The sequence below is a fragment of the Eucalyptus grandis genome, chromosome 9, assembly GCF_016545825.1.
Source record: "Eucalyptus grandis isolate ANBG69807.140 chromosome 9, ASM1654582v1, whole genome shotgun sequence".
Lineage (NCBI taxonomy): Eukaryota > Viridiplantae > Streptophyta > Magnoliopsida > Myrtales > Myrtaceae > Eucalyptus > Eucalyptus grandis.
In genome coordinates this window covers 23,535,909-23,607,997 of record NC_052620.1, presented here as the reverse complement: position 1 = coordinate 23,607,997, position 72,089 = coordinate 23,535,909, and the positions used below count along the sequence as shown (strand labels likewise).

At 37.8% G+C, this 72,089-nt stretch overlaps 3 protein-coding genes and 1 pseudogene across 3 annotated transcripts; all 4 read right to left on the bottom strand.

Moving 5' to 3' along the window:
• Window positions 1-21,034: 21,034 nt before the first annotated feature.
• LOC104420471 lies at window positions 21,035-25,353 on the bottom strand (annotated as a pseudogene).
• Window positions 25,354-36,528: 11,175 nt separating this feature from the next.
• LOC120288464 (pentatricopeptide repeat-containing protein At3g50420-like) lies at window positions 36,529-47,989 on the bottom strand. The gene is made up of 5 exons (XM_039302451.1): window positions 47,880-47,989; window positions 47,235-47,527; window positions 37,356-37,497; window positions 37,077-37,163; window positions 36,529-36,868 (listed from the first exon to the last, which is right to left on the bottom strand). The coding sequence occupies exons 1-5, from the start codon at window positions 47,987-47,989 to the stop codon at window positions 36,529-36,531; spliced, it is 972 nt and encodes a 323-aa protein (XP_039158385.1).
• A 5,601-nt stretch (window positions 47,990-53,590) lies between these two features.
• Window positions 53,591-55,681, bottom strand: LOC104418622 (salicylic acid-binding protein 2). Its single transcript, XM_010030008.3, has 3 exons — window positions 55,260-55,681; window positions 54,666-54,803; window positions 53,591-54,122 (listed from the first exon to the last, which is right to left on the bottom strand). The coding sequence occupies exons 1-3, from the start codon at window positions 55,620-55,622 to the stop codon at window positions 53,841-53,843; spliced, it is 783 nt and encodes a 260-aa protein (XP_010028310.1). The 5' UTR covers window positions 55,623-55,681; the 3' UTR covers window positions 53,591-53,840.
• Window positions 55,682-61,801: 6,120 nt separating this feature from the next.
• Window positions 61,802-66,202, bottom strand: LOC104418621 (salicylic acid-binding protein 2). The gene is made up of 3 exons (XM_010030007.3): window positions 65,804-66,202; window positions 63,660-63,797; window positions 61,802-62,340 (listed from the first exon to the last, which is right to left on the bottom strand). The coding sequence occupies exons 1-3, from the start codon at window positions 66,161-66,163 to the stop codon at window positions 62,053-62,055; spliced, it is 786 nt and encodes a 261-aa protein (XP_010028309.1). The 5' UTR covers window positions 66,164-66,202; the 3' UTR covers window positions 61,802-62,052.
• Window positions 66,203-72,089: the final 5,887 nt, after the last annotated feature.

Sequence of the window (72,089 nt, the reverse complement as noted above, 5' to 3'; positions counted from 1 at the left end):
GATTCTTCACTGAGAAGTCGAGATCACAAGATTGTAAATTCTCTTTTGATTCTTAACGGAATCCAGCCAGAAGGTTATCAGCATGGAGAGTAGACGTAGGCTTGATCTAAGCCAAACCACTATAAATTATGTATTCTTATTTTCTTCCCTGAACTTCTTTATTTTGTTCGTAGTTCTATTTAACTGCTAAATTATGAACTTGCTCAAAGTTTGTTGTTTTTCAGACTTAGTTTCAGAAGCAAAATATTTCTACTGTTCTTTGCGAAAAATTGTCTTCACACCTATTCAACCCCCTCTAGGTGTTCATACTAGCACTTACAATTGGTATTCGAGTCTGTGTGCTTAATTATTAAAGTGTTTTACTTCTAAGCTAAAGATCTTTTATGGCTAGTATTTTGTTTCTAGGACTGGTTGAAGGTCAGAGCAATACCAGACCTCCTTGCTTCAATGGAAATGAGTACAATGTGTGGAAGAACAAGATGAAGACATTTCTGAGATTGAGAGATCTCTTGGAGTGGGATGCTGTTGAAAAAGGGATTAATCCTAAAGCAACATCAACCTCAGACAGAGGGAAAGAAATTGTTGATGCTGATGAGACAACGCAAGCTGAAATTACCAAGAGACAAGTTCTTGATGCAAAATCTATCTACTCTTTATATTGTGCTTTATCTCCCACTGAATATAACCAAATTTCTTCTTGTGAAATAGCAAAAGAAGTTTGGGACAAATTACATGTTACCTACGAAGGGACTGACCGTGTGAAGGAAACCAAAATTAATATTCTTCTTGGACAATATGAAGCTTTCAGAATGAAACCTAGAGAATTTATAACTGATATGCTCAGTCACTTTATAGATATTGTAAATGGCCTAGCGTATCAAGGTCAGCCAATCTCAAAACCAATGAAAGTCAACAAATTGCTGCGTGGGCTTTCGAAAGATTGGAATCATGTGAAGACCTCAATTAGAGAGACTCAAAAGATTATGCCTCTATCAGTAGATGAATTAATAGGCACACTTCAGTCGTACGAAGTGGAGTAGATCAATGATGAGGAAGATCCTAAAGGTAAGAAGTCAATTGCTTTAAAGTTTAACATTGATTCTGATGATACAGATTCAGATGATGATATTGACGATAAGGAGCTAGCACTTATGATCAAGAAATTCAGAAAGCTGAATAGAAAGGGAAGAAGATTCAACTGGAAGAAACATAGCATGTAGAATTTCCAGAAAAAAATCAATAGAGGATAACGAAATCAGCAAAGATGTGATATACTTCGAATGCAAGAAAAATGGGCATATTAGATCAAATTGTCCACTGTTGAAGAAGAGGAAAGGAAAAATTGAGAAGTACAAAAAGGCTCTCAAAGATGAAACATGGAGTGACACCGAATGTGAGGAAAATGAAGAAGAATATGCCAATATATGTCTGATAGCTCATTCCAACTCAGACTCGAATCGAAATGACTATGATTCAAATTCAGACAAAGAAATTGAGGTTAGTAATTTAAAAATCCATGCCAAAGTCTCTAAATACATAGATGAACTTTGTCTCAATCTCAAATCCTCTCTTAAAAGGATTTCTAAACTAAAAATGGAGAATTCTAAGCTCAGGCAACAGGTTGTTTCTTGGAAAGAAAAATTTGAAAGTCTGAAAACAAGTTTTGATAATTTGAAAGGAAATTCTGATTCTCTTTCAAAAGAAAATACTATTTTGAAAAGAGATATTTCAAACATTACAAAAGATGTTCAAAAGGATTTGAAAAACTAGAGAAAATTCTATTAGCCCAAATACCTCACTTTAACAAATCTGGTTTAGGTATGACTTTAGAAATTGTTCCATTAATTGATTTTCCCAAAGTAAAAGAAAGAATTAAACAAAGACCCGCAAATACATTTTACAATTTTTAAATTTTTTTGTAAAACCTGTTGGTCAAAGTGCACTAAGATGTTCAAAGTGTAATAGTTACGAACATTTCGAGAAAGAATGTCTTAAGGTTTGGGGACCAGTTAAGAAGGACTGGGCTAAGACTGTTTTTAATACTAACTCTTCTGGACCTCTGGGTATCAAAGAAAATTTGAGTTTTACTTTTGATAACAGATCACTATTAAAAGGAAGATCAAATGGTATTTGGATAGTGGTTGTTCGAGGCATATGACAGGAGACTCAAGCTGCTTCATAAAGCTTGTTAGATTAAATGGTGGAAAAGTATCTTTTGGAGGAAACAACAAAGGAAAAATAGTAGGATGTGTAATTGTGAAGATTGGAAGCCTGATCATTAATAATGTTTCCTTGGTAGAAGGTTTGAACTACAATTTACTGAGTATAAGTCAGCTTTGCGATACTAGTTTCAGAATAAACTTCCAAGAAGGTATCTGTTTTGGAACGATTCAAGACTTCTCTCAAACCTTTATTGGTTAGGCATGACAACATTTACCTTCTGGATATAAACCTAGAAAGTTCATAGTGTCTTATTTCTATTCAAGATGAAGCAAGTCTGTAACATCGAAAGCTTGGTCATGTTAATATGAAACAGATTGCAAAGATTTCTTCTAAGAAGCTTGTTCAAGGACTTCCTAATCTAACTTACCAGAAGAATGAGTCATGCACTCCCTATGTCTTGGGAAAATAGGTAAGAAGTTCCTTTAAACTTGTGAATCAAGTTTTTACTAGTCGAGCCTGCAGCTGCTTCATATGGACCTTTTCGGACCAACTAGAATTCAAAGTATTGATGGAAAGAAATATTGCCTAGTAATCGTGAATGATTACTCTCACTTCACTTAGGTCTATTTTCTAGCAAGTAAGTCTGACGTATTCTCTTACTTTTCAAAGTTTGTGAAGAATGTTTAGAGTGAAAAGGGTTATGCTATTTCGAGCATACAAACTGACTATGGATGTGAGTTTGAAAATCAAGATTTTGTGAAGTTCTGTGATAAATCTAGTTTTCAACATGTTTTCTCTTCTCCATACACTCCATAATAAAATAGGGTTGTGGAAAGAAAGACCAGATTCTTACAGGAGATAGTCAGAACTCTTTTAATAGAGAGTAAGATATCCTCTCGATTTTGGGCAGAAGTAGTCTCCACTGCTTGCTATATTATTAACAGAGTATTCTTGAAACCTATCTTAGAGGAAACTCCTTATGAAGTATATAAAGGAAAGAAGCTGAATGTTTTCTACTTTCATGTCTTTGGCTGTAAATATTTTATTTTAAAGAATACGAATGATCGATCTGGAAAATTCGAGGAGAAATCAGACAAAGGAATCTTCCTAAGCTATTCGACTGCAAGCAAAGCCTGTAGGGTCTTTAACAAGAAGACTTAATCCGTGGAAGAATCTATGAACGTCAAGTTTCAAGAGTATGTGCAAAATCTACCAGATCAAACTCAATTTGAAGAATCTGAACCCGTTCCAGACTTTACAAAGTCTACTTTCCTTGAAGAAGTTCAGACTTCTAGAGAACAACAACAAGTAGATCGAGAAAATTCAACTGAAGTAGAGAATCAACAGACTCTCAGACCAAATAGCAACTGGAAGCACAAGTCAAGTCATCCCAAAGAACTCATCATTGGTAATATTGATGAAGGGATTCGCACTAGATCCAAAAGAATAGAAGAGTCTAGTGCTCTAACACTTGTTTCTGAAATAGAACCAAAAGGTATAGATGAAGCCCTGTCTGATGAAAGCTAGATAGAAGCTATGCATGAAGAACTAAGACAATTCAGTTTCAATAATGTATGGGAGCTGATTCCAAAACCCAAAGGAAAATCCGTGATTGGTACGAAGTGAGTTTTAAAAACAAGATGGATGAGAAAGGAAAAGTGGTCAGAAACAAAGCAAAACTTGTGGCAAAATGATATACACAAGAAGAAGTGATAGGCTATAATAAGACCTATGCATTAGTAGCAAAGTTGGAAGCAATTAGATTGTTACTTGTTTTTGCATGCTTTAAAAATTTAAGGTTATTCCAGATGGATGTCAAAAGTGCATTTTTAAATGGATTCATTCAAGAAGAATTTTATGTGGAATAACCACCTGAATTTAAAGATATAAGAAAACCAAACTTAGTCTATAGACTGAAAAATGTTTTATATGGACTGAAGCAAGCACCTCGAGCTTGGTATGAAAGGTTGAGTAAGTTTCTAGCTCAAAATGGTTTTGAAAAAGAAATGTTGATACTACTCTGTTTATAAAGAGAGAATGAAAAGATTTTCTACTGGTACAAATTTATGTAGATGATATTATTTTTTATTCTCCTAACGAAAATCTGTGCAAGAAATTATCTAGATCTATGCAGAATAATTTCAAAATGAGCATTATGGGTGAGTTAACTTTCTTTCTTGGATTGCAAGTTAGACAATCAAAGAAATGTATATTCATTCATCATGAGAGGTATGCAAAAGATCTCATCAAGAAACTTGGATTGGAGAATTGTAAGAAAACAGAGACACCAATGTCAAGTTCTTTGAAATTAGACAAGGATGAAGAAGGAAAAAAAGTAGATCAGAAGCTATATAGAAGTATAATCGGTTCACTTCTCTATCTTACTGCTTCTAGACCTGATATTTTATTCAGTGTTTGCATTTGTGCTAGATTTCAATATGATCCTAGAGAATCTCATTTAAGTGCTGCCAAACGCATCATTAAATATGTGGCAACTTCTCCAAAGCTAGGTCTGTGGTATCCAAAAAAATGAGACTTTATTCTCATTGGATATTCAAACGCTGATTTAGTCGATTGTAAAGTCAATAGAAAGAGCACATCTAGCACCTGTCAACTGCTAGGAAACATGCTGGTATCTTGGTTCTCAAGAAAGTAAAGTATTGTAGCATTATCAACAGTAGAAGCAGAGTATGTTGCTCTTGGGAGTTGTTCTCAAATCCTATGGATTAGACAACAACTAAAAGACTTTGGGATTGAAGAATCGCATACCGAGATTAGATGTGATAACAGCAGTGTGTGAAACCTAGTATGAGCACCTAGAGGGGGTGAATAAGTGCGAAAACAAATTTTGCAGAGTAAAGATTATAATTTTACTTTTAAATTGATTCTGTTTAGCAATAGATTATGAAAATGAAATTAGACTCTAACAAACAAATATTGTTGCAATCAAAGTAAAGAGCTTAGGGAAGAGAATAAGAACACAAGGTTTATAGTGGTTCGGCTTGATCCAAGCCTACGTCCACTCTTCCGCACTGACAGTCCACCGACTGGATTTCACTAAGTATCAAAAGAGTTGTTATAGTATAACACTTCCTTGATTCCATAGTGTAGAGACTCTGCTACACTTCCTCAAGGTCTCACAGAAATATAAACGCTCTTTTGAATACAAGTTTTTGCTCAACAATTGAATTTGACAAAGAACAAGGAGCTTTAGATTTTAGAATTCTTCTATCGTGCGCACACTCAAATAACTGGAACGATTTCCTTATATACTCCTCCATGCCTTCATACCCGTTGGTACTTACCAAATGAATTATTCCAATCTACCCATTGGGTAAAATCAATTAGGAAGATTTCAAGTTATTTAAGGAATATGATGATAGCCCACCAATCATGCTCGCCCATACAATCAAGATTTAGGTTTTCATAAGTAGAACATTCCAAGTATGCTTCGTCAATCAACGGATCTAAATTTTCCGAATTGAAATTAAAACGAATAATAGATTCCAAGATACTATCTCCAACTAAGAGATCTTCTTCAGTCGATAGAATCAAATCCTTAACAAAATACTCAGTTCTGGATAAGTCTTCTTAGACGGTCTAGAAACTGTCAATGAGGATAGACTCTGAATCTTGAGTTTGGCAGTTTGGCGATCTTCAGACTTTGACTAAAGAGTTTACAAGTCTTCGACTAGACTGATGAAAGCGTTTTGTCAGCTTCAAAACACACAAGGAAGTTTTCTCCAACAATCTCCCCCTTTTTGATGATGACAAAATTTCCTGCAGATTTGGATATTTTTTACCTGCAAAATAGAACTCAAGCAAACATGGATATCTCACAATGATAATTGACTTAGTAAAGACAGCATTGAATCTACATCCACAAGAAAAAAGTTAGTCCTGTAAATAAACAACTATCTTTGCCATGAAATACCAATAGTGCTTAGAATAACCAAACGATCAAACAAACCAAACCAAATCCAGTCACAACCAAACAAACCAAACAAAAGTCATTCAAAAAGTAAACCAAACAAAAGCTAAGTTTCAAATCTGCACCATCTCTCTCCCTTTTTGTCAGCATTAAAAAGGTAAAGATAAAAAGATAATGGAATCATGGTTGCCTAGGAATACGAATGAGCTGGAAATCTCCCATTGACTGGACAATCCATTCCAACTTCTTCAAATCCTCCTTCAGTTAAGCCACATCTTCACCTTGGCATTTGCTTGAACTTGAAGAGTAAGGGCATTAACTTAATCATGCAAGGAAACTGAAGAGGCTTGACCTGCATTTTGCAAGTTCTGAACTTCGCAATTCTAGGGCATAAATCTATCATCGCATCTCCATAAGAACATTAAGAATTCTGCGAAGGTCTCCTAAATTTTTAGTCTGAGTACTGGCTTCTGCATGATCAGTAGGAGTATTTGCAGATGATGCCAAGCCAACATGATCATTCAGATTTGGCGATGAAACCTCATGGCCTTCCTCAGGGAATTTAGAAGCATAGATGTTTTATGGATCTACAGGTGAGCGACTAACACCTTCATTAGTAACAATAGTTGAAGATGTACCTCTTTTCTCAGCAATTCCCCCTATTTCAATGCCCTCAGGAGGTGAGAAGTACGCTTCATGCTCTATTTCTGCCTGTTCACCTCTGCCCTCTTCTTCTTTTGCAATTCTTTCTTCCTCTACTTCTTTTTGCATTGATTCTCTCTCTTCACTCTTTTCCTCTTCTTCATCTCTGTCTTGACTCTCTCTCCCCTCAGTCTCTGGAACAGCACTTTGAAGATTTCTCAGTGCAAGAGCAGAAATGGTAACATCATCCTCATCCTCTTCATCTTCCAGAACGAGTGCTCTTCTTTTCTTAGATGGAGCTGTCATGGTCTCCTTTCCTTTTCGCTTTGCCACTGAAGAGCCTTAGTGTGACTTGACAGGGGTTTTCTCTTTCAATCACTCCAAAGCTTTGTCCAGCTCTTTCAAACGCATTTTGGAAACCATTTTCAGTTCCACTACCATTTGATCATATGATCGAACACATAAAATCCTGGGAAGCTGAATATTAAAACGTCTGAAAAGCTTTGTAACAAGCCTTGAGGGGGTGTTTGGTTGGGTATTCCCAAGGGGCTTTGGGGGGGAAATTTTGGGTTTTGGCAAGGGCTTTTGAATTCCCATTTGCGAAATGCAGGCATTTTAAATGCCGAAAGCCGAATGCCGGGGGGACCAGCTTTGAGCATTGGGCATTCCGGAGATGCGATTTCACTATTCACTGGGTTACTGTTCATCGTCTCCTCCGCCGTTCGCCTTCTTCTTTGTCGTTCGTCTTCTTCTTGCGATGGGTGGCGCTTAGCCGCGAGCGGCCCGATCTGGCCGCCGGGGGGCTAGATTTGGCCGCCAGGAAGCCTCGCCGAAGGTCGCACAACCTCAGGCAAGATGGCCTAAGGTCGGGCGACCTTAGGCAACGTCGCCTAGTCGCGTGGACCTCAGCCGGCGTCGCCTGGCTCGCGCGCGCCAGGAGACCAGGCGAGGCTAGATCTAGCCGTTCGGCGGCCAGATCTGGCGGTTCGGCGATAGCTAGATTTGGCTGTCCGGCGGTGGCCGGCGGGGGCCGGTCGCCGGAATTTGATTTCAGACTTAAAAAAAATAAAAAAAAATAACAAAAGCTAATTATAAATGTGAATTTTGCCAAACGGTGTTTTTGCTAAGTTGCATTTCAATGCTATAATTTCCCAAACGGTCTAACATTTCCTAAAGCCCCTTTACCTCAAAGGTATTTACATTCTCCCAATGGCATTTCCCCAAAATTGAACCAAACGGGCCCTGAGTAAGGAAGTTGCCCTCTGTCTTTTGCCATTGTTCTGTACATGTGAAACATGATTGTGTGAGGTAAAGAGAATTTCTTGCCAACGTTGATGGCATACATCAACTTTGCTTATGAGTTGGAGACGTTTGTTTTCGAGGTTGACTTGGGTCTGAGGCAATTGATCATAATCTTGTGAAGCAAAATGTTAGAGGCATTCATCCTCAATATGAAATTTTCCTTCAGCCATTCCATCCCGAACAAGTTCTACTATCGCACGACTAACAGACACACTAATCGATTGGAAAGCCTCTCGCTCCACTTCAATCACATCCGTGCAATGTGTCCATGTCAACAACATAGTCCTGGTCTCGAATACTAAACGGAAATCTATTCGCATCCAAGAAACTGAGATTAAAATAAAAGTAAGCAGTAAGTTCTGGATATGCCTCAGTAGTCTCGGAACAAAATTGCTCAAGCTGAAGTTTAGTGAATTTCTCTCTCAGTTTCACATCCACAAAATCAAGAAAATCAAAGTCTACACTCGGATTAATCACCCCTCTTTTTAGCAATTTAGAGTAAAGTCGCTTGTGTTCATCCGAGCGAAACAAATCTGTCCTTTTGCTTTGAACATTCACTGCAATATCCATTCTAGGCATGAATTGAGTGTACATTTTATCATCATCATTTCCATCAGGCTGACTAAGACCTCCAACACGTGGATCACTAGAAATATTCGCAAATGCTCGATTTGTCAATCCCGCAGGAGCAATCTTCAATCGTTCCATTGTCTGCAAAAAGTGGGTTTCATTTCGATACCATTTATCTTTCAAAAATTCATCAATATAATTCAAAGGAGTCCCTCCCCTTTTTAAAGCAGAATAAAGCTTACATATAAAAGCAGGCTTTTGAGATCTTATAGGTTCTACGTCTTTAATGATTTCTTCCTCTGATCTATGAATACTGCCTTGAGGTCTAGCTTGAGGAGATTGATGCTGTTGAGAATGTTGTGGGCTTTGCTCTTGACTCAGAGATTCTTCTTCCTCGATGAGGTCAAAATGTGTAGGACCCTCATGCATTTGCTGTGGTCCCCAGTTTGCAATCCTTGAAGACTTTCTCTGGGATGCCATTCTTACAGATTTCGAGAGATTCCAAACTCGATTCGTGATAAAGGTGAGAACTTGGAAGATTAAACTAAAGAGTAAAAGTAAGAAAATGAAGGTCTGTGCTTTTAGGGTTTTGAGGAAGATGAATAGTATATAAAACAGTCGAAAAGAGGCATACAGAACGATGTAAAAAGGAAAAAATAGAAAATACATTTTAAAAAAATAACTGCCTTTTTGAAAAATGGATAACTATCTTTTAAAAAATAACCCCTTTCTCGAAAAGGAATGATTGCAATAATTAAGAAAAATGAGGAGATGATCGTGCCTTTTCAAGATCAATCAATTACAGATTAATAGATAATCGTACATTTTCAAGATTTTATCCAAGAGATAAATTTCTAAAAACGAAAATAACTTACAATTGTTGATCTTCATCTTCTGAGTCTGAATATTATTAGACTTTTATCCCAGAGTCTGAACTTCTTTAGACTTTAAGATATTGAGTCTGGAACGAATAAGCTCAAATTGACTTTTCTCCAAAGGCTTTGTGAAGATGTCCATTAGTTGAGTCTTTGATTCAATAAACTGAATCGAGACTTCTCCATTTTGGACATGATCTCTAATGAAATGATGTCGAATCTCTATATGCTTTGCTCTCGAGTGAAGAATTGGATTCTTGGTGAGATTGATTGCGCTAGTGTTGTCACATTTGATCTCAGTGCACGAATCTTCAATTCCAAAGTCTCTTAGCTGTTGCTTTATCCACAGAATTTGTGAGCAATAACTTCCAAGAGCCACATATTCTGCGTCTGCTATAGATAGAGCTACGGTACTTTGCTTCCTCGAGAACCAAGATACTGTCTTGTTTTCAAGCAATTGACAAGTGCCCGAGGTGCTCTTCCTATCAACTCTGCATCCTGCTAGGTCTGCGTTTGAATATCCAAGAAGAGTAAAGTCTCATTCTTTAGGATACCAGAGACCTAAATTTGAAGTAGATGCAATGTATTTGATGATGCGTTTTGCAGTACTTAAATGAGATTCTTTGGGATTTGATTAAAATCTGGCACAAATACAAACACTAAACAAAATGTCAGGTCTAGAAGCAGTAAGATAAATAAGTGAACCAATGATACTCCTGTATAGCTTCTGGTCAATTTTCTTTCCTCCTTCATCTTTGTCCAGCTTCGAAGAACTTGACATTGGTATGTCAATCTTTTTGCAATTCTCCAAGCCAAACTTTTTCACAAGTTCTTTAGCATATATATATTTTGGTGAATGAAAATTCCCTCTTTCAATTGTCTTACTTGAAGTCAAAGAAAGAAGGATAGTTCACCCATCATGCTCATTTCAAACTCATCCCGCATAGTCTTAAAGAATTTCTTGCACAAATTTTCATTAAGAGATCCAAAAATAATATCATCAACATAAATTTGAACAAGCAAGAAGTTTTTGTTTTCTCTTTTGATAAACAGTGTGGTATCTACTTTACTTTTAACAAAGCCATTTTGGATTAAAAACTTACTTAGTCTATCATACCAAGCTTGAGGTGCTTGCTTTAGACCATATGGCGCTTTTTTTAGTCTGAATATAGAGCCTGGTTTCCTTGAGCCTTCAAAACCGGGAGGTTGTTCCACATAGACTTCCTCTTGGATAAATCCATTTAGGAAAGCACTTTCGACATCTATTTGAAATAACTTGAAATTCTTATAACAAGCAAAAGCAAATAATAGTCTAATTGCTTCTAACATTGCTACTAGTGCATAGGTCTCATCATAGTCTATCCCTTCTTCTTGTGTATATCCTTTGGCCATGAGTCTTGCTTTGTTCCTTACGACTTTTCCTTTCTCATTCATCTTGTTCTTGAAAACCCATTTAGCTCTAATGATAGATTTACCTTTCGGTTTAGAGTCAATTCCCAGACATCATTGATACTGAATTGCCTGAGTTCTTCTTGCATAGCTTCAATCCAGCTTTCATCAATTAAAGCTTCTTCTATGCTCTTGGGTTCTATTTTAGAAATAAGAGCCACAGCACTAGACTTTTCATGCCTTTTGGATATTGTACAAATTCCCTCATTAATGTCACCAATAATGAGTTCTTTAGGATGACTAGACTTGTGTTTCCAGTTGCTGGTTGATTTGTTAGACTGTTGATCAATTTCTTCATTTAATTCTTCAATGATCATTTGTTGCTGGTTTTCTGAAGTCTGAGCTGCTTTTGTAGATATAGACTTTATAGAGTCTGGAGTAGGTTCAGGTTCTTCAGTTTGAGTCTGAATCGATTGATTTTGCATAAAGTCTTGAAATTTAACATTCATTGATTCCTCCACAGATTGAGTCTTTTTGTTGTATACACTGTAGGCTTTGCTGGTGGTTGAATATTCAAGGAAGATGCCTTCGTCTGATTTTTCTTCAAACTTACCAATTCGATCATTTGCATTTTTCAATATAAAACATTTGCATCCAAACACACGAAAATAGGAAACAATTGGCTTCTTTCCTTTGAACAACTCATAAGGAGTGGTCTGATTTTTCTTCAAACTTACCAATTCGATCATTTGCATTTTTCAATATAAAACATTTGCATCCAAACACACGAAAATAGGAAACAATTGGCTTCTTTCCTTTGAACAACTCATAAGGAGTTTTCTCTAGAATAGGTCTTAAGAAGACTCTATTAATAATATAGCATGCTATAGAAACTGCTTCAACCCAAAAATGAAAATAAATGTTACTTTCAATTAGAAGAGTTCTAGCCATTTCTTGCAAAGATCTATTCTTCCTTTCCATAACTCCATTATGCTTTGGAGTATAAGGAGAGGAGAATACATGCTGAAAATTAGATTCATCACATAATTTAGCAAAATCTTGATTTTCAAATTAACATCCATGGTCTATTCGTATACTAGAAATAACATACCCTTTTTCATTTTGAACTTTCTTAGCAAATTTTATAAAATAAGAAAAGGTATCAGACTTACTTGTCAAGAAATATACCCAAGTGAATCGTGAATAATCATCCACAATTACTATGTAATATTTCTTACCTTCAATGCTCTGAGTTCTGGTTGGTCCAAACAGCTCCATATGCAAGAGCTGTAGAACACGATTAGTGGACACTTGATTTATTGGTTTGAATGAATTTCTTACCTGTTTTCCCAAAACGCATAATGTACATAGGTCAGACTTTTGGTATGTCAGATTGGGTAGTCCACGAACAAGCTTCTTTCTAAAGATCTTAGTTATTTGCTTCATGTTGATGTGCCCAAGCTTTCTGTGCCATAGATTTGCTTCTTCTTGAATTGAGACTAGACATTGGGATTTTTTTGGTTTAATATCTAAGAGATAGATATTCCCATGTCTTCGCCCCGTAAAAGTCTAAGAGGAGTCTTTATTGGTTCCTGAACATATTCTTTCTTGAAAGTTGATTTTGAAACCGGTGTTACACAACTGGCTAATACTCAACAAGTTGTAATTGAGTCCTTCTACTAAGGAAACGTTACTAATCGTGAGACTTCCAATCTTTACAGTTTCCGTATCCCACAATTCTTCCTTTGCTATTTCCTCCAAAAGAAAATTTTCCATCATTAACTTGCACAAGTTTTATAAAGCAGTTTGAGTCTCCTGTCATATGTCTCAAGCATCTACTATCCAAGTACCATTTAACCTTTTTCTTGATAGTGACCTGCATTTAAAAAAGAAACTCAAGCTTTTTTTGGTACCCATATTTTCTTGGGTCTAATGGAGTTAGTGTGATATACAATCTTTGCTCAAACCTTCTTCATAGGTTTCCAAACCATAGGACATTCTTTTTCAAAGTGTTCTGAGTTGTTACACTGAGAACATTTAAGAGCACTGCGGCCTACAGATTTTACAAAAACTTTTTGGAAATGATTTTTGTAAGAATCTTTTGTAAGTCTTTGTTTAATTCTTTCCTTTTACCTTAGGAAAATCAATTAGAAGAATGGTTTCAGTAGTCATTCCCAAACCTGATTTGTTGAAGTAAGGTCTTTGTGCAAAAAGAATTTTTTCCAGTTTCTCAGATCCTATAGAAAACCTTTTAGAAATGCTTGAGATATCATTTTTCAAGAATGCATTTTCTTTTGAAAGATTATCTGCATTTTCTTTTAAAGTAATAACACTTTTGTCTAAACTTTCGACATTTTCTTTCCAAACAATTTCATGTTGCTTTAGTGTAGAATTTTCCCTTTTAAGTTCGGAAATCCTCTTGAGAGAGGTTTTGAGACTAAGACACAATTCATCAATATATTTAGAAACTTTAGTATGAATTTTTAAATTACTTACTTCGATTCCACTGTCTAAGTCTGAGTCTGTCTTAGAGTCTAAATCTTAGTCTGATTGTGTTATGAGACAAATATTGGCATAATCATCATCACTTTCCTCACATTCAGTGTCATTCCAGGTTTCTGCTTTAAGTGTTTTTCGATATTTCTCAGCTTTTACTTTCTTTCTCTTCAGCAGAGGACAGTTGGGTCTGATGTGTCCCTTTTTCTTGCATTCAAAGCAGACTACATCCTTGTTGGATTCATTATCCTCAACTGATTTATTTTGTAGCTTTTGAGAACTTTGTTTCTTCGGATTGAATCTTCTTCCCTTTTTATTCAGTTTTATGAACTTTCTTATCATGAGAGTAAGCTCTTCATCGTCCCTATCGTCTTCAGAATCTGTGACATCAGAATCATCATTAGATTTTAATACAATGGATTTATTACTTTGGGGTCTTCATCTTCGTTGATTTGCTCTACTTCATAAGATTGAAGAGTGCCAACCAATTTGTCAACAGAGAGTGGTATAATTCTTTGTGTCTCTCTTATTGAGGTCTTAATGTAGTTCCAATCTTTGGAAAGCCCATGTAGTAACTTGTTGACCTTCATGGGTCCAAAGATTGGTTGACCTTGATACTCAAGACCATTCACGATTTCTGTAAAACGACTAAACATGTCGGTTTTAGATTCTCCTGGTTTCATCTTGAATGCTTTATATTGACTGAGCAGAATATTAATTCTGGTTTCTTTCACTCGATCGGTTCCTTCATAGGTGATGTGGAATCTATCACAGACTTCTTTAACTGTTTTACAAGAAGATATCCTGTTATATTTAGTAAGAGATAATTCACAATATAATGAATAAATTGCTTTTGCATCAAGAGCTTGTCTCTTGGTTATCTCTTCTTGAGTCATTTCACTGGACTCAACAGTTTCTTTTCCTCTTTCTGAGATTGTTGCAACTTTAGGAATGATTCATTTGTCTACCACGTCCCATTCGAGAGGATCCTTTGATCTTAGGAATGCATTCATCTTATTTTTCCATATGTTGTATTCATTTCCATCAAAATAAGGCGGTCTGGTATTGTTCTGCCCTTCAACCAGACCTAGAGCTAACATACTAGCCATGGATTGTTAACTTTGAAGTAAAAACACTTCAATTTAAGTGAGTACACGAGCTCTGATACCAATTGCGAAAGCTAGTATGAGCACCTAGAGAGTGTGAATAGGTGCGAAAACAAATTTTGCAGAGTAAAGATTATAATTTTACTTTTAAACCGACTATCCTTAGCAATAGATTATGAAAAGGAAATTAGACTCTAACAAACAAATATTATTGTGATCAAAGTAAAGAGCTTAGGAAAGAGAATAAGAACATAGGGTTTATAGTGGTTCAGCTTGATCCAAGCCTACGTCCACTCTTCCGCATTGACAACCCACCGGCTGGATTTTACTAAGAATAAAAAGAGTTGTTATAGTATAGCACTTCCTTGATTTCACAGTGTAGAGACTCTGCTACACTTTTTCAAGGTCTCACAGAAATATAAACACTCTTTTGAGTACAATTTTTCGCTCAACAATTAAATTTGACAAAGAACAATGAGCTTCAAACTTTAGAATTCTTCTATCGCACACACACTCAAATAACTGGAATGACTTCCTTATACACTCCTTCATGCCTTCATACCCGTTGGTATTTACCAAAGGAGTTCTTCCATTGGACAGAATCAATTAGGAAAATTTCGAGTTATTTAAGGAATATGATGATAGCCCACCGATCCTGCTCGCCCATACAATTAGGATCTAGGTTTCCATAAATAGAACCTTTCAAGTATGCTTCATCAATCAACGGATCTAAATTACCTGAATTGAAATTAAAACGAATAACAGATTCCAAGATGCTATCTCTAGCCGAGAGATCTTCTTTAGTCGATAGAATAAAATCCTTAACAAGATACTCAGTTCTAGATAAGTCTTCTTCGACGGTCTAAAAACTGTCAATGAGGATAGACTCTGAATCTTGAGTCTGGCGGTTTGGCGATCTTCAGACTTTGACTAAAGAGTCTATAAGTCTTCAGACTAGACTGATGGAAACATTTTGTTATCTTCAAAACACACAAGGAAGTTTTCTCCATCACAGTGCTATTAATATCACTAAGAACCCAATTCTTCATTCAATGGCAAAGATATAGAGATTTGACACCAATTCATAAGGGATCATGTCCAGAATAGGGAGATTATGATTCAATTCATTGATTCAAAGAATTAGCTAGTAGACATCTTTACAAAGCCTTTGGAGAAAAATCTATTCGCACCAAATTGAATATTATACCTCCTATTATTTAAAGTCTAAAGTTGGTCAGACTTAGATTTTCCAGGCGCTACTTCAGTATGAGAATGTCTCGAATCGTCGCTTGCCTAATTTATTTTTAGAGATAATTATTTAATTGATAATTTTTGGATTTTGAATTTTTGGAAGTTATCTTTTTGAAAATTGTTCTGAAAAGGAATTTTATTGTGACGTTTCAAGTACCCCATTTCACTCTCTTTATATACCCTATTGTATTTCTTTTGAGCACATCATTTCAAAACCTTAAAATACAGACTCTCCACTCCCTCGACATTTACTCTCAAGTTTGCTTTGCAAGTTTCCATCTTTTCTCTACACGAACTCGTCTTCAAAATCCTCCTAGTCTACAAACATGTTTTACCAAAGGAAATCCTCTCGGATTGCAAGTAAGGGGCCTCGGAATGCACCAGAAGGGCAGACACATTTCAATCTCACTGAAGAAGACTCTCTACAACAATCTCTGCAGAAATCTTCACAAAAGCCTTCGTAGAATCCTACATGCCAACCTCTAGAAGAGGAAGTCGAACAAGATGCAGTACCTCTCAAGACTTTAAACCCCTAGGTTCTTTATAAACACTATGGTTATCTGAAAATGGGTGGTATGCCAATGTCCTTTATTACCAATTTTCTAAGACATTGGCATAGGAATGAAAAGTTGTTTTAAGAATGATGGAACACTTAGGAATAATGTCGAAAGGAGCGGCAAATGAAGCTTTTGTTAACTTTCTTGCCGATCCAAGGTTCAGTGTTGAGCATCCTGAAAACAAGGATGATGATGAAAGGATATTTTCGAATTTTCAACCTAGAATGGGTGTGGCTGCTAATGAACCGGGTGATAGAATGAAACTCTTTCATTCTAAGGAACACAAAAAGGTTTACAACCAAATGTTGGAGAGAGGGGTGATGAACCCTCAAATTATCGATTTTGACTTTTTAGACTTGATCAACATGAATTTTAGGGAAAAGTTGACTTTCCTTCACCTTGAGAATTTTTGTTCTGAGACGGTTGTTGCATATCTAGAGTTGACTGCATTTTTCTACTCAAATCTATCTTTTCTTGACTAGAATTGAATCTAGTTTACTGTGAGTAATAAACCTATGTGGTGGATGTTGACACACTGGTAGACATTCTTAGGGTGGAAAGGAGTGGTTTTCAACTTATCAGTGTCTCAATTGGTCAAGCAACAAGATTTCTTGTCAAGGACAGATTACTAGAAGGAGGCATCACAAATTCTAAACTGTCAGCCTCAAACATTCTGTTGCACAAAGTTGTCATTAATTGCATCAAACTTAAGGCTGCATCAAAAATAGATGTTTCCAGATTCGAAACAAGACTGATGTTTGCTATCTGCAATGGGAAGAGATTTTCTCTCCCTCGTACTATCGTGATGCATAGGTATAGGATAGTTATGAAGGATAAATGACAGTTGCCTTATTCTGCGCTGGTTACACAATTGTTTGGACATTTTCAGATCCAGTTTCCCACCTCACTTTGCTCTCGAACTGTTGCTCCTATGGTGATAAGACTGAAGATGATTTCAAAGATGAGGTTAAAAGATCTAAATTAAGCTATTGAGCGCTTGAAGAAGGAGTCATCAAGAAAAACCAAGGAAGATTCAACTGCAAGAAAGGGGAAAGGCAAGGAAGTTGTGAAAGAACTTGTCAAGAAGAGAATATCACTCATCTTGCAGGACGAAGAGGATGATGATGATCTTACAATTTCTGCGATTGCCTTAAAGAATCTTCAAGGTTTTGTTGGTTTTGAGCAACCAAAGGAAAAGGAAGGAGGAGAGAGAGAAGAAACAGAGTAAGAAGAAGGAGAAGAAATAGAGAATGAAGAAGAGGAAAGAGAAGAAAGAGCAGGAGCTGAAGTAAAAGAAGAAGGTCAATCTGGAAAAAAAGGTGAGGATGACTCTTATGCAGAGATAGTTGCAATCACATTGTCTGAAGATTAAGAAGCAACTAAGAGTGGAACAATAGGAGTACGAACAGAGAAAGAGTATCACTCTCGTTCTGAAAACGAGAAGACACAAGAAGAATGAATCTCTTCTCCACCTGTAGGCACAGAAACAGGGGGAGCTCATAAGAGAACATGGACTTCTTCTCCTCATTTTGTGAGTGATGGCATCAATCAACCTCCTACGAACCTAGAAGATGTCTATGCTTTTCAATTTCTTGAAGTTGACATTGAAGAATCTACTTTGAATCTTGGACCTAGACAAGTTGATGTTCCCTCAACTCTAGACTCTCCACGAATTCAATTTGTTGAAACTAGTGCATAGACTGAATCGAATGCTGACTACCAAAGGATGATAGAGCTCCTTTTGAAGGTAAAAGCTCGGCAATACGTTATGGAGATTGAGATCCAAAAGATTCACATTGCTTTGAAATCAACTTCTGATTTTCATGCTAGAAAGGTACAGTCGTTAGATGCTTAGGTACAAACTTTGAATCAACAAGTCTCTTAGACTATGGCCAAGAATGATCAGACTATTCAGATTCTCAAGACTATTCATACTCAAGTCGAGATGTTCATCTCTAGTGCCAGAAGGTTGAAGAGGCAATGTAGTCCATGGGGGATTTTCAACTAGTTCGAGTTCATCGACAACCTTGATTTGATCTATTTTGACTTTCTCCACTTTTTCTTGTTGACAAAAAGGGGGAGAATGTGCATATTTGAACTTTTTGAACTTTTGCAAATTTGATTTGATTGTTTTGAACACTTATAATCTACAGCAACCTTTGTGGTGATGATTATGGATGTGGATGTTTTAATCTTGATGTGTGTCCATTCTTCAAGATTAACATGTTTCCTGTAGTTGCAGAATCAATGCTATCCAAATCCTTAACTATTTGTTTTTATAAGATATCATGTATTGCTTAGTGTTAATTTTTTTTTATTTTTTTTGGTATCCAGGGAACCTCCATGCGCCATTTCGCGGCGGAGTAAACCCTAGAGGAGCAGAAGAGTCACCACCACACTTTCTGCCCCGGGCAAGTCGTGGGTTCCTTTCCAACAAGGCAAACGATGTAGGGATTCGAACTCCAGACCTCTCCCGAAAGGAACTGAAGCTCAACCACTACACCGCCATCATGGGTGGTTACTGCTAAGTGTTATTATGCAGGGTATAAATCTTTAAATTTGTAGAGAAGTTTTGTCATCATAAAAAATGGAGAGATTGTTAGAGAAAACTCATTTGATGTTTTGAAGTTGATGAAACTTATCCAAAGTCCATTATGGAGATTTCTAGACTTCTGTGTCAAAGTCTGAAGTTTGCCCATTCTGACAAATTCTAAACTGAACACAAGTAAAGAATCAATACTTATCTAGATGCGAAATTATATTTCTTACTTCAACAGTTTGGTTCATACATGTTATATATGGTATTCTGGATGGAAATATTACTTACGAGATTGATTATTTTTATTGGAATCAATTTCGATATATCAAATCTTTTTAGATAACAAATAAATATGGAAATAATCTACTTATGGAAACTAAGATTCTGATTGTATGAGTGAACAAGATTGACGGACTTTCATCACAATCTTCAAACGGCTCGAGATCTCCTTGATTGATTTTGTCCAATGGGTTGATTGGAAGAATTCCTTTGGAAAGTGCCAACGGTCGAAAAGGCATGAAGGAGCAATTAAGGTGGACTCTCTAGTTGTTCGACAGAATGTGTGAAAGAGAAATTCCAAAGTCTGAAGCTTTCCAATTTCTTGTTATTCTATTTACAAAGCTTTAAATTGTACTTAAAAGAGAGAAAGACTCATAGTGTGACTTCATGAGAGAGCAGTAGAGACTCTTCACTGAGAAGTCGAGATCACAAAATTGTAAATGTTCTTTTGATTCTTTATGGAATCCAGCTAGGAGACTGTTAGCGTGAAAAGTGAACGTAGGCTTGATTTAAGCCGAACCACTATAAATTATGTGTTCTTATTCTCTTCCCTGAACTCTTTTATTTTGTTCATAGTTCTATTTAATTGCTAAAGTCTAAACTCGCTTAAAGCTTGTCGTTCTTTAGACTCAGTTTCAAAAGCAAAATATTTCTACTGTTCATTGCAAAAAATTGTCTTCACACCTATTCACCCCCTCTAGGTGTTCATAATAGCACTTACATGTTTGACGATGGAGTAGTTCATACCCATGAAGCACTGACTTGCATGCTAGTGCAATGGGTTATGTGACAGCATTTGAATAGTTGTTGCCATTGACGCTATCGACAATCGATGGCATTCGAAATTCCTTAGCTCCTTGCTAGTGTTATCGCCTTCTTAAGTGCCTGATACTCAACCGAAACGCTAGAAGCACAGTCGTAGGAAGTCTCTGATGGCCCCTCTAGCCCCTGCGTTGCCTAGATAGAGCCATCAATATTGAGTTTCACCAAGCGGAGAAAGGGTCTCACCCATTTGACAGAAATAGTGGAAGTATTGCAAATTAAGGGCATGCGGGCTTTCAGTTAGAATCCCTCTGACATGCGAGATCATAGGTTGAAAGAAGATAAATCTGGATTATTACAATAAGGTTCCATGTTTCTTCAGAAGCTTCAAAGTTGAGCAAATCTTTGTTCCAAAGAAACCGATGCTTGTTCTGTTGGAAATTTCCTATAATATGGGCTTACATTAATTAATTAATTTTCTATTTTAAATAATCGGATTAATGGATATTCCAATATTTGTTAAACCCTATAGTGATCTTATTGAATTGAGTTTTGGCATCTATTAATAACAGGTCTAGTTGAGCAGCAAAGTGTAAGCAATTGTGTTTAACTCAAACCCGTAATGGGAATAGCCTAGTTGACATGCTATTAATTAGGGTTTGTTAGGTCCCCTCTCTAATCTATAAAATGGTAGGTTATACCTATAAGTTGCTTGAATCCTGCTAAAAGCTGCTATACTGAAATAGATCATAGAGAGGAAGATCTAGCATTTCGATAGATCACTAATTATTAGATTGATCTATTTTTTTTCAAGTAAAATCAAATAGGTACGCTTTAATTCAGTTGTGCTTATTGATCTCGGTGTTTTACAGTCATATATGGATCCAATTCTTCTTAATTGATTAGTTGTTTATGTGAATAAATTTTCTACATGTTCTTCATTTTCCCGCAATGATCCCTGTACAAGTTGCCCAAGCGTTCCTCTCCCTATCCACTTATCGGTCCATGAAGTACTCCTCCCAGAATGTCTACCCTATCTTGAGCCTTTTTGCGTTACTTCAGACCCAACATGAGACATAGTTCCAAGATAATGTCAGTCTTGCTCTAGATCGTATGAGGCCTAGACCCACATCCTTTTTGTTTCCGTGGTCCGCAATCAAAATTCCAGCTGATCCTACCCAGTTCACTGTGCACCCAAAGAGGGAGCCGTGGTCCTGCATATACACAATAGCTAGGCAAGGCCCTTCTGGCTACATAGTATATGCTCGAAATCGACCCGACAACAGGAAAACAAACACACACCAAATACAACAATCCGAAGAAAACCAAACCACAAACGGCCGAACAGAGCCAAAGCCGCCTACCACGCCGTAGCGAATGTTAGGCAGGTGCGTATTTGGCCCCGATCTCCAGCAGACAATCGCAAAGCTCCTGCGGCTTCGAGAGCATGGCCATGTGATCGGCACCGTCCAACTCCAGGACGTGGTGGGCCCCGCCGTTCGCGATCATCCACAGTTGGAACTCCAGGGGTATCCCCAGGTCCTGTCTGCACACGACGTAGACCCGCATCGTCGACCCGTAGCCTTCTCGGGTGAAGTTGCTTGCCGTGCTCAGGTCTTCCACGAACAATGACCCCGGCCGCGTCAAGACCTTGCCGAGCTCCAGATCCTGCAGCGGTTGCCATTTCCATGAAACGTCATGGGTTAATGGACTTTTGAACCGACATGATGTCGCTTTGGATTTCAAGTGCTAAGCATGTGCTAGACCTGATCAAAGGCGTGATAGCCTGTTTGGCTGGTCTAGGCTTGCTCGAGCTAACAAGATCCAAATCACAAACTAAACCTGATCGAGCAATTTCATTTTCTAAGCTCCGGCCCAACCACATAGGCCTAATTGGGCAGAACATTGCCCGTTTAGGGTCTACCCACATCCTATTGACTATATTTTTAGGTTACGCTTGTCATAGACAAGACATGTCCGGGACTATTAACATTTTCCCAAGCCTTTCCATTAACTTTATGTTATTTCCCAAACTTGTTCCGAACTTATTACCAGTTTTGACATTGTATATCAAGCCCACCCCCACAAAAGTAGCCATGTTCCCCTAAGGTACCGACAACCGTCACAATTTTTTGTTTTAAATAATAGTATCATGTTAAATTTATAATAAAGAACCTATTATTTGTAAACACAACTATACATTCGAAACTTATGCATTGTAAATCTCCTATTCGATTTAGGCAGTGCAGGTAAAGATTGACATAATGTAAAATTGACAATCTTAAATATCTAAGGTCTAATAATAATTAGACATGTGAAATGCTGGCTATAGTTGAAAATCTTGTATTATACTCAATTCAAATTTTAGCATTCACAAATTTTTATAATTAAGTACCATCGAGAGTTTTAAGAAACTTATATCAATTTAAAATATCACCGTTACATTTCTTCTAGAGTTAGTACTTATGTATATTTATTTAATCACTTAAGAAATAAAGGAAATAAATGGCGTTTTAATTGTTATATATGTTGAGTTCAGGTTTGTATTTCCCAATTATAAAATACCAAACCTATCACAGGCCCTATGGGATATTTTAACAATCGACTTATAAATCCGTCCAGCTTCACCAAATCTGCCATCCTCTTACTTCTCATTACGGTGGGAGGAGAGGCTGACTACCCTATACGCACATCCGGCTTTCTAGTTTCCAATCTCAAATGGATGAAAAGCCACAAAACAGCGACGTCAAACCAAAATAATTCTTAACCACCACAACGTATGATATGCCGGCTAAAGTAATACTAGGGTCATCGCTTGATTTACCTTGAAAAAAAGGACATGAAAAAACAGACTTTGCAATAGAACCATATGCTTTTTAATGTAATGTAACGAAGTGCTTTTGGTGTAAATTGAGTTGAGTCGTATCATATAAAGTCAAATGAGATTCGTTTCGTGGTTATGCCAATGGATGGAAGTGAATACGTACCTCAACAGGGGACAACTGGTAGAGCTTGGATGACAAGAAGTCAGGGCCAAAGAACATGGATGTTAAGGGTTTGTCATGCTGTCCGATGGGCGTGAATTGAGTGTCTAGCCATGCTCCCTTCGGAGCCCTTGCACAATACTGGCGTTACAAACAAGGATGAAGGCATTAAAAATGAGCTTGTGCATGTAGGGTCTGTCCATGATCCACCATTGTACCTTACGACAAGTAAGTTCCAAATCTAAATTATGCAAGGAGAATCTTAGTCCTCGAAGATATAGAATGTCAGGATAAAAAAAAAAAAAAAAAAAAAACATTTCAATAGGTTACATTAAAAATGAGCTCGTGCATGTTTTCCAAGAAGTAATTTTCTAGAATAATGACAATATTTTATGGTGTTTGGCTGAAATTTGAAAATGAACTAGATATTTTCTACCATTCAGTATTTAAAATTTGGTTCGATTTTCTCTCATGCGCTCCCTTTAATAATTATTTTATTTTATTTTATAATTATTTTTCTTTTCCTCATTCTTCTTCTTCTGCCGGTTGCTGCAGCCGACAATAGTTAGCAACCAACCAAAGGCAATCTCAAGCTCACTAGCCTCGAAAAGGCTTGATGATCTGGCGAGGCCCGAGGTTGGCGAATATGAGCCTCCTTGAACCTCGCGAGATCAACAAGCCAGAGGCTTGTGCTCGCCGATTTGGCGAGTGGCCAACTCAAGCTCGTCGATCTCGAGAGTGATGAACTCAAGCTGCTTGACAGCGATTAGCCACTGGCCAAGAAAAAAGGAAAAAAAGAAAGAAAAAAAGGAAGAAAAAAAGAGAAGAAAAAGAAAAATAATTCAAAATTCAAAAGTTTTTAAAAAAGAAAGAAGTGGGGGCCAGTGGGAGAGTGAGATAAGAGAGTGAATGAGAAAAATGTTTCCCTTAAAAACGAAAAGTATTTTTCTTTAGTTTAGAACATATTTTTTTCCATTGATTGAAAATGTTTTCTTCGATCAATTTATTTTTGTGAAATGAATGTAAAAAAATTAGAAAAATATTTTTCTAAAAGTTATTCTTCGGGAAACAAATAGAATCTTATATTTTAAAACAGACAATGTCTTGCCAATATATAATGTTCTATCATGCTTAAAAACAACCATCCTATGCTTTAGGCCAACCATTCTAGTATTACAGATTTCTTGCCCGAATGTACCACATGACGTTTTACCAAGGCATACGGCTTTTGATTGTACTTAGGGAATTTTCTTCAGTAAGACCATATGACATTTTGTCGTATTGCAAGCCAAAGTCATAATATGCCTTTTGTTTTTTAAACGACGTTGTTAGGAAAATGAAGAACATTTTATTGTATAGCCAAAAATTGCAGCTTTTTGCAGTACTTGCAACACAATTTGTCATAGTCAAGTTTAACAAATTATATATGAGCAATAAAAGCCATACAGAGTTTTGTGATACTTTGACTAAATGCAATTATTCTCATGCACAATTGTATGACAATATATCATATTTGAGGCAAAAGTTCATAATCTATCAATTTTGCTACTATATAACGGCAAAGTGCGTGGCCATACATAAGGGTAAATGTGTTGCACAAATTACTTTATTTGTCTAAACTAATATGAAAATTGCTGGACGAGAAAAGCACGGTTGAAGTCCTAATTTTTTTTTTTTATGTCAAAATTATAGTACGTCGCCAAACGATTTTCTCCACCAGCCCCCACATACTCCTCTCCCTTTGCCTCCTAAACAAATTACAGAAGGACCATGGTGCAAGTCAAATCAATCATGTGCAAGAGGACCGAAGGCGACTGGCCTCCCCCAAATCGGACAAAAGATATATGGCGCGATCAAGCGAATTGACAGATATAGTGACATGTATGAGTGGATTAATGATTCCCAAAATTAATATTATAAAATCTCCAGAATAGACAAAAGAAAGGCCCCACTTCAACCAAAAGCAAGGTAAAAAAAAAAAAAAAGCAAGGTAGTCGACTTCGTTTTGAGGTTAACGTGCTCAACGGAGGTTACCTCTTCCATCACGTACGACGGTCGATGCGCGGTGTCTGGCATGAAAGCCGCCAAGAATACAGTGACCGATATCTTCTTCGGGAACCTGTCAACGGCGAGGGCCACGTTCAAGCCGCCCAAGCTGTGGCCGACGAGGATCACCCTCTCTTGCGCCCCAAGCGAGGCCAGGAGCTCCAGCAGCGGCTCGGTGTACTCGCGGAACGTCTGGATGTCATGTATGGACTTCGTGTTGGTGCCAGAGGCGGCGAGGTCTAGGGCCGTGACGCGGTGGCCGGCCGACTCAAGCCGGTGCTTGAGCTTGTACCAGCTCCACGCCCCGTGGCAAGCACGAGTACGAAGTGGTGGTGTTTCATGCTTTTTGGCTCCCCTGGCTTTGTTACTGAAGTCATGTAGATTCTACTTATAAGCACGCTTGGGTCAGATTTGGTCTGGCGATCATGCTTAGGAGGAGGAATTGACAATGGGGCCCCCATAATGAGTTTTATTTTATTTTATAGAAATTAAAGTAAATGCAGAATCTTCCCGTGAGGATCATATGTTGGAAGATTTTTCCTAGTAGCCCTTTTTGTCGCTCTTGCAATGTCTCATCTAGGCCCCGTTTGCAATCGAACCATGTTTAGTATTCTAAGAAATATCTGTATACGGGGTGAAAGTGTACAAGGCATCACCAAAAAAAAAGAGAAAAAAAAAAACAGCAACTTGAAAGATAATCTCTTAACATTTACTTTGCACGTGATAAATGCTATGTTCGGATTATGGGGTTGGGTCATGCTCGCCATTTAGCTAGCACATGTGGATCAAGACATTCCAACTTTTGCTTTGGGACAAGTATAGTAAAGGTGCCATAATTTTTATAAGACACTCATTTGAGTTCTATAATTTCTTTTTTCACTTACTTATATACTTGTATTGAAGTAAAATTGATCATTTGAGTGTTATTTCTCATGAATCATCTAAAATTGATTTTTTTTAATTAATTTTCTATCATACGTGGATTTTTAAATATGTTTTCTATTTTTTTTAATTCTTTATCTTTGTTTTTCCTTTTTCTTTTTTTTTTGTCCAATGCCAGGGAAGGTCATGGGGAAAAGAAAAGTCAATAAATTTTAAATAATGAAAAAATTAATAAAAAATTAAAAAATTATCCGTGTCAACACCTCGTGATCAATGAAGTCACAAAGGATGATGGATGATCATTATCGATGTTGGATAGAGGTAACTCGCTAGTGACACTTTAAGTGATCAATTTTTTTAATTTGTGATGCTTGAATAAGTAAAATAAAAGTTATATTAATTAAGTGAGCGTGGTATAAATTTTATGACTAGTCCCTTTCCTTGGGAGCCGATAAGCTAGGTCTTTGGATGTCGAGTTGTGTTAAATAAAATAAAAAGAACTGAAGAAAAAACTCTTGAAAAAACAAACATAAATGCTCAATTCGGCCAAGTGTACAGGCCAAATGGGTCTCTGCTTTATACCCTTTACGCAAGCCAGACAAGATATCAACAGGACAAGAAAAACGCGGTTTCATGTCATTGGTCAGTTCAGTTCTGGTGGAGGAAACCATGGAAGGGACGATTGATCGAATGTTGCTGTCGGGACGCATCGGTTGGCAAAGGCATCCCTCCTTTGAGTTCAACCTCGGCCGAGGGGCGCGCGGAAGTTGGCTGTTTCGCATCGCTCTTCCACGAGTTGAGATGACATCGTCATGCCCAGCTTGCTTCTGGGACCACAGATCTTATATTACGCCGGATTGACCCATTTGGCAAATTAGAATATAAATATCCCAAAATCAATTGCCGCAAATGGCCCTAATCACAAAAGCTAAACCTATTAAAAGAATAAGGAAAAAAATTATTGAAAATCTCCAAATATAATCATTGTGACACTAATTTTTTTTTTGGGACATCAAAAATCATAAACTAATACATACATGATATATTTACTCTTCATCAAAAACCTTAAATTATGCCAATTATGACGCTAAAATTTTTCTATGATATCAGAAATCTTATAGTTGTACTCATGTGAAATATTAATTTCCCATCCACATCAAAGTTCCATCAATGAAAATTCGTTTATGGATGATAGAAGACAAACGGTTTTGATAAGGTATAATAAAATAAAAATAATATTATTTTGGCTAGAAAATCATCTAACAAAATTTTGATGTAGTGGATATAATATGGGGTTTTTGTATTACAAAAAAAAAAATTATGATAAATACATCATAATAGATATAGTTTAGAATTTTTTGTGACTTTTTCCCAAAAGGATAATAAAAGAGAACCTTATCATTTTGCACAACACTAAAAACTCAAAAGGGAATGAGAGTTAACAAAATTCCAAGTTAGGTTGTCTTCCTTGTGCTTCACATAAAACTATCTTTACGTTCTCTCTTTAGCATGAAAAATCGAAATACAAGACAATTTTTTTTCCATCTTTTTTTTTTTCCTGTTTTTAGGCCTTACATTGTTGGCCCAAATTGAAGTAGAATCTTAAATTAATTCAAATCTACTAAGATGTGCTTATTGGATCAATGAAATAGCACGTTCTTCATAAAATGTGCTTATTGGATTTCTTTTTGAGCAGGACTATTTCCACCCCTATTTTAATTAGGGTTGATACCACAAAAAATCTCAAAATAATATATTCATGAAAAATTCATTAAATACTAATTATTTCATAAATTTATCCTAAACTAATCCTTTAACCACCTAGAAACCCTTCGCTCATACACTTTTGACAATTTTATTATTTGTTAGTTTCTTTTAAATTGGGTTAATATAATGAAAAGCCACAAACCAGTACACCTATCAATTGTCACATATCATCCAACTTAATAATATGACATTAAAATTTAGCTAAAATCAATGGAGAGTATATTTGTCATAGTTGTACCAGTTTGAGATTTTTGGTGATAAAAAAAATAATTTCAAGTAAATTTGTCACATAAGTTTCAATTTCTTTATTTTTCATGGTGTTGATCCTTTTAATTAAGACACTCTTTTTTTAATTGATTGATTGAAATACCCTTCTCTCTTTCTTTATTTTTTTTTTATTTTTTAATCAAGCTGACTAACGAAACTGATTATATTTTTATCATCTCTCTTGGTGGTTTCAAAACGTAAATGACCCATTACACCAAACAAAATATTATCTTACCTTGCATCATGTTAATCACTTTGTCTAGAGAAGGTTGTTAATTTTAATTTATGATATCATGTTCTTAACCACAAAAGCTAAATAGAGACTAGAAATTTATATTCATGATAACTTATAACACAATTAATTGCCTTTTTTTTTTATCAAATAGTTTGAGTGAAAGTTTATTTCAAAGTTGAGAATTAAATTTCATTCTAATTATATAGTCGATCATGATCAAAAATGGAAAAGAAACATTGATCAAAATATGGAAAAGGTTAATTTTTTTTGGAAGCATGAACAAACCATTGTTTATATTTAGATCATGTCTAAACAAAAAATAAGCGCAAAAAGGTAAAAAGGGGAACTTATTACTGTACTACTTCTATCATGAAGAAAGTAATCAATATTGATAATAGATCCAATCTTATAGCAACGGCATCAAAATTTTAGAATATACTTAAAACTTTTCTCTGAAATATTTTAATGTGAGTCAAAAAGTGAAGAAGGTTTAGCTAGATTGAAAAGAGAGAAACATTTCATTGAAGAGGGGCATATTTTGGTCAATTAATTAATAAAAAGGGAGTGTCTTAGCCAAAAGGAGGGTGAGAATAACATAACTCTTCTTGTTTATGGATAAGTAGCGGCATGGGGCCGAGCACAAGCACCCTATGGTAATATTCTAGTTGAGAATATCATCCATTATTGGAGAACATTTCTATGGAATTGTAATTATTTCATGCCTATCTTAGGTATAATATCTACTATCATCCATTATTGGAGAACATTTCTATGGAATTGTAATTATAAGACTTTGACGATTACCATGATAACTAAAAAGCTCAACGAAGACTAGCTAAAATAATGTATATATCAACAAGAAGTGAACAAGTTAGACATGACAAGATGCTCATGAGAACTTGGAAGGACCATGGTGGATCTTTCATCAACATAGAGTCTTTGGGAGTTGATGTGCTCAAAAGTATCATTGGAAGTGGAATCGCAAGTCCTATGGTTTAACCATGGACAACACCAACTCACAGATGATAATGAGCATGTGTTACTATGGAGAAATAACGAACTGTTGACACATAATTTTTTGCATTAAAAAAATGAGTTAATTTTTACCCAAAAAAATAAAAATTGCATGACATATAGTTTAGAAACATTTATGTTATTTTGTTTTGTTTTGTTTTGTTTTATTTTATTGGTCGACGGTGATGGCAAGATTTTTTACATATTTAGGTAATATATACTAAGGGACATTTTTTATAAAAAAAGAAATTTTCGGATGAAATACTCGAAAATACAAAAAAGAATATCGCGCAGGTGCAACAATATCACAAGTAAAATTGGAAACAAAATATGCAATAAAGATTTAAATTTTTCCCCCATAAATGGTGTGGTGCGTGTACGGAGACAGGGAGAGAGTTTTCGAAAAATTTTGAGGAAAAAGCGTGAGGGCTCTCTCGGTTTTGGAGGTAAAAAGAACAGTCAAAGGGAAAAAAAGAAAAAAGGAAAAAGGGAAAGAGAGGAAGACCGGAGGGGACGTGAGTGACGTGAGAGAGAGAGACAAAAAAAAAGAAAGAAGAAAAAGGAAAAAGAAAAGGCCACCGCATTGTCTTCTTCGCAAGGGGGGCCTTCGACCGCGCCGGCAGCCGAGCCGCCGACCACCGCTGCTCCGCCGGCGACCCACGAGACCTCTCTGCTCCATCGCCACTCCGCCGGTCTCGCCCGCGGCTCTGCCAGCTGACTCGCGACCCATCAGCTGCTCGCGGCACCTGCCGGTCCGCTCACCGCCGCGACCCACCTGTTCCCGCGGCTCCGTCGAGCCCCGCCGCCTCTCACCTCCCGTCGCACCGACCTGCGACTACCCGACGTCGCTCCTGCTCCGCCCGCTGCTGCTACCCGGCACCGCTGCTCACCCCCGTACCGGAACGCCGATCTCGCCCCCGACTCGTCTGCAACCCGCGACCCAGCAGATCCCGAGCCGGCTCGCCGCACCTCCGCTGCCGCTGCGCCTCTGATCGGTCGAGTACCAGCAACCCCCGTCGCTCGAGTATTCCTTCACCCGCCGACCCGTGCCACCGCACCGACGCCGCTGCTCGGCCGTCGATCTCCGCTACCCGACGCCCTGCAGTTTTCGCCTTCTGCTGCTGCCCGACGCCACCGGAGTCCACCGCCGGTCTGTTTTGCCGCCGGTCAATCGCCGCCGATCCGCCCATCGCCGGTCCACGCCGGAGCTCCGAACGCCGGCGATTCAACCCCCGACGATCACCACGTTGCTGCTTTGCTTGGAAAGGAAAAAAAAAAAAAAAAAGGAAAAAGGAAAAGCAAATTAGGTAGTTTTTCTTTCTGTTTACTTTATTTCGTTTTTTATTATTTTATTTTTTAGTAGAATTATTTCTCAATGTAAGATTGAAATTTCCAACATGAAATAGCTTAAATTAGGGATTGATAGTCCGATTCGCGCTCGAAATTCAATTCCGCAATAGCCTGAAAAATCACTAATTCGATCTTACGTTCGAAATTCAATTCGCAATTTATTTAAAATTAATCAATCCAATATCATGCGCGAGATATGGTTCGTTAATTTTTTTATATCAATCTTGTCTTGCTCTGATCTGCTGTCATGCTGCTTGAATCAATTTTGTTTTCGTAATAGAAAAATAAAAAATCTGCTACCATGTCGTTTTAGGGTTATCTTGCCTATTTAGAATAATTTATTTATTTCGAATTTTTTTGAAAAAAAAAATAAAAAAATCAATCAATTTAGGATGATAGTTTTTTTTTTTATAATTTAAATGGCACGTTTAATTATTTGGCTATTTTTAATTTCAAATTTTATATAAAAAAAACACAAAAAAAACATCATGCATATGTCATGTAGAATTAGAGTATTATTTGTACGTCATTGCATATTAGGATAAAATTCCACGTAGTTTAATTTTAGATAATATTTTCCAATTTATTATAAGTTTAGATAAATTGCATCTTAGGTTAGAGACTACTAAGTTAAGATAATATCTTAGTTAAACTAGGATTTGGCCTGATCCAATTCTTAATATAAGTTGGATTGATATCTTAATCTAGTTAGATAATTTTGCATTTTTCTTAATTTCGAATTTCATGGAAAATACAAAAAAAAAAATGCCTTAAAATAAATTGATTTCATTTTTTTAGTATAGACTGCATCTTATTATGTCATATAGTTAAGTCATATTACCATGTCATATTATTTCATGTTAGATTAGTGGCGTGCATTGCATATTGCATGATTTTCAATAAATAAGTGAAAACAAAACAAAAAAATTGCGTTTTAATTAGAAATCATATCCAAAATAATTCTGATATAACAATGCAGATGTTTTGTTGCTAAGGTAAGTCTTGCAATTTATTTATTGCTTTTCTTGGATGTTAAATTGATGGTTTGCAAATCCACATGATCGCCTTATATGTTAAGGAGATAAATTAACATTAATTCAAGCTGCCTGTGAAATATATATATATATATATATATTTAAAAAATAAAAAAGAAAGGTACTGAAAGGGTGTTAGAAATATCTAGCGTAATTAAGTCATCGAACTCATAAATCTCTAGTTCATAGGAGTAAATTAGATCTCATGTTACTTTACTTAAAATTCTAATCAACTCACCAAAAATATATTAGTGACGACTTTTAATTAAAAAAATTGCATGTTAATAACTTGAACTGAAAGTCGCGAATTGCATGGACTTGGGAGAGCCCGAGTTAGCCCGAGTTAAGTCTAGGTTTAACAATCAATTAACCTAATTTTAGGTTGGTACCCGAAATTTTGGTCGCGACATAAACATTGAATCGTGTTGATATTGAGTCACTAGAGATGCTAATTGACATGTTCATCTGAAGTTGACCGTTAGAGACAAAAAATTATAGTCACTAGTAGTAGGAAAGTCCAAAGCAGGATAGTTGAAAACTATCAGAGAACAATTGACAGCTTTTTTGTTCAAGCAATCAAAGTGACTAGTGATGTGACTCTCTCGATAGACTCCATTTTAGGAAACCATGTTGATGACCGAGGAAAAATATTGTATGGGTGATCCTATCCTTAAACAACAGCTTTTAACTTCTTGTAACAGTTGCATCCCAAGACTTTCTCCAATGGGAAAATTGAAGATGCCTATATAAAAAAGGATCAACGAAACTTAAGTATTAGGCTGAACAGAGAAAGTTGATATTGTTTGTTGTTATTCTCTGCAAATCAAATTGTAGTATGTCCATATGAAATTTCTAGTATAGTGTCCTTGTTGCTTTATAATCTAGATAAGATAAAGTGTACAAGAGGAATAACAGTATTTGAAACCTGACAGTAAGATCTATTGATTAATAGGATCTGTATTTACAGATTGTAACTTATCTTGGCGATTACTAGTGGATTTGAAATCACACTAAGGTTGTTAGGTTGGAGAATGGATTTAGGCTTGGGGATAAAACCTAATTACTATAATCTGTCATGTGCTATCTTTGGATAGCACCAAGCACAATTGATATTATTTGCTTTGTCAATTTCCAAGTGTTGTTTGTTAATTTTTGCAAGAGTTTTTCAAGTTTAGGAAAAAAAAAAAAAAACAGAACTATTCATTAGGGGTGAGCAACGGTCTAGTTCCAACCTGAGAACATGACCAAATTGGCTAGTTTTGGGTGGTTCTCGGTTACCAAAATTTGGAACTGGCAATAATCGAACTGGTTCCTGATTCCAAGTGTAGAACCAAACTACACTGACCATGCGATATGTTTTTTTTAATAATCCTTCTCGCTTCTAAAGATTAAATAGCAAAGGAATCTCATTCTCTCAATTTCTTCTCTCAGCTCAGTTCACGCTCCCTCACTGTCAACTTTTCATTTTTCCCTTTGCACTCTTTTTTCATTATTTAGATCTAGAACCGATAAGACCGATTTGAAGCTCACTTCTAAAACCGATGGGGCTTGTGATCACTTCATAACTCCAGTCAACAACTGATGGGAATGAAGGGGCTGCTTTGAAGCTCATAGAACTAGACCTCTGGGGTCGCAGCTGCTTCAAAGCTTAGATTTAGAATTAACTGTTAAATTAATGTTTTGAGTTTGAATTCGGATAACGATTTGTTAAATCGAATTTGTTGATAAAGATTTTCCAAGTAGATTTCAAATTGGATGAAGAAGCCCTTCTTTTCATGGACTCCTTATAGCTGCACAAAGGAGGAAATAAAAAAAGAAAAAAAAAAAAAGTAATGGTTATCTATCTTCTTCTCTTTTTTTTTTTGTATGTATAGAAAAGGCAGGAGAAGAATCCATATTGGAGAAAAGAATCAAAGGTGGGGCTCAGAGTCAAAGTTTTGACTTTGGGCACACACACGATATGAAAGGTGTGTTTTTAGCGGAAAAAGGAAAGTGAAGCCCTACAAAAGAAATAAAGGAGCCGCACATTTACACATGTCTAGACGCCGCTCAAGCCTTGAAGAGGTAGAGAACGCGTAGCTATACGTACGCAGAGAAGAGGTAGAGAACGCGGAGCTATATGTACGTGGAGAAGAGACAGTTTTTGCTTTAGCATACATAGAGCGTGTTACTTTGAGCTTGAATATGCGGTAATTTTTGTGTAGTGAGTTTATATCCAAGTGGTTGTTTATTTATAAATACTTTGGGTTTGAGATTAAATTTATGTGTAAGAAATACTCAAACATGTGAGCGATTGTAAATTCTGATTCTTCGATTATAGTAAATTATTTGATGTTGGCTCTTCTCGTGGACGTAAGTATCGATATTCAAACCGAATCATGTAAAATTCTGGTGTCCTTATTATTTCTCTTATTTTTCTAGAGTTTGCGTGTTGACATAAATTGCAAGATCCTGTCATTTTTCGCATATTATATTCCAACACTGACAATGCCTGAGGGACGAGTATTTCTCTTGAAAAGCTTTTAGTGATGAAATCAAGACCTTAAATCACCATGTTTTGGTCTCAACGCCCTCCAAATGGTCAAGCATGTTGGGCAGATCATTTGGGATGCACTTTGCCATTGGGGAGCTAAGTTTCGGGTTGGCTGAGTCGAGATTTGTCCTGAATCTATGCTATGGTCTTCTTTGACAAGCCCCTCGATGGTAAACACTTATCCATTTTTCTTCGTAGCATTGTGAAATCTTGAGTTTTGGGGAATTGAGCTTCTTAGTTTTGTTTTAGCTGTAATTGACGTGAGAGAATTATGGAAGGTGTTCCAATGCTGTGAAATGCTTCGAAAGGCTAGCTTCTATTGCCTCCAACCCATTGTGGAAGGTGTTCCAATGCCTAAAATGCTTCGAAAGCTAGCTTCTACTGCCTCCAACCCTTGCCCCTTCTCAGGCCAACTATATAGCCTAGATCTTGGGTAGACTTAGGAATTAGTGATCTAGCATAAAAATATTTGGTCTAATTCCTAGTTCTAGAATTTTGGAATCGAAAATTGTTAGGTCAGTTTCCAATTCTAGGCTGGGAGTTGGACACTCAAGAATTGATCATCTTTAACATTTTATCCCCTCTAAGTTGTATTGTTAATCTTAATATCCATCATAATGCAAAGTTTCGAAGGTAAAAAGCAAAGTAATTGCAATATGAACAAAAGAAGAATGAAAACTCATCAGAATCCAAGTGGTGTTGGGAATCGAGAACTTGAAGGTATCTACCTAGTTGGAGACAAGACTTACTCTGATGTCTTTGCTAAGGGAGCAATCAGACTTTACGCACATTGCATCAACGTTGCTTATCTGTGTGTTGGCAACAAGCCAATTATTGGTGATATATGCCTCAGTTTGTGCTACCTGCCATTTAGGGTCTTAAAGTAGCATTAGAAGCTAACAATCATTCACTACCTGTTACTACTGTCTCACAGTCTGTCTTGACAATGTTCAACCTAGGTGCTCGATTTGCAGCTAGTTCTGCTCCTTTATTAAGACTTGTAGTCCAATTCTTACTAGCCAACAATTACCCTCTTCTCTATAGTTTGTACCCTTATTTTGGGTATGCCGCTGATCTAAGAGCATTCAGGCTAGATTATCCTCTGCTTGGTGCCTCTAGAGTCGTGGTGTGAAATAAAAATCTCGGCTATAGTAACCTCTCCGATGCCATAGTTGATTCTTTCTACTAAGCACTGGAGAAGGCAGGAGGGCCGAATGTTACAATGATCGTGTGCAATGTGTGTCTCCTCACGACATGGTATTCCTCCTTCATTGTCGCTTTGATGTGGACATCGAACCATATCGAGAAGGAGGTGCTAGGGACCCGTTGTCTATTCCAACTGGTTTGATCACTCAAGCGTAGGCCAAGCAATTCAGGCAAGCTGTTGGCGTCACGGTTCGTAATCTTTGGCGTGGAGATGACCTTAAATCAAATTTTGAAGAATCTTGGAAATCTTGACGTAATCTTTAGCTCGGAGATGACTTCGGATCAAATCTTGAAGAATCTTGAAAACTTTGGCGCAATTTGATTATATGGTCACTAAATATTTGACCAAATCAAAAAAATTATCTTCTTGTTTAGGCATGTTCTAGAATATGATGCATTAGATTTCTATGACTGGTTTTAGGGTTTGTGTGACAATTAGAAAGCCTATATTAAGGACTGGCCAAATTTCTTTGGGGGAGATTTTTTTTTTTTTGAGAAAAAGAATTGAGAGATTCTCTTCTACTGTTCTTTTGAGGACTTGACCTTATCAAGGTTCCCTTGTAACAAATGATTTGACTTATCGAGCGAGATAGCAAATTCTTTCACTTGTGGTGTCTATAACATTGGTTGGTTGACAAGCATTCGTCAACAGGTCACATTCATACCGAGGTTGCCAATCATAGGTTCATACCGAGGTTGCCAATCATAGATTTGATTGGAGGTCGAGATTCGCAATTAACACCCTTTGGGCCTTTATAGAATAATCTTTTCGCAATGATTCACATCACGCTTCCCAGCCAACATGAGGCAATGCTTCTGTGATAGAACATGACTATAACTCAGAGAAGTATAGATTGGCTCAGTGTTAACTATGGAGTGTATACCTTTTCTGCGAGCAATAGGTAAGCCAAGCTCATACGGAGAAGAATTTGAGGATGGAGAGTAAACTAGAATAGGCAAAGAATCTATCGGCTCTGCCATGGGAGCAGCTATCTAGTCTCCTTCTAAAGCAACTATCTACTCTCTTTGTAGTGTCTCATTCCATCGGAGGTTGCCTATGCTTGCACTGATATGTGAAGAGATCACCATCTCCTGTTTTGGTGCTGATGACCAAGTTTCATTGGAAAAGAACTATTAAATCTGGACTCCTCATTCTAGATACCACATATTATTGAATTAAACTTATCAACTTCCGATCTTTTCATGTTTCCAATTAGGCTGCTAAGTCAGACTGGATTTTGCTTATGGTAGGATGTAACTTATCACCAGACGAGAAGACATTAATTGTATCCTAGGATTCAATCCAACTTAGGCCTAGATCATTATCCATCATGAGCCCTTTTATCTTTCATCTTGTTTCTGCAACAACATCCCACTTCCCTGCAGCAGCGTAAAGATTAAAGAGCAAGATGTGAGTTGTAGTGTCTTCCACATCCAAACTTAGAACGTGCTCAGTAGCACGAATTCCCATGCGCAAATTCTGATAATTTATAGACGAGCTAAGCAAGGTTCTCCACAATTCAAAATGGTCATCATAGAATGGTGCTTTGTTAATCATTTCCTCTGCCTCTTCCAATAATCCTGCTTGGCTTAGCAAACTGACCATGCATGAGTAATGCTTAGGGCCTGGCCTAAGGTTAAAGCTTCTCATGCAATTCCATAAGTTCTTCCCTTCATTCACCAAGCAACTATGGTTGCAAGCAGACTATTTATAAGAAGGTCACTTGATTTGGAAGTAGACCGGCCACAAGAATTTCATCAAAAAGTTCCAGTGCCTTCTTTGCCAACCCATGGTAGCCATATCCTCCAAGCATAGAGTTATAGCATTTCAAATCAGGGTCAGAAAAATAAAAAAATATTAACTTAGCGGCTTGAAGGTTTCCAATTTTAGCATACATGTCAACTAGACTGCCGTAGACAGCCATGTCGACATCATATCCTGTTTTACCGCCAAGGAGTGTATCATCTCTCCTTGTTTGAGAACTGTAAGATCAGCACATGCGCTCAAAGCTCCACTTAAAGAAAAACTATCAGTCTTATGGCCTTCCTTGTACATTTCATAAAAATATTTCATTGCAGTCTCTGAATCTTCCAAATTTAGAATGAGCTACAATCATCTCTGTCCAGATAACCACATCCTTTACTGGTAATGAGTGGAAAACATTATGAGCATACCCATTTTCTCCATTTGTAAAGTACACGGAAATCAGCATAGTTCTGACATAGAAGCTACTTTCAAATCCCGCTTTAATGACTTGACCATGAAGAGCCTTCCCACAGTCATTGACTAAGAATGTTCCTGTTGCAAAAATGGCAGCTGCAATAGTTTATTCATTCGGTTTAGGAAATGAAAGTCTCATTAACTGTATAAAGATCTCTATGGCAACTTTGATATTGCTAGTATGAGTACCTAGAGGGGGGTGAATAGGTATATAAAAGATCTTTCTTCAGTAATTGCACAATACTAGACAGTTGATGGAATTGAGACAAACGATAATCAAAGTAAGACTGAGAGAAGAGAAAATTGAACACGCGGTTTATAGTGGTTCGGCTTATATCAAGCCTACGTCCACTCTTCTTCACTGACAGCCTATTGGCTGGATTCCATTATGAACAAAAGAGAAGTTACAGCACAGCTTTGCCTTGATTTCACAGTGTAGATGTTCTAGCACACCTCCTCAAGATTTCTCACAAATATAGACTCTCTTTTGTATACAAGTATTTGCTCAGAGTAATTGTCTAAACAACAAGAAGCTTCAGACTTTTGAATTCTTTTATCGCGCACACCTTGAACAACTAAGACCGTCTTCCTTATATATTCCTTTGTGCCATCATACCCGTTGGCACTTACCAAAGGAATTCCTCCAATCTACCCGTTGGACGGAATCAATTAGGAAGATTGTTCGAGCTATTAAATGAACGTTTTGATAGCCCATCAATCCTGTTCGCCCATACAATTAGGATCTCGGTTTCCATAAGTAGAACCTTCCAATAATATTTAGGCAATCACCGGATCTTCAATTATCGAGTCAATCTCGATCAATCAAAGGACTCCGTTATGTCTATTCCAGCCACGAGATCTTCTCCAGTTGATAAGGTTAAATCCTTAACGAAACATCTAGTTCTGGATAACCTTTCTTCAACGGATTAGAGACTATCAATGAGGATAGACTTTGAGTCTTGAGTCTGGCTGTCCGGAGGTCTTCAGACTTTAAAGAGCAGAGTTTGCAAGCCTTCGGACTAGACTGATGGAAACGTTTTGTCAACTTCAAAAGACTTCAAGAAGATTTCTCCAACAATCTCTCCCTTTTTTATGGTGACAAAACTTTCCTGCAGATTTGGATAACTTTGACCTGCAAAACATTTCTCAAACACATATGCATATCTTATAGAGATAAATGGCTAAATGAATAACACTAGAATCTGTAACCACATAAAATAGGTTAGTCTAGTATATGATAAAGCCATCCATAAGATATCAATACTAGTTTAATAAAAGCAATCAAGTTCAAGTCTAGTTCAGTTTTCATCCAGACACAAAACAAAGTCAAACAGAGTTCAAACAACAAAACAATCCAACAAACAGTTAAAAGTTTAACAATTGAAAGTTTGATCAAATCTTGCATCTCTCCCCCTTTTTGTCAGCATTAAAAAAAGGTTGAGATGAAATCAAGATTGCTTGGGAACGCGGACAAGCTGGAAATTATCCATAGACTGAACGATGCCTTCCAGCCTTTTAAAGTCTTCCTTCAGCTGTGCAATCTCCTCACTCTTGGCATTGGCCTGATTCTGAACAGAGAGGGCTTGCATCTTATCATTCAATGAAAATGAAGAAGCTTGACCTTCATTCTTTAAGCTTTGAACCTCGCATCCCAAGGCATAAATTTGACTTCGCATCTCCAAGAGAATATCCATGATTCTGCAAAAATTTGTTGTATTATCAGTCTGAGTACTTGCTTCAGCTCTATCTGATGGAGTAAATGCAGACGATGGTAGATCAGCATAATCTCGCAGTTTGGCGATGATACTTCATGACCTTCCTCTGGAAATTGAGAGGCATAAACATCCTTTGGGTGCCGGTGAGCGATCGACTCCTTCACTTGCATCGGGATATGAAGACTTCACTCATTTCTCCCGATCTCCCCGTTTTCATGCCTACGGTGGAGAAGAGTGTTCATCGGTTCTCCTTCTTCTCTTCTTTCTTCTTCAGTCTTTCCTCCTCTGCTTCTTTTTCAGCTTCTCTTTCTTCTTCTTCCTTCTCCTCTGCTTCTTTCGTCATTTGTTCCGATTCTTTTACGTGGAACAGACGACTTAAATTCTTCAAAGCCATCGCGAGAGATGGTGATGTCTTCCTCATCATCTTCATCCTCAACGAGGAGAGCTCTTCTTCTCTTGGATGGAGCAACCATGGGCTCCTTCCCTTTTCTTTTAGCTGTAGAAGAGATTTGATGATGTTTGGTAGGAGTTTTCTCCTTGAATTTCTCCAACTCCTTGCTTAGTTCCTTTAGACGCATTTTGGTCACCATTTTCAGTCCTACCACCATATGATCGCATGGTCGAACACAAAAGATTTGCGGAGGCTGAATATTCAGATGTCTGAATAACTTCGTAACAAGGCTTGGATAATGGAGTTGACCTCTGTCCTTCATCATTGCTCTATACATGTGAAACATAACAGTATGAGGGAGAGAAAACCTTTTCCCAAAGAGGATGGCATACATCAGCTTGGCCTCTGAACTTGAAACATCAGTCTTGGAAGTTGATTTCGGTTGGAGGCAATTAATCACAATCTTGTGAAGCAAGATGTTGAATGCACTCATCCTTAAGTAGGTGATCTTTTCATTTGTTCTCCTGTCCTTCACCAGTTCCAGTGTGGCCCGAGTAATGGAAACTTTGATTGGTTGATATCTTCCTCTTTCAACTCCTAACACATCTGCCAGCATATTCATATTCACAACATAGTCCTGGTCTTTAACGCTGAAAGAGAATCTATTTGCATCCAAAAGCTAAGATTTGAATAGAAATATGCGGTTAATTCAAGATAGGCCTCAGTAGTGTCGAGCGGAACTTTTCAAGTTGAAGATAACTGAACTTTTCCCTCAAGTTCATATTCACAAAGATCCAGAAAATCAAAATCCACACTCCTAGGGTTTATTACCCCACGCTTCAGCAATTTCGAGTACAGATCCTTTTGTTCCTTCGATCTGAACAAATCTCCCATTTTTCCTTGATTTTCAACCGCAACACCCATTTTCGGTTGAAATTGACTGTATAATTTGTCATCATCATTCCCATCTACAGGATTCGGCCCCCAGTCACGAGGATCACTTGGGATATTCGCAAGAGTTTCCTCGCCACCCCTTTACGAGCAATTCCCAAACTTTCCATTTTTCGCGAAAGATATATTCGTTCCCATGTTCTTTGTCTTTAAGAAAATCATCAATATAGTTCAAAGGAGTACAAATTCATTTTAAGGCATGATATAGCTGGTAAATATAAGCGGGCTTTTGAACTCTTACAGGGTCTGCATCCTCGATGATTTCTTCCTGTTGCTGATGATCAACGCCTTGAGGACTAGATGGAGGAGAATGACGCTGCTGAGAATGTTGTGGGCTCGGTTGCTGTTCTGGAGACACTTCTTCTTCGCAAGATCAAAGTGCGTAGGCCCCTCACTCATTCGCCGTGGTCCCCCGCTTGCGATTCTCGACGACTTTCTTGAAGATGACATCTTTCTCGGTTTTGGAAGATTCCTTGCTTGACTTTCCCAAGAAAAATGACAACTTTTTGAAGATTAAACAAAGAAGACAAACATGAATGGAGGATCGATGCTTTCTAGGGTTTTTGAGAGTAAAGTGAAGAGGAATCGACAGTGCACGATCGGTTAAAAGGAGAGATAAACGAACCGTCACAAAGGAAATAAAAAATGCATTTTCAAAATAACTGTCTTTTTCCGCAAAAATAGTCATTTAAAAAATAACTTCCTTTTTGAAAATGAAACGATGCAATAATTGCGTCAATTAAATATAGCAACAATTTAAACACAATCTGACGATCGTACCTTTTCAAGATGAGATTAAGGAGAGAAAGACTTACAGTCTGACGGTCGTACCAAGACTATCTTTTAGATAAAGTCTTGTAAGTCTGAGTCTGAAAGTCTTTAGACTTTGATATCTTCATACCTCAAAATGTTGAGTCTGGAACGGATAGATTCAAATTGATATTTCTCCAAAGGCTTTGTGAATATATCCGCTAGTTGGTTCTTTGAGTCAACAAATTGAATTGAAACATCTCCATTTTGAACATGGTCTCTAATAAAGTGATGTCGAATCTCTATATGCTTTGCTCTTGAGTGGAGAATTGGATTTTTGGTGAGGTTGATAGCGCTGGTGTTATCGCAATTAATCTTTGTGCATGAGTCTTCAATTTCTAAGTCTCTTAGCTGTTGTTTTATCCATAGAATTTGCGAGCAGCAACTTCCAAGGGCTACATACTCGCTTCGTTGTTGAAAGAGACACGGTGCTTTGTTTCCTTGAAAACCAAGACACCGTCCCCGCTTCCAAGCAACGGCAAGTTCCCGAAGTGCTCTTTCTATCAACTTTGCAACCGGCCAGATCTGCGCTCGAATATCCCCGAAGATTAAAGTCTCATTTCTTAGGATACCAAAGACCGATGCTTGATGATGAAGCAACGTATTTAATGATACGTTTCGCAGACCGAGATGGGATTCTCTAGGATTTGATTGAAACCTAGCACGATGCAAACACTCAACAAAATGTCGGTCTAGAAGCGTAAGATAAAGAAGTGAACCGATGATGCTCCTGTATAGCTTTTGATCAACTTTCTTCCCTTCTTCATCTTTGTCTATCTTCAAAGAACTTGACATTGGTATGTCGGTCTTTTTGCACTTTTCCAGTCCAAACCTTTTGACAAGATCATTAACATATTTTTCTTGATAAATAAAAGTTCATTCCTTCAATTGTTTTACTTGAAGACCAAGAAAGAATGTTAACTCTCCCATCATACTCATTTCAAACTCATCCTGCATAGATTTAGAAAATTTCTTGCATAGATTTAGAAAATTTCTTACACAGATTTTCATTAGAGGATCCGAAAATAATGTCATCCACATATATTTGAACAAGTAAGAAACTTTTGTTTTCCTTTTTGATAAATAAAGTCGTATCTACTTTACCTTTGACAAAACCATTTTGTATTAAGAACTTACTTAATCTGTCGTACCAAGCTCGAGGTGCTTGCTTTAAACCATACAAAGCCTTTTTCGCTAAAGACGAGCTCGGTTTCTTTGGGTCTTCAAACCCCGGTGGTTGTTCCACATAAACTTCCTCATGGATAAATCCATTTAGGAATGCGCTTTTGACGTCCATTTGGAATAACCTAAAATTCTTATAACAAGCAAACGCAAGTAATAGTCGAATAGCCTCTAACCTTGCTATTGGTGCGTAAGTCTCATCATAGTCTATTCCTTCTTCTTGCGTATATCCCTTGGCCACAAGTCTTGCTTTGTTTCATACGACTTTTCCTTTCTCATTCATCTTATTTCTGAACACCCATTTAGCTCCAATAACAGTTTTACCTTTTGGTTTGGATGTCAATTCCCAGACATCATTAATGTTGAACTGTCTGAGCTCTTCTTGCATAGCTTCAATCCAGCTTTCATAAGATAAAGCTTCTTCTATGCTCTTTGTTCAATTTCATAAACGAGCCACAAAGACTAGACTCTTCTCGCCTTTTGGATCTGGTGCGAATTCCTTCATTAATTTCGCCGATTATAAGATCTTTGGGATGACTGGACTTATGCTTCCAATTACTTGTTGATTTGTCTGGTTGATGATTTCTCTCTTTGTTTGGATCTTCACGAACAACCTGATGCTGGTTTTCTAGAGTCTGAGATGCTTCTTGAGTTGTAAGCTTTGGAAGGTGGGAGCAGTTCGACTCTTCTTGATGAGTCGACTTGATTCATCTTGCGTTGAGTCTTGAAATCTGACATTCATTGACTCCTCCACAAACTGGCTCTTCTTGTTATAGACTCTGAAGGCTTTGCTTGATGTAGAATATCCAAGGAAGATACCTTCATCTAATCTTTCTTCAAACTTACCAACTCGATCTTTTGCATTTTTCAATATAAAACATTTGCAACCGAATACATGAAAGTATGAAACAATAGGCTTCTTATCTTTGAATAACTCATAAGGGGTTTTCTCTAGAATAGGTCTTAAGAAGACTCTATTGATGATATAGCAAGCTGTTGAAACAGACTTCAGCCCAAAATCGTGAAGGAATCTTACTTTCAATTAAAAGAGTTCTAGCCATTTCTTGAAGAGATCTGTTCTTTCTTTCCACAACTCTATTTTGTTGAGGAGTATATGAAGAGGAGAACACATGCTTAAAGCCAGATTCATCACAAAATTTTGTAAAATCTTGATTTTCAAATTCACCTCCATGATTTGTTCTTATACTAGAGATAACACATCATTTTTCATTTTGAACCTTTTTAGCAAATTTTTCAAAATACGAGAAGGTTTCAGACTTACTTGCAAGAAATATACCCAAGTAAAACGGGAGTAATCGTCCACAATTACTAGGCAATATTTCTTACCTCCAATACTCTGTGTTCTGGTTGGTCCGAAGAGATCCATATGCAGCAACTGCAGTACATGATTAGTAGAGACATGATTTATTGGCTTAAATGAATTTCTTACCTGCTTTCCCAGAATACATGGAGTGCATGGATCAGTCTTTTGATAAGTTAGTTGGGTAGTCCTCAAACAAGCTGCTTTGATGAGATTTTGGCTAATTGCTTCATGTTGACATGACCAAGCTTTCTGTGCCATAAGCTTGCTTCGTCTTGAATTGAGATAAGACATTGCGATTCATTTGGTTTTACATCCAGAAGATAGATGTTTCCATATCTTCGACCCATGAAAACTGAGTCGAGTCTTTACTGATTCCAGAACATATTCCTTCTTGAAAGAAGATCTTGAAACCAGTATCACACAATTGACTAATGCTTTGAGAAGATTGTAATTGAGTCCTTCCACTAAGGAAACATTAGTTATTGTGAGATTTCCAATTTTCACAGTTCCAAATCCCACAATACTTCCTTTGCTATTTCCTCCAAATGAAACTTTTCCACCATTTGCTTGAGCAAGATTTATAAAACAATTTGAGTCTCCTGTCATGTGTCTTGAGCATCCGCTGTCAAGATACCACTTTACCTTTTTCTTGACGGTGACTTGCGTTTAAAATAAAGTCTCAAGCTTTCTTTGGTACCCAAACTTTCTTGGGTCCTTTGGTGTTAGTAACATAAGCGGTATTAGCCAATATTTTCTTAACAGGTTTCCAAACCATAGGACACTCTTTTCAAAGTGATCCGGACTGTTGCACTTTGAACATTTGAGAGCATTTCTACCTACGATTTTACAAAAACTTTCTTGAAATGATTTTTGTAAGCCTCTCTCGAGAGTCTTTTCTTAATTCTTTCTTTTACTTTAGGAAAATCAATCAAGGGAATTGTTTCGCTGTCATACCTAGACCGGACTTATTGAAGTAAGGTCTTTGAGCCGAAAGAATTTTTTCAAGTTTTTCAGACCCTATTGAAAATTTCTTTGAAATATTTGATAAGTTAGTTTTTAAAAGAGCATTTTCTTTTAAAAGATTATCTTCATTTTCTTTAAGAGTGGAAACAAATCAAGTCTAGACTTTTAACTCTTTCTACTAAAACATTTTCCTTTTGTTTTAGAGCTGAGTTTTCTTTTTTCAGTTCGGAAAATCTTTTGAGAGAAGTCTTAAGACTAAAACACAGTTCATCAATGTATTTAGAAACTTTGACAGGAATTTTAAAATTACTTGCCTCAAATTCACTTTCGAGTCGATCGATCCAGTGTCCGAGTCGATTGTGCCATCGACATAGATTGGCATATTCATTATCACTTTCTTCACACTCGTATCACTCCGGTTTCAGCTTTGAGAGCTTTTCGATATCTTTCAGATTTTCCTTTCTTCTTCCTTAGAAGAGGACAGTTGGGTCGATGTGTCCCATTTTCTTACATTCAAAGCGAGACTACATCTTTGTTTGGTTCCTCATCATCAATAGACTTGGTCATTTGTCTTTGAAAGCTTTGTTTCTTTGAGTTGAACCTTCTTCCTTTTCTATTCGGTTTTCGAATCTTCTTATCATGAGAGCAAGCTCCTCATCATCCATATCATCTTCGAATCTGTATCATCATAATCATCATTTGATTTTAATGCAATGGATTTCTTACCTTTTGGATCTTCATCTTCATTGATCCGTTCCACTTCATAAGACCGAAGAGTTCCAATCGCTCGTCGACGAGATAGTGGCATAATTCTTTACGTCTCTCTTATCGAAGTCTTTATGTGATTCCAATCCTTGGAGAGTCCACGCAGTAGCTTGTTTACCTTCATGGGATCAGAAATTTGTTGACCTTGATTTTCAAGACCATTCACGATATCTATAAAGCGACTAAACATGTCAGTTATAGATTCTCCTGGTTTCATTCTGAAGGCTTCGTATTGACCGAGAAGAATGTTGATTCTTGTTTCCTTCACTCGATCTGTTCCTTCATAGGTGATATGCAATCTGTCCCAAACTTATTTTGCTGTAACACAAGAAGATATTCTATTATATTCGTTGGTGACAAAGCACAATATAAGGAGTAAATTGCTTTTGCATCGAGTGCTTGTCTCTTGAGTATCTCTTCCTGAGTCATTCCGCTGGTCTCAACAGTTTCTTTCCCTCTTTCAGAGACTGATGCAACGGTAGGAGTAATTCCTTTTTCTACAACGTCCCATTCCAGAGGATCCTTTGATCGTAGGAAAGCTTTCATCTTGTTCTTCCAGATGTTGTAATCCTTTCCATCAAAATAAGGTGGTCTGGTGTTGCTTTGCCCTTCTACCAGCCCTGGAGCCAACATACTAGCCATGGATCTTTAAATCTGAAGTAAAACACTTCAAACAAAGTGAGTACACAGGCTCTGATACCAATTGATATTGCTAGTATGAGTACCTAAAGGGGGGTGAATAGGTATATAAAAGATTTTTCTTCGTAATTGCACAATACTAGACAATTGATGGAATTGAGACAAACGATAATCAAAGTAAGACGAGAGAAGAGAAAATTGAACACGCGGTTTATAGTGGTTCGGCTTATATCAAGCCTACGTCCACTCTTCTTCACCGACAGCCTATTGGCTGGATTCCACTATGAACAAAAGAGAAGTTACAGCACAGCTTTGCCTTGATTCCACAAAGTGTAGATGTTCTACCACACTTCCTCAAGATTTCTCACAAATATAAACTCTCTTTTGTATACAAGTATTTGCTCGAGTAATTGTCTAAACAACAAGAAGCTTCGACTTTGGAATTCTTCTATCGCGCACACCTTGAACAACTAAGACCGTCTTCCTTATATACTCCTTTGTGCCATCATACCCGTTGGCACTTACCAAAGGAATTCCTCCAATCTATCGGTTGGACGGAATCAATTAGGAAGATTGTTCGAGCTATTAAAGGAACGTGTTGATAGCCCATCAATCATGTTCGCCCATACAATCAGGATCTCGGTTTCCATAAGTAGAACCTTCCAATAATATTTAGGCAATCACCGGATCTTCAATTATCGAGTCAATCTCGATCAATCAAAGGATTCCGTTATGTCTATTCCAGCCACGAGATCTTCTCCAATTGATAAGGTTAAATCCTTAACGAAACATCCAGTTCTGGATAACCTCTCTTCAACGGATTAGAGACTATCAATGAGGATAGACTTTGAGTCTTGAGTCTGGCTGTCCGGAGGTCTTCAGACTTTAAAGAGCAGAGTCTGCAAGCCTTCAGACTAGATTGATGGAAACGTTTTGTCAACTTCAAAAGACTTCAAGAAGATTTTTCCAACAAACTTCTCCATGACCATTTTCTATATACCCAGAAATCAATGAGTTCCAAGAAACAATGTCTGGATTCTGCACTCCATCAAAAATACTTTTTGCAGTACCTATGTCATCGTAGTTAAGATACATGTCAAGCAGGGCATTCTCCATAGGCAGATCAAAGGTGGTGCCAGAGACGATTGCTTGGCCATCAATGATCCAACATAGGCATGATGTTCTAACTTTGCGCAAGCATTCAGGACAATTGAATACGTGAACTGAGTTGCAGAAACACCAGATGCAAGCATCTCGCTGAATATGCGGAGAGCGTCCCCGATTCTATGGTTCTTCAAACTCCCAAAAATCATCGAATTCCACATGACATCATCTTTATCAACTATACACCGAAAGACATTCCCTGCAGATTCCAGATCCCCGAAACTAGAGTACATGCCAAGAATAGACGTCTGAACACAGACATTATCCAAAAACCCACATTTCACGACATGACCATGAAGCAGAGAACTTGTGAACCGATCTTCGAGCAAAGAGCAAGCCTAGAACAAGCTGGTGAACGTCAGCCCATTAGGCCTTAGCCCCTCCTCGCCTAGTCGAGCGAACAACCCCAAGGCCGAGGATGCCCGATCGGGCACCCGAGAATAAGCCGAGATGAGCGCGTTGGAAGAAACTATGTTTCTTTGAAAAAGAAGAAGGGGAGCCGATGGAACGGCGTTTCAAGGTCTTTGCCAAGTTAAACCTTCGCAAGAGACGTCGGGGGTTTAGCTATCCTTGCCTTCCCAGCTTCAAGAGGGTCTCTTCATCCCCCGCCTGGTCGCCGCGGCCGGCCAAATGTTCGGCGACGGGTCTTAGCTCTCCCGCGTTTCCAGTCTGATCGACCTCCATCTTCGACCCTGCGCTGTGAGTCTCGTCATTCGTTCACCGGAAAATCTTCTACTTTGATGCGTCGGCCTGGCGTCCTCATCCTCTCATCGTTGATTGGTCTTACGATGTCGAAAATTCGGTATTTGTGCGTGCAGGTAGTCGAGGTTGCTTTTGCAAGTAGAGAAGAGGAGAAGAATCTGCTGATGGCTCTTTCCACGGTGCGTTTGTTTCACCTTCCCCGTTTGCGTCTCGTGCTGGCATGTCTTTCGATGTTAAACGGTCGGTTCGGCTTTGTCAGTGCGTGTTGAGATGTTGACGAGGTTGCGCGAGTGCTGATCGGATTGTCGGTTTCTAGTTTTTGCGAGAAACTGATGTTTCCTCTTATAGCGTCGTCTCTCTCTCTCTCTCTCTCTCTCTCTCTCTCTCTCTCTCTCTACCCCACTATGTGTGTCTGGATAGTTGATAGTTTGGGGAATGATTGGTGTCTTTGTCACTTAACAGGACATGGACATGAAATTAGTTACCGGGAGCGCAGATTCGGGTGAATTCGCTCTCGACTCCGAGGAACAGATCTTTTTGGGCAAGATTGTTGGTGATTTGGTGAGTTTTTCAATGCTAATGAGCTGTGAAGTTTCCTTTTGGAATGAAGCTGATGGCTTGTTCATTCGATTCCGCTATTCTTGAGCTCTGTTTAATCTCTATCTCTGTCATAATTCATAAGTGTGATAGGAATTACACGATAATGGAGAATAACACAGCTTACTAAAACATTTTTCTTGTGTTTTCCCCCCACATTTTTACAGTTTAAATTTAAACCGGTTCATGTTGTTGCTAGTGGACGGAGGTTTTCATTAGCAATCAACAATTACTAGTGTTGGAGAAAAATTCCTTGCGTGTTTTGAAGTTGACAAAATGTTTCAATCAGTATAGTTTGAAGACTTGCATACTCTTTCATCAAAGTCTGAAGATCACCGGACCGCCAAACTCAAGATTTAAAGTCTATCATCTTTGACAGTTTCTAGACCGTCGAATAAGACTTATCCAGAACTGAGTATTTCGTTAAGGATTTGATTCTATCGATTGAAGAAGATCTCTCGGCTAGATATAGCATCTTGGAATATATAATTCATTTTGATTTCAATTCGGGTAATTTAGATCCGTTGATTGACAAAGCATACTTGGAAGATTCTACTTATGGAAACCTAGATCCTGATTGTATAGACGAGCATGATTGGTGGGCTATCGTCATATTCCTTAAATAACTCGAAATCTCCCTAATTGATTATGTCCGATTGGTAGATTGGAAGAGCTCCTTTGGTAAGTGCCAACGGGTATGAAGGCATGGAGGAGTATATAAGGAAGACGTTCTAGTTATTCAAGTATGTGCGCGATAGAAGAATTCCAAAATCTGAAACTCCTACACTGTGGAATCAAGGAAGAGCTATACTGTAACAACTATTTTGATTCTTAGTAAAATCCAGCCGATGAGTTGTCAGTGCGGAAGAGTGGACGTGGGCTTGGATTAAGCCGAACCACTATAAACCTCGTGTTCTTTTTCTCTTCCCTAAGCTTTTTTACTTTGATCGTAACTCTATCTGATTATTAGAATCTAATTTCCTTTTCATAGTCTATTGCTAATCAGAGTTGGTCTAAAAACAAGATTTTATACTTTACTCTGCAAAATTTGTTTTCGCATCTATTCACCCCCTCTAGGTGCTCATACTAGCTTTCACAATTGGTATTAGAGCTTGTGTACTCGTTTAAGTTGAAGTGTTTTTACTTCAGAGTTAACGATCTATGACTAGTATGTTGGCTCCAGGTCTGGTTGAAGGGTAAAGCAACACTAGACCGCTTTATTTTGATGGAAATGAATACAGCATATGAAAAAACAAGATGAAAGCATTCCTAAGATCAAAAGATCCTTTGGAATGGGATGTGGTAGACAGAGGAATCATTACTAAAGCTGCAACAGTCTCAGAAAGATGAAAAGAAGCTATTGAGTCCAGTGAAATGACTCAAGAAGAGATATCCAAGAGACAAGCTCTTGATGCAAAAGCAATTTATTCTTTATATTGTGCATTATCTCCTACTTAATATAATAGAATATCTTTTTGTGAAACAGCTAAAGAAGTTTGGGATAGATTGCACATCACCTATGAATGGACCGATCGAGTAAAAGAAACCAGAATCAATATTCTGCTCGGTCAATATGAAGCATTCAAGATGAAATCTAGAGAATCTATCACTAGCATGTTTAGTCATTTTACAGAAATCGTGAATGGTCTTGAGTATCAAGGACAACCAATCTCTGGATCCATGAAGGTTAACAAGTTATTGTGTGGACTTTCCAAATATTGAAATCACATAAATACCTCAATAAGGGAGACACAAAGAATCATGCTACTCTCTGTTGACGAATTGGTTGGCACACTTCAGTCTTATGAAGTGGAAGTAAATCAACAAAGATGAAGATCCCAAAGGTAAAAAATCCATTGCATTAAAATCTAATGATGATTATGATGTCACAGATTCTGAAGATGATATGGACAATGAAGAGCTTGCTCTCATGATAAGAAAGTTCAGAAAACTGAATAGAAAGGGAAGAAGATTCAATCCGAAGAAACAAAGTTCTCAAAAGTTACAAAATAAATCAGCTAAGGATGATGAATCCAACAAGGATGTAATCTGCTTTGAATACAAGAAAAATGGACACATTAAACCTAACTGTCCCCTGCTAAAGAGAAAGAAAGGAAAAGCTGAGAAATATCGAAAATCTCTTAAAGTAGAAACTTGGAGTGATATCAAATGTGAATAAAGTGATGATGATTATGTCAATATTTGTCTAATGGCACAATCAGATTTAGATTCAAACTTTGAGACAGACTCAAACTCAAACAGTGAAATCGAGGTAAGTAATTTAAAAATTTCTACTAAATTCTCTAAATATATTGATGAATTGTGTCTTAGTCTCAAAACCTCTCTCAAGAGGATTTCTGAATTTAAAAGAGAAAATTTTGCACTGAAGCAATAGGAGATTGTTTTGAAAGAAAATGTTGAAATTTTAGATAAAAGTGTTATTACTTTGAAAGAAAATGCAGACAATCTTTCAAAAGAAAATGCATTTTTGAAAAATGATATCTCAAGTATTTCCAAAAGGTTTTCTATAGGATTTGAGAAATTAGAAAAGATTCTTATAGCGCAAAAACCTTACTTTAATAAATCATGTTTGGCAATGACTGCTGAAATCATTCCTCTAATTGATTTTCCTAAGGTAAAGGAAAGAATTAAACAAAGACTTACAAAAGACTCTTACAAAAATCATTTCCAAAAAGTTTTTGTAAAACCAGTAGGCCATGGTGCTCTTAAATGTTCTAAGTGTAATAGCTCAAAACATTTTGAGAAAGAATGTCCTATGATTTGGAAACCTGTTAAGAAGGTTTGGGCAAAGACTATATATCACACTAACTCCATTGGACTCAAGAAAATATGGGTATCAAAGAAAGCTTGAGTTTCTTTTTTAAATGCAGGTCACTATCAAGAAAAAAGTTAAATGGTACTTGGATAGTGGTTACTCAAGACATATAACAGGAGACTCAAGTTGTTTCATAAAACTTATACAAGTTAATGGTGGACAAGTTTCTTTTGGAGGAAATAGCAAATGCAAAATTGTGGGATGCGGAACCGTAAAGATTGGAATTATGTGAATTACACGACAAGACGACTAGTAACATACTAAATATTACAAAATTTTAAGTACCATTCACTATCATAAATTGCAGTTGGCTTATTAGTTAATTCATTGATAAATTATTATATTTGTAATAATCATTTAATAAGGATTGTTGCCTTATAAGAGAGTGAAGGTATGTTGGATTCTTTTATTCCTATTCTACTGGTGTTACGGTGTCTGTTCAAATATACTAGTCACCATAAGACTACTGATCAAATAGCCTAGCATATTATGGTATATAGTTAAACTTGCACTTAATATTTAGTTTGTCAAAGCTAGTGATCACTAAACACCAGCCTTTGGATATGGTGGGGTTTGTAGTATCACGCGTATGAATATTTTCATTTTTCACAATGAATTAGTGTGAGGAAGGGACATTTGAAATTGAGATGGCAAGGGCTTTTCAAGTATAGAATTCGATTCTCACGCTCTATAAAGAGGTTGGATAAATGTCTAAAAGTGAGTTGAGAGTTGGAGTTTGACAGATCTATAAACAAAAAAACTAGTATGGATAAGGCTTCATTTGGACCTATCAATGCTCCTCTTGCCCACTCGCCCATTTCAATTATATGGTCTGTGCGGGGCATTATCACGCGCCTTCCCATTTAGAGGACAGAATATAAAGCTTTACATAGACCATATAGGGAGATGGGTAGGAGGACCTTCTAATGGTTAGAGAATTGTGGCTTACCCATCCCTAATCATTTACTTCATGGACTTTTTTGCAAGTGTCACGTTCGTGTTTATAAATCATGTCAAATTGTGCTAGTATAAAACATTGTGATAGTTTTGATTCCATATGTCAAATAATTAGGTTTTGACAAAAACGGGTTATTTTGTTTCATTTTGTGTCAACAAATGTGGCTAAGCATGTCTCATCATATTCGCATTTATTTCTCTATAACTCGTGCTTAGCCTCGTATTGTTTGCAAGATATCGTCAAATTTTGTCAGCGCTAGCTTTTTGTCTAATACCTTACGGCACGTAATTGGAAGTTACCCAATAAGAAACGCCAGACGAGGCACCACCTTGGGGCCATCCCATTGCTGCGGCAAGAACAATGTGACCACTACCTAAATTGGGAGATATGCATCGATCCTTAAGGGCAGTCCTACCATGGGTTGTCAAGGGATCTAATGCACTTGTCACTTAAAGGCCACCGCCTGCCTTATCATCACCTGATAACCCAATAGTAGTTACCTACACATACTAACCACCATGCACTAATAAGGGGTTTCGGCAACTTAGGGCCCGGTAACATTCCCATTTATTTATTTATTTATTTATTTATTTATTTATTTATTTATTTATTTATTTTATTCTCTGAAATATAAAAAGAATAAAAATCTGTTCAATAACGTCGTTAATTTTTCTATTTCTCGAAATAGAAAAGTGATCAGGAATAAATTTGGAATAAAAATAAAAAATAGAAAAAGGTTGTTTTTTTTTTCTAGGAAACAATTTCCAAAAATAAGTCATTATTTTTTTCCTTTTCTTTTCTTTCCTCTTTTAATTGGTTGGTGGAGACTTGCTGATTGTCGTCCCCGATTGCCACGGTTGCCAGTTGTTGCCTAGCGTCGCCTGTTGGTCGGCCCCCACCCGCTGACCGTTGTCACTAGCTAGAGAAGGAGAAAGACGAGAGGGAAAAAAGAAAAAAAATCTAAAAAAGCATTAAAAATTAAAAGAAACAGAGTGCAAAATCCGAATGCCTTCATCCTCAATTTCCTGGTATAATAAGCTCCATCGAAGTTCACGGTCCCCATTTTGAGCTTCAATACTTGCCATGATGCCCAGTGGATCAATTACTTTCAAAATAACTTCTCCATCCACAAAATTAATTCAATGATCCTCTTACATTTTTTGTTGTCATGCATGCGAAGCTTAACCCAATATCCATGAATTAGAGAGTTACTCAAATTAGAAGTAACCAATAGAATCATCTTGACAAGTGATCTTAATATCACAAAACATAATCATATACTAGACATGAAGTCTAGAAGAATTATCCCAGATTTATCTAAAGCTATTAATTAAAGGCCAAATAGCATATTCAACCAACATTTGCTTGCATAAAGCTTGCAGAGGCGTCACCGTTTTAGGACTAACAATGCAAATCATCAGATAAGGAAAAGAAACAGCACTTCAGGTATATTTGGCCGCCACTTCGAGGAGGCAATCGCACAGCTTCTGGGGCTCGGAGAACATGGGCATGTGACCTGCACCGTCGATCTCCATCACGTGCTGGGCCCCGCCGTTCTTCATCATCCGCCGTTGGAACTCCTCCGGGATCACGAGGTCCTGCTTGCACACGACGTACACCCGCACGATCGAGCCGTACCCTTCGCCGGTGAACTTGTCCGCCGTAGCCAGGTCTTCTATGAAGAGCGACCCCGGCCTCATCATGATCTTAGCAAGCTCTAGATCCTACTCATGATAACAAATCACATTTTGAAAATTAAAATGAATCAATACAGTTGAAAGATCAATGGCACTACATCAACATGCTACATAACTATCAACTATGCATGTTTATTATGATGGTAATTTGTATTTACTTCTATTCTATAGATCAGTCAAGTGGAAAGGACATAGGATCAGAATTTAGTCAATAGCAGATACACAATTTATACCCTTAACAAGTAAATTTATCATTAGAGACAGTTTCTACATTTGTCATGGATGCTCTATTAACCATCAAGCAGCCCAACTATCTGAAAGACTAATTTCATGTCATGTAGGAAAATAAATTTGCTAAATTTGAGAAAGAAACAATAATTAGTAGATTTTTTTTTTTTAGAAGGCCACATGAATTGAAAAAGAATTGGAAAAATACTCCAACTGGCCACGTCAGACAAATATTCATCACCCGATCATTATAGCATACATAGGATTCTAGAAGAAAAAGTACGAATCACATGAAATGATTATTTTTAAATTAGGAAAAAGAAAAGTAAGCAGTAAGCACACCTCCTTGGGAGATAACGGGTAGACCCGAGCCGCCAGGAATTCGGGCCCTAATAAGAAGGAAGTCAACAGCTTTTCTGTCTTTCCAAAGGTTTTGAATTGAGTGTCCAGCCACTCTTGCTCTGGAATGCTCGAACGAAACTGAAAATTGTGACAACGAACAAAAATAATTCCGAATTTGGTTTCTCAAAACTCACAAATCCATTAAATTATCTAGAGATGATACAAGATATTCTCCTTAAATTTCCTATTATTAGGTCCTAAGTTAAATGTTAGAGTAATTTTTAATTTAGTTTGGTGGTCGGACATATATATGGAATTTGCAAAAGAAAACCAAAAATTATAAAGAAAAAGATGCTGCGGTTGTCTAGAAATTAAGAGTATTCTTTCCTCTATGTAATAGAATAGAAATTCCTCATGCCTTTGGTTTTTGAAATGCATTCTAATGACATGGACAATTACTGACAAAATAATTTTTCTGACAATCAATTCCAATTTTAAAAAGTTCCATTGAATATTGTAAGTGCGAATATATGGAAGCTTGTTATGGCGAAAAAAAGCTTTAATTAAAATGAACCAGAAACTTGATTAAGTCACCTGTTCTAACACAAGAGACGGCTGGTGCGTGGTGTCCGGCATTAGTGCTGTCAGGAAAACAGCGGCTGAGATCTTCTCGGGGAACTTGTCGGCGATGAGAGCCAAGCTCATGCCGCCCAAGCTGTGTCCCACAAGGATCACCTTCTCGGATGGCTCGAGCGAGGCCATGAACTCCAAGAGCGGCTCGTTGTACTCACGGAATGAGTGGACATCGTAGATGGACTTCGTGCTGGTGCCTGCACCGGCGAGGTTCAGCGGTGTGACGCGGTGGCCGGCCGACTCTAGCCGGTGCTTGACATGGAACCAGCACCACGCACCGTGGCATACGCCGTGCACGAGAACGAAGTGGTGTTGCTGCTTCATGCTTTTAGGATCCACGAAAAATTCTTGGTTTGAAGTTGATTAGTTCGATGTGATGAGGTGACACTGCAAATATTTATAGTCTAATTGGAAGTTTAGATTTAGATGGAGGAGGAAAATTCTTTGACGTTGATGTTATCTGTGCAATTATTTTGACAAAAATATCATGTCAGGATCATTGAATCCTTTTTTGTTAAAAATAATTGAAAAATATCTAACAGATTCTCCGAATCTTTTTTATTTTCCACACTATTGATATTATATATATCTCCTTTAATTGTATGCAGTAAGTGTTCAATTTGATTCTTATTACGTGTGAGAAAAAGTGGCTCTTGGAACACTTGTGACTAAGTGTATTCCGTTTGTGCATCAAATTATTGATCTCTTCACAAATCCGTTGTCTAAAAATGCATTTGGAAACTTATGTCGCAAATTGGGAATTCGGGATTCCCCTATTCCCAATTTGAGAGGGAATGAAGGCACTGGTTTATCAATCAAGGAAGAAAAATCTGAAAATATCAATTAAAATCTAATAAAAAATCACAAGCCGATTCTTGGAGATGCTACAATAAAAGAATTGACAAATCTTGTAATATAATGATATCTTTATTTATTATTTTCCATTTTTATATTGTTTCCTTACGAAATGTAACATCTGTAATATCTATATATAATGGAAATTATCTCAACAACTGTACGTTAAGATTAAGAATTAAATACTTTTGTTCTTTTAATCTTTGCCACCTATCTTGCTCTCAATCTCGTGTTTCATGCTTGTACCAAACATATTGAGATGGATTTTCACTTTGTTTGAAAGCAGGTTGCTTCTAGTGATTTATGTGTTAGCTAAGATCGGCTGGTCAACATCCTCGCCAAGGGACTACCTAGTCTGTGACATGCGCTTTTGAGATCCAATCTCTCAATTGTGACACCTACTTTGGATTCGGGGGGAGTATTAATACGTAATATATATTATAAGATATTTTATGTAATCATGTTTCTATCTGTAGAGTATATGTTGACACCTAAATTTTGGTAACCATTTTAATTATTAGTTGCATTAAAAAATTAGGGGTAAATTTTATTCCTGAAAAAATAGTTAATTGCATAGCATATAGTTTTAGGTGCATTTATTTTTTATTTGCATTGGGCTAGTGACGGATGGATTCGAATTGATGGTTCGGAAACTTTAAGTCGATGAGTAAGCCTAAGCCCACGAAGAAAGCAAATCGGTCCAAGCCCGTATCCCCGGAGATATTTTAAGGATTTATCTTTGTGAGATTTCAATTCAAAAGCAAATATTACGTTTGGAAAAAAAACAAATATTGCCTTTCGAAAAGAAATCATCGTGGATATGGATTTGGAAAATTTAAAAACCCTAATCCGTGCCCTATAAATAAGAAAACATACGTAGGGTTTAGGAGGCCAGAGAATTGAGAACACACGGCCGCAAAAAAAGAGAGAACTCACGGAGAGAGAGGCAATACCGAGGGGAAGACTCCTTTTTCACGAAGGTGGCGATAGAGTGAAGTCAAAATACCGTTCCAGCCGTCTTTTTGGCGTTGTGCAGCCTCAGTTCTTCATCCGCAACGCCTTCTTAATGAGTGCTACCCTATTGAGCTGTTGCCGACACCATGGTTTGACGTGCCTGAGTTGTGTCGAGTTCCCCGATGTGCTGCCCTCATCACGTTTAAAGCTCTTGGTTTGTGGAATCTCCAGTGAATTGCTCCAACAGATTTTAATCCCAACCCTGAGCTCACCACCAGGAGTTGTTTCATCACGCTGAGAAGCATCACCGCAAAAAAGCCTCGTTGCGATCCGTCACCGACTTTTGCCCCGTGATCTCTCCGGGCTGAGCACCAGCGAAGACCTGCCGTCCAGAAGAGCCGGACCACCAGTGGCTACCCTCATCGATGACCCCGGCCTCGACAACTCGCTACTCGGATTGTGCCGTTGAATTTCTTTGTTTTGCAAGCTGACTTGTGCGCCGATGACCAGGTGGCCATGTCCCTATGATTCTCGAGTATATCGTCCGTGAAGAAATTCACTCGTGTTCACACTTCGGCGTCCATCAAGTCACGACGCTACCGGTTGAAATCAAAGAAGAAAAATACGAGAATTCTCAATGGAATATTTGAATTCACGGCCACTCATGAAGTTCCCGAAAAGTTATAGCCAAAGGGCAAACACGTGGGAAAGAATTGGCCTCTGTGTAGCCTGAGGCGGTGGAAATTTGGTTTTCGGTGGGAGAAGGGGGTTAGCTAAAAAAATAGAATTATAGGGGTGCATGGCAGCAGGGGAAACGCCGAGGGTTTGGGGTTTAATTCTTTAATCTTTTATATTGCGTTGGTCCTCGCCGCACACTTGTTTTGATTTTTGCAGTCAACCGAGCACCACACCGTGAATTACCAGCTCGAGCATCCCAAGCTGAGATGCCTTGCCGGCTTGCTCTGAAGCATAGTTGGTCATCACGAACCGGCCGCCGTTCGAAGACCAAATTTGGAAGCAATATTTGGGATAGGTAAAAATTGTCTATTCTAATTTCCGAAAATTTTGTTTCCTTATTTGATATATTCATTGGTGCACATGATGGAAATTCCCGATATGCCATGATGATATTCGCAACTCGAGTAGCCTCCTAAATTAGGAAATCTTCCTAATTTCGCAACGTGCACATGATTGACAGTCCGATTTCATGCTCGAAATACGACTCGCAATCGCACGGAAAAATCGCCAATCCGATCTCACGCTCGAGATTGGATTCGCGGTTTTATTTAAGATTGACCAATCCGATCCCATGCGCGGGATATGATTTGTCAATTTGTGGATATCGATCCTATCTTGCCTGATTTGCTATTGTGTCGTTTGAATCAATTTCGTTTTCATAAGAAAGAAAATAAAAAAAGTTTGAATTAGGATTAGGTTCATTTTAGAATATTCCTCGTCTTAGGGTTATCTAGCATATCTAGAATAGGAATTTTATTTCGAATTTTTTTAATAAAAAAAAAAGTCAATTTAGGATGCTAGTTTCTTTAAACTCAGGTTGCAATTTTAATTTCGAAATTTTTCATAAAAAAACAAAAATCATCATGCACTTGTCATGTAGAATTAGGGCATATTTTGTACGTCATTGCATATTAGGGTTAAATTGCACTTAGTTTAATTTTAGATAATATTTTTCTTAATTTATTATGAGTTTAGGCATTTTCTTAAATAGATTGCATTTTAGGATTATTTGGGTTAAGATAATATTCTAGTTTAAGTTAGGATTTGGCTCAACCTAATTCCTAATATAAATTGAATAGGATCTTAATTTAGCTAGGTAATTTTCACATTTTACCTAATTTCGAATTTCATAAAAAAAAAATACAAAAATGTCTTAGAACAAATTAGTTTTATTCTCTAGGATAGATTGCATTCTTTTAAGAAAAGAAAAAATGCCATATGCATGTCATTAGGGTTAGATTCATTGAGATGCATGTCATTTAGTATTTTTGCTAGGCCCATTTAATTAGAAATTACATGTCATTAGAATTAGGTCATTTAGTTAATATTGCATGATTTTCATTAATTAAGTGAAAACAAAAAAGAAAAAAAAGAAATTGCATGTTAATTAGAAATCATATCTAAGGTTGTTGATGTGAATTTTAATCTAACAACGCAGATGCTTTCGTTGCTATGAGGTAAGTCCCTGCATTTTTTTTTATTTGCTTTCTTGGATGTTAAATTGGTGATTTGCACACCTGCATGATCGCCTCACATGTTAAGGAATTAAAATCAATTCAAATTGCTTGTCAAACATTTTTCAAAATAAAATAAAAATGTACCGAAAGGGCGTTAGAGAAATCTAGCGTAATCAAGTCCCCGAACTCATAAATCTCTGGTTCGTAGGAGTAAAGTGAATCTCTCATTACTTTACTTGGGTTTCTAATCGACCCACCAAAAATAGATTAGTGGCGACTCCTAATAAAAAAATTTGCATGTTAAGAACTTGAACCTAAGTCGTGAATTGGTATGGGCTTGGGAGAGCCCGAGTTAAGTCTAGGCTTAACAATCCATTAGCCAAACCCTAGGTGGTTCACACCCGAAAAAAATTGGGTCGCGACAGTATAATTATTCATTCTTACAAATACATATCGTCCAACCACAATTGTAGTTAAGCTAGCATAAACACTCCGTCCTTGCTCTTCTCTTTGCCTCTTTCACTATTCTTTTTGTTACTCGAAGCTTCAACATTAATAAGGTCCTCTAAGACAAGATCAAGGAGATTAGTAGGTGGTTGCTGAAAAAACAAAATGTCTTGATTCGAAGGCTTCCCGAATTTGCCTAGCCATCTGCGAGTCCGTTTGATTAAGTATGTTTGACGATGGAGTAGCTCATACCCGTGAAGCACTGACCTTGTTGTGTGACAGCATTTGAATAGTTGTTGCCGTTGACGCTATCGACAATCGATGGCATTCGAAATTCCTTAGCTCCATGCTAGTGGTATCCCCTCCTTAAGTGCCTCATACTCAGCTGAAACGCTGGAAGCACAGCCATAGGAAGTCTCTGATGGCCCCTCCAGCCCCTACGTTGCCCCTACTGGCCCCAATAGAGCCATCAATATTGAGTTTCACCCAATGGAGAAAGGGTCTCACCCATTTGACAGAAATAGTGGAAGTATTGCAAATCAAGGGCGTGCAGGTTTTCGGTTAGAATCCCTTTGACATGCGAGCTCATAGGCTGAAAGCAAGATTAAAGGAACCATCGGAAGAGTAATTCCAAACCGTATGGTCATCGCGTCCAGAGGAAAGATAAATCTGGATGACTGCAACAAGGTTCCGTGTTTCTTCAGAAGCTTCAAAGTTGAGCAAGTCTCTGTTCCAAAGAAACCGATGCCTGTTCTTCATTTTCCCGCAATGATCCCTGTACAAGTTGCCCAAGCGTTCGTCTCCCTATCCACTTATCGGTCCATGAAGTACTCCTCCCGGAATGTATACCCTATCTTGAGCCTTTTTGTGTTACTTCAGACCCAACATGAGACATAGTTCCAAGATAATGTCAGTCTTGCTCTAGATCGTATGAGACCAAGACCCACATCCTTATTGTTTCCATGGTCCGCAACCAAAATTCCAGCTGATCCTATCTAGTTCACTGTGCACCTGAAGAGGGAGACGTGGTCCTGGATATATACAATAGCTAGGCCAGGCCTAGATACTGGTTCAAAATGGACTGCGCGCCCCAATCCTGGATAGAAGTTTAAATTTCCAACTTGCATCTCCTTGCTTTCGGGAGTGGCAATCCCAAATATATACCAAGTCCTGGAGTGCAGGATCCACATTTGTTGTGAATATAATGTTAAATTTAGAAGAACATTACCAGAGCAATCAAAAGAATGGGACAGCACTCGTGCCATTGGCTCTGCTATTTTCCAAATAAGCCCGAATACAAGGAATGAGGTCATCCATGAATAAAAGATGCGAGAAGGCGACACTTCCTGGCCCAATTAAAATTCCACTTTCCGTCTCTGCATTCATCTTCAATGCTGAAACTAAGGTACTCGTGACAGAGAAGACATTTGTCCAATGAAAGCGGGTCGCATTGACGGATGCCATGCGAAGGGCGGAACTCCACGAGTTTCCCTGCATTGACCAAAACAGAGGGGCGACTCCGAGCATGGGCTTGGCGGGTGTGTTGCTATAGCTTGGACGAAACAGGGGAAGGAGGGTCCTGAACTCTTCTCCAATGGCAAGATTCTCTGTTTATGCCAGGACGACGGGCTGTTTTGGATTCTTTACGTGGAAGTTTGCAAGCTTTGAAGACATGTTGGATCAGATTCTGATTCTCTGAAACCGTGAACTTATACCTTGAGATATTTTATTTGGGAATTATGAACATGAACATCATTTATAATTGTCGTCAATTAAATGTAAATATAATTGTCGTTCAACTTTTGACTAAGAGACCATATGACACTTGTTACATGGAAGCTGAATTTGTAATAGGCACAACATGTCTTGGGTGTCTCTTTGTTTGAACTTTAACTATTTCAAAAAACTTAATTTTTTTTGTTACGTCGTCAAAATGTAAAATAGTGTAAATAGTACACTTCGACCTTGTATTAATGATAGATTTTGGCAATTCACTTTTTTGACTTGAGCAGAAATTCAAGAAAGGAAATAGGTATTGATGATTCCAAGACACGATGCCCTTTTCATGATCTAAACCACAGGGATTTAAAACTGGTGTTTATTGAGGAAATTAAATAACTCGTCGGGATTTACACACGAGCAACAACACAATAGCTCTCCAACGCCTTTCTAGCTACATAGTAGATGCTCGAAATCGACCAGACAACAGGAAGACAAACACAAACCAAATACGACAATCCGAAGAAAACCAAACCATAAACGGCCGAACAGAGCCAAAGCCGCCTACTACGCCGTAGCGAATGTTAGGCAGGTGCGTATGTGGCCCCGATCTCCAGCAGACAATCGCAAAGCTCCTGCGGCTTCGAGAGCATGGCCATGTGATCGGCGCCGTCCAACTCCAGGACGTGGTGGGCCCCGCCGTTCGTGATCATCCACTGTTGGAACTCCAGGGGTATCCCCAGGTCCTGTCTGCACACGACGTAGACCCGCATCGTCGACCCGTAGCCTTCTCGGGTGAAGTTGCTTGCCGTGCTCAGGTCTTCTATGAACAATGACCCCGGCCGCGTCAAGATCTTGCCGAGCTCCAGATCCTGCAGCGGTTGGCATTTCCATGAAACGTCATGGGTTAATGGACTTTTGAGCCGACATGATGTCGCTTTGGATTTCAAGTGCTAAGCATGTGCTAGACTTGATCAAAGGCGTGATAGCCTGCTTGGCTGGTCAAGCCTTGCTCGAGCTAACAAGATCCAAATCACAAACTAAAACTGATCAAGCAATTTCATTTTCTAAGCTCTGACCCAATCACATAGGCATAATCGGGCCGAACATTGCCCATTTAGGGTCTACCCACATCCTATTGACTATATTTTTAGGTTACGCTTGTCATAGATAAGACGTGTCCGGGACTATTAACATTGTCCCAAGCCCATCCATTAACTTTATGTTATTTCCCAAACTTGTTCCGAACTTATTACCAATTTTGACATAATATATAAAGCTCACCCCACAAAAGTAGCCAGGTTCCCCTAAGGTACCGGCAACCGTCACAATATTTTGTATTAAACAATAGTATCATGTTAAATTTATAATAAAGAACCTATTATTTGCAAACACAACTATATATTCGAAACTTATGCATTATAAATCTCCTATTCGATTTACGCAGTGCACGTAAAGATTGAAAGAATGTAAAATTGACAATCTTAAGAATTTAAGGTCTAATAATAATTAGACATGTGAAATGCTGGCTGTCGTTGAAAATCTTGTATTATACTCAATTCAAATTTTAGCATTCACAAATTTTTATAATTAAGTACCATTGAGAGTTTTAAGAAACTTATATCAATTTAAAATATCACCGTTACATTTTTTCTAGAGTTAATACTTATGTATATTTATTTAATCACTTAAGAAATAAAGGAAATAAATGGCGTTTTAATTGTTATATATGTTGAGTTCAGGTTTGTATTTCCCAATTATAAAATACCAAACCCATCACAGGCCCTATGGGATTTTTTAACAATCGACTTATAAATCCGTCCAGCTTCACCAAATCTGCCATCCTCTTACTTCTCATGACGGTGGGAGGAGAGGGCGAGTACCCTATACGCACATCCGGCTTTCTAGTTTGCAATCTCAAATGGATAAAAAGCCACAAAACAGCGACGTCAAACCAAAATAATTCTAAACCACGACGACGTATGATATGCCGGTTAAAGTAATACTAGGGTCATCTCTTGATTTACCTTTAAAAAAAAGGACATGAAAAAGCAGACTTTGCAATAGAACCGTATGCTTTTCAATGTAATATAACGACGTGCTTTCAGTGTAAATTGAGTTGAGTCATATCATATAAAGCCAAATGAGATTCGTTTCGTGGTTATGCCAATGGACGGAAGTGAATACGTACCTCGACAGGGGACAACTGGTAGAGCTTGGATGACAAGAAGTCGGGGCCGAAGAACATGGATGTTAAGGGTTTGTCACGCTGTCCGATGGGCGCGAATTGGGTGTCTAGCCATGCTCCCTCCGGAGCCCTTGCACAATACTGGCATTACAAACAAGGACGAAGGCATTAAAAATGAGCTTATGCATATAGGGTCTGTCCATGATCCACCGCTGTACCTTACGACAAGTAAGTTCCAAATCTAGATTATGCAAGGAGAATCTTAGTCATCAAAGATATAGAAAGTCGGGAAAAAAATAATAAAAACATTTCAATAGGTTACAGTAAATTAGGATTTTTTTTTTAATATGACAGTATGAAGGATAGTTGTACTATAAATCAAAATCCTCATACTATTTGTAAAGGGGTACGAACTTACATTGTACCCTCATATGTGAAACTTCCGTTGATACTGTACAACGTTCTCTTATATTGTATGTCAAAATTTTCATCTGTCATCTTTTAATATCATTGGTCTTTCTTAATATTACTAGATCTTTTACCAAATCATTGGATGTGTGAAAGTACTTCAAACTAAAACCATGATACATTAATGTTTCGTTCGTTTTGTGCAAAATGTGGCATTTTTAGAAAATGTTTTCCCGAAAGTAATTTTCTAGAATAATAACAATATTTTATGGTGTTTGACTGAAATTTGAAAATGAACTAAATATTTTCTACCATTCACTATTTAAAATTTGGTTCGATTTTCTCTCGTGCACTCCCTTTAATAATTATTTTTCTTTTCCTCATTCTTCTTCTTTTGTCGGTTGCTATAGCCAACAATAGCTAGCAACCGACCAAAGGCAATCTCGAGATCACTAGCCTCGCAAAGGCTTGCTGATCTGGCGAGGCCCGAGGCTAGCAAGTATGAGCCTCCTTGAACCTCGCGAGATCAACAAGCCAGAGGCTCGTGCTCGCCGATTTGGCGAGTGGCCAACTCAAGCTCATCAATCTCGAGAGTGATGAACTTGAGCTGCTGATAGCGAATGGCCACTGGTCAAGAAAAAAGGGAAAAAAAAAAGAATTCAAAATTCAAAAGTTTTTAAAAAAGAAAGAAGTGGGGGTCAGTGGGAGAGTGAGATAAGAGAGTGAATGAGACAAATCATGCTTTAGGCCAACCATCCTATGCACTTTTTTGCAATTATACAATATTTTACCAACGCATACACACTCAAAAGTACCTAAGGCCAAAACCTCGTGCATTATATTCTAGTATTACAGATTTCTTGCCCGAATGTACCACATTTTATTGTACTTAAAAGGCCAATGATTGTATCTGACATTTTACCAAGGTATACGGCTTTTGATTGTACTTAGGGAATTTTCTTCGGTAAGACCATATGACATTTTGTCGTATTGCAAGCCAAAGTCATAACATGCCTTTTGTTTTTTAAACGACGTTGTTAGGAAGATGATGAACATTTTATTGTATAGCCAAAAATTGTAAATTTTTGCAATACTTGCAACACAATTTGTCATAGTCAAGTTTAAAAAATTATATATGAGCAATAAAAGCCATACAGAGTTTTGTGATACTTTGACTAAATGCAATTATTTTCATGCACAATTGTACGACAATATATCATATTTGAGGCAAAAGTTCATCATATGTCAATTTTGCTACTATATAACTGCAAATTGCGTGGCCATACATAAGGACAAATGTGTTGCACAAATTACTTTATTTGTCTAAACTAATATGAAAAATGCTGGACGAAAAAAGCACGGTTGAAGTCCTAAACCTTTTTTTTTTTTGGTCTAAATAATATCGTCCTAAACTTTCTGTACATCGCCAAAGCATTTTCTACACCAGCCCTCACATATTCCTCTCCCTTTGCCTCCTAAACAAACTACAGCAGGACGATGGTGCAAGTCAAATCAATAATGTGCAAGAGGGCCGAAGGCGACTGGCCTCCCCCAAATCGGACAAAAGATATATGGCTCGGTCAAGCGAATTGACAGATTTGGTGACATGTATGAGTGGATTAATGACTCCCAAAATTAATATTATAAAATCTCCAGAATAGACAAAAGAAAGGCCCCACTTCAACGAAAAGCAAGGTAGTCGACTTCGTTTTGAGGTTAACGTGCTCAACGGAGATTACCTCTTCCATCACGTACGACGGTCGATGCGCGGTGTCTGGCATGAAAGCCGCCAAGAATACAGTGACCGATATCTTCTTCGGGAACCTGTCGGCGGCGAGGGCCAAGTTCAAGCCGCCCAAGCTGTGGCCGACGAGGATCACCCTCTCTTGCGCCCCAAGCGAGGCCAGGAGCTCCAGCAGCGGCTCGGTGTACTCGCAGAACGTCTGGACGTTGTGTATGGACTTCGTGTTGGTGCCAGAGGCTGCGAGGTCTAGGGCTGTGACGCGGTGGCCGGCCGACTCAAGCCGGTGCTTGAGCTTGTACCAGCTCCACGCGCCGTGGCACGCGCCGTGCACGAGTACGAAGTGGTGGTGTTTCATGCTTTTTGGCTCCCCCTGGCTTTGTTACTAAGTCATGTAGATTGTACTTATAAGCACACTTGCGTTAAGATTTGGTCTGGCGATCATGTTTAGGAGATGAAGGAGGAATTGACATTGGGGCCCCCATAATGATTTTTTTTATAGAAATTAAAGTAATTGCAGAATCTTCCTGTGTGTATCATATGTTGGAAGATTTTTCCTAGGTGCCCTTTTTGTCGCTCTTGTAATATCTTATCTAGGCCCCGGTTGCAATCGAATCATTTTTAGTATTCTAAGAAACATCTATATACGGGGTGAAAGTGTACAAGGTATTACCAGAAAAAAAGAGAAAAAAATAACAGCAACTTGAAAGATACTCTTAACGTTTACTTTGCACCTGATAAATGTTGTGTTCAATTTATGGTGTCGGGCCATGCTCGCCATTTAGCTGGCACATTTAGCTGGCACGTGTGTATCAAGACATTTCAACTTTTCCTTTGAAGCAAATATAGTAAAGCTTGCTTTTGGGACCACAGATCTTATATTATGCCGGATTGACTCATTTTGGTAAATCAGAATATAAAAATCCTAAAATCAATTGTCGAAAATGGCCCTAACCACAAAAACTAAATCCGCTAAAAGAATAAGGAAAAAAATTATTGAAAATCTCCAAATATAATCACTATGACACTAAATTTTTTTGGGACATCAAAAATAATAAACTGATACCTATGTAACATATTTACTCTACATCAAAAACCTCAAATTACGCCAACTATGACGCAAATTTTTTTTTCTGTGATATAAGTGTCGCAACCTAAATTTCGGGTACATCACCTAAAATTAAATTAATAGACTATTAAGTCTAACTTAGCTCGGGTTCTCCCAAGCCCATACCAATTCATGACTTTCGTTTAATTTTTTTTGCATTTTATCTAAGAGTCGCTATTAATCAGTTTATGGTAGATTGATTAGACACCTAAATAAAATAATTTGAGAATTATTTTACTCATACGAACTAGAGATTATGAGTTTGGGGACTTAATTACATTAGATTTTTCTAACATCATTTCAATACATTTCTATATTTTGACAAATAGCTTGAATTAATTTTAATTCATTTTTCTAACATGTAAGGTTATCATGCGGATGCGCAAACTACCAATTTAACACACAGATAAAGCAATGAATAAATTGTAGGACTTACTCATAGCAACGAAAGCATCCGTAATGTTAGATCAGAATTCATATCAACAGTTCTAGATATAATTTCTAATTAACACGCAATTTTTTTTCATTTATTTAATAAGAATCATGCAATGCATGATACTAATCTAATATGCAATAATATGATATAGCAATATAACCTACCTATATGACATAAATAAAATGCAGTCTATAATAAAGAGCTAAATTGATTTATTCTAAGACAATTTTTTTTTTTTTTTTGTATTTTCCATGAAATTCTAAATCAAAGAACTGCAATCTAAATGTACAATCTAAATTAACCAAATGACCTAATTTTAATGATAGACAATTTCTAATTAAATTAACCTAGAAACACTTACTAAATTACGTTCATTTCATGAACCTAATCCTATATGACATGCACATAGTATTTTTTTGTGTTTTCTTAATAAGTATGCCATCTATCCTAGAAAATAGAATTGATTTATTCTAAGATGATTTTTTTTTTTTTGGGTATTTTTCATGAAATTCGAAATTAGAAAATTGCAAAAAGAAATGTCTAGTCATCCAATTTATATTAGGAATTAGGTTAAGCCAAACCCTAATTTAAACAAGAATGTTATCATAATTTAGAAATTCCTAATGCAATCTACCCAAAAATATCAAAACTTATAATAAACTAGAAAATATTATCTAGAATTAAATTACATGCAATTTTATCTTAACATGCAATGATGTGCAAATAATGCCATAATTCTATTTTTTTTTATAAAATTCGAAATTAAAATTGTCAAACAATTAAACATGCAAATTAAATTAATGAAATGAAAATCTAATATCCTAAATTTATGTTTTTGGTATTTTTATTTCAAAAATTCAGAATGAATCAAATGCTTAGTTTAAATATGCAAATTACCTTAAAGCATTCGATATTCTAACGTGAACCTAATCTAACTCAAACATATTTTAGAATAAATAAAGCAATCAAGACGAGCCAAGCACCAAGCCATTTATCAAGGATATTATATATCATTCAGATTAATGAATAATGTCTAAATCAAATTTGATTTTTTTACTAAAAAATCGATAAATTGATCGATCAAAATATCAATTATATTCCCGCTTGATTAATTATTCAATCTAAAGAGTTAGCGGCACAACTGGCTTGGACTCTCTCCTCTTCATGAATGAGAGAAGTTCGAATTCCAGAAGTGTCGTACTTGGAGTACTGGTGGGTCCTGCAGTTGCTGTTGCTCCTACAGGGTTTGTTCACTATCTGTTGGCTTACAGTTCCTTAGGTTACCAAAAAAAAAAAAATCACATAAAGAAAATAAGATATAAAAAATAAAAATAAGATCAAATAAATCTGCCTAATAAAATAAAGTAAAATCTACCTAATTTGATTTTTTCTGTATTTTCCGAAAAAAAGCTTGGCAACCGGCGAGGGGCTCCGGCGAGGGCACAGCAGGCGCGCAATGAGGAGGCTCGGAGCGGAGGTGGCCGGCAGCAGGAGCGTCGCTCAGGCGTGCGGTGCGGTGGCTGGCGAGGAAGGCTCGAGCAGCAGGTGGGGTCCTGGGCCGAGGTCGGAGTCGCAGCACGGGCGGAGCAACAGCGGAGCTCGGGCGGAGGTTCGGCGACTAGCGGCGAGCTGCTGCGGCGCAGAAGCAGGAGCGGCGGTTGCTGTCGCGGCTGCAACAGGGGCGACGAGTGGTGGTGCTGGTGCAGTGGCCGGCGCGGGGGCAGAGCGGCGAAGGCACCGGGCGTTGAGATGAGGCGAGCGGCGCGAAGGCGCTACTGGTACTCGGGCGGAACAGAGGCGGTAACGATTCGGATCTGCGGGGACGCTGGTGGCAGGCGACCGCTGAGGCAGCGGCGGCTTCGCGGGGGCGACGGAGCTGGGCTGCAGATCGCGAGCGGAGCGGCTGCTTCGCGGCTGCCGGCGTTGGGTGGCGCTAGCACGGTGGCGGCTCAGGCAGCAGGCGTCTCGGTGGTGGCTAGTGGAGCCGCGGGAACAGGTGGATCGCGGCGGTGGCTGGCGGAGTCGTGAGCAGCTGATGGGTCGCGGGTCGGCTGGCGAAGCGGCAGCAACGGAAGCGCGGTGACCGGCTCGAGGCGGTGCGGGCGCGGTAGCCGGTATAGGCGCGGTGGGCAGGAACGTCGCCGGCGAGGCTCACGAAGAAGATGAACAGGTCTTCATCTTTTTTTTTTTTTTTCTTTCTTTTCCCGCTGCTGCACGTCCCACGTCTCCTCACGTCCCTTTCGCTGCTGCTTGTCCTTTCTTCAGCAAAAGGGACCAGCTAGTTGACCTTGAGTCCTCCCAAACGAAGAAAAACAAAACCTTTTTTTTTTAATTCTGACCAAACAAACGAAGGAAAAAGGAGAAAACCAGCCCCAAAACACCCCCCTCCGAAGACCGTACACGTACAACCCTTTTTATAAGGAGAGGAATTTGATGTTCGAGGTATATTTTGTTTTTAATTTTGCTTGTACATAATTCCCTAGAGTTATTGGTTCCCGGTTCGGTTCGGTTCCAAAGTGGAACCGGGAACCGGAACAGGAAAATCGGTTCCCAATTTCCTAATTTTGGGAACCGTGGACCGGACCATTGGTTCCGGTCCAGTCCAGTTTGGTCCAATAGGATTGACATTTTCTTTTTTTACTAAACAATGACCATTCATAAAAGAATGACCATAATCCGAATCGATCAATCCAATTCAGTTCCCAGACGATCTAATAGAACTACTCACACATGTTTTCACATGCAAAATATCCAAACTTCACTTGTGTGAATATTAATAATAATTTATGTGTTTCACTCTTAATTTTAAGCATAAAAGCCATGAACAATTTGAGTAAAATCTATGATTGGCTTAGGTTTTATAGACAATCCCTCTTCTATACTTTGAATGTTTAGTCAATGTCAGACTCTTTGAGGCTTGAAGTGCATTGTCGTTTGCAAGTGAGGGGAGCAAGAGAGAGAGTGAGCATGAGGAACTCCTAGAGTCTTATCCCACATCGAGGAGAAGATAAAACTAACAAATAAGTTTTCTGAGAGCTTTGGTGGTCTCTTAGCCACATAAGAGATTGTTACCTTAATTGCAATAAGTTTCATATATGTGTTTATATATTATGTGTATATAAATTATATATAAAAAAATTTGGTCTAGTCCGATCGGTCCGGTTCCCATCTTGGAACCGGGAATTGGACCGCCGACCGTGGGAACCGCCCAAAATTGGCCGGTCCGGTCCAGTCCCGGTTCGGGTGGTTTCCGTTGCACACCCCTATAATTCCCCAATTTATGCACCCAACGCAATATTTTCTTTTGTATTTTTTCCAATATTCCATTCGAAATCTTTCTTTCTATCAAAAAATGTCTCTCATTGTATATTACCTGAATATGTGAAAAATCTCATGTTGTATCAACACTCATCGTCGGTCCAATGCAAAAAATGAAGTAAAATAAAATAAATATTTCTAAACTAAATGTTATGCAATCTTAATTTATTTTTTGGGATAAAAATTAACCCATTTTTTAATGGAAAATTTATGTGTCAACAATCAAAAATCCTATAGTTGTACTTATGTGACATATTAATCCCCCACCTGCTTCAAAGTTCCATAAACACTTTGTCCTTACTCCCTCTTTGCCTCTTTCGCTATTCTTTTTGTTAATCTAAGCTTCAACATTAATAAGGTCCTCTAAGACAAGATTAAGGAGATTAGTATATGGTTGCTGAAGAAACAAAATTTCTTGATTCAAAGTCTTCCCGAGTTTGCCTAGCCATCTGCGAGTCCGTTTGATTAAGTATGTTTGACGATGGAGTAGCTCACACCCGTGAATCACTAATGCAATGGGTTATGTGACAGCATTTGAATAGTTGTTGCCGTTGATGCTATTGACAATCGATGGCATTTGAAATTCCTTAGCTCCTTACTAGTGTTATTCCCTCCTTAAGTGCTTAATACTCAGCTGAAACGCTGGAAGCACAGCCGTAGGAAGTCTCTGATGGCCCCTCTAGCCCCTATATCACCCAGATTGGCCCCGATAGAGCCATCAATATTGAGTTTCACCCAGCGGAGAAAGGGTCTCACCCATTTGACATAAATAGTGGAAGTATTGCAAATCAAGGGCGTGCGGGTTTTCAGTTAGAATCCCTCTAACATGTGAGCTCATAGGCTGAAAGCAGGATCAAAGGAACCATCGGAAGAGTAATTCGAAACCGTTTGGTCATCACGTCTAAAGAAAAGATAAATCTGGATGACTACAATAAGGTTCCGTGTTTCTTCAGAAGCTTCAAAGTTGAGCAAATCTCTGTTCCAAAGAAACCGATGCTTGTTCTTCATTTTCCCGCAATGATCCCTGTACAAGTTGCCCAAGCGTTCCTCTCCCTATCCACTTATCGGTCCATGAAGTACTCCTCCCAGAATGTATACCCTATCTTGAGCCTTTTTGTGTTACTTCAGACCCAACATGAGACATAGTTCCAAGATAATGTCAGTCTTGCTCTAGATCGTATGAGGCCTAGACCCACATCCTTTTTGTTTCCGTGGTCCGCAATCAAATTTCCAGCTAATCCTATCCAGTTCACTGTGCACCCAAAGAGGGAGCCGTGGTCCTGCATATACACAATAGCTAGGCAAGGCCTAGATACTGGTTCAAGATGGACTGTGCGCCCCAGTCCTGGATAGAAGTTTAGCCTTCCAACTTGAATCTCCTCGCTTTCTAGAGTGGCAATCCCAAATATATCCCAAGTCCTG

Bases quoted from the DNA above. Each gene is read 5' to 3' on its own strand.
- LOC120288464 (XM_039302451.1), bottom strand. From the start codon at position 47,989: ATGGAGGTCGATCAGACTGGAAACGCGGGAGAGCTAAGACCCGTCGCC. The intron at 37,164-37,355 runs GTATGCTCATAA...CTGATCTTACAG, and splicing joins TTTACAAATGGAGAAAATGG to TTCTCAAACAAGGAGAGATG. The intron at 36,869-37,076 runs GTATGCTAAAAT...TTGCAACCATAG, and splicing joins TACGGCAGTCTAGTTGACAT to TTGCTTGGTGAATGAAGGGA.
- LOC104418622 (XM_010030008.3), bottom strand. From the start codon at position 55,622: ATGAAGCAGCAACACCACTTCGTTCTCGTGCACGGCGTATGCCACGGT. The intron at 54,804-55,259 runs GTGACTTAATCA...CACAATTTTCAG, and splicing joins CGTCTCTTGTGTTAGAACAG to TTTCGTTCGAGCATTCCAGA. The intron at 54,123-54,665 runs GTGTGCTTACTG...TATCATGAGTAG, and splicing joins ACCCGTTATCTCCCAAGGAG to GATCTAGAGCTTGCTAAGAT.
- LOC104418621 (XM_010030007.3), bottom strand. From the start codon at position 66,163: ATGAAACACCACCACTTCGTACTCGTGCACGGCGCGTGCCACGGCGCG. The intron at 63,798-65,803 runs GTAATCTCCGTT...TTGTAATGCCAG, and splicing joins CGTCGTACGTGATGGAAGAG to TATTGTGCAAGGGCTCCGGA. The intron at 62,341-63,659 runs GTACGTATTCAC...CAACCGCTGCAG, and splicing joins ACCAGTTGTCCCCTGTCGAG to GATCTGGAGCTCGGCAAGAT.